The following is a 72,089-nucleotide window of genomic DNA, read 5'->3' as shown; positions in this document are numbered from 1 at the left end:
GGGTGCAGGTGCCGTTTGCTGGTCTTCCGCTGAAGTTTTCGGGGACCCGCAGAGGAAGTTCCAGCCGTTGGTGCCTCGGTTGGTGAACATTGGAACGGAAAGAGGCCATTCAGCCTCTCAAGCCTGTTCCACCATTCAGTTAGATCAAGGCTGATCTGCACCTCAACTACATTTAACCGAATCTGCTTCATTTCCTTTGATATCCTTACCCAACAAAAATCTATCAAACTCATCTCCAAAGCTCCAATTCTCCCAGCAGCCACAGCCTTTTGGAGAGAGAGTGCCAGATTTCCACTGTTCTTTTATGTGAAAAAAGTGTTTCCTGACATCCCCCTGAACGGCCTAGCTCTAATTTTAAGGTTTTGCTCCCTTGTTCTGGACTCACCCCACCAGAGGAAATAGTTTCTCTCTATCTACACTTTCAAATCCTTGATAATTTTAAACACCTCAACCAGATCACCCATAACCTTCTAAACTCAAGTGAACTTGGAATGCTTCATTTCCTGGTAGAAGTGGTGCTAAGAAACAAGACAAGTGATTTTGTGGAGAGGATCTGTCAGCAGCATTCTGGTAGGTTCAAGCTGGAACTTACATTATACATAGAGTCATAGAGTTATACAGCACAGAAAGAGGGCCTTTGGCACATCGCCTTTCACAAACTCAAGAAGTCCCAAAAGCACTTTACAGTTAACAAAGTACTTTTGAAGTGCAGTCACTGTTGTAATGTAGGAAACACAGAAGACAATTTGTGTACAGCAAGGTCCCACAAAAAAGCAATTATAGACCAGATCCTTTGTTTTTAGTGATGTTGGTTGCGGGATAAATATTGGCTAGGACACCGGGGAGAACTCACCTGCACTTTTTCGAAATAGTGCCACCTGAGAGAGCAGACGGGGCCTCGGTTTAATGTCTCACCCAAAAGACAGCACCACGACAGTGCAGCACTCCCTCAGTGCTGCACTGAAGTGTCAGCCTAGCTTTATGTGCTCAAGTCCCTGGGAGTGGGCCTATGAACCCACAACCTTCTGACTCAGAGGTGAGTGTGCTACCCACTGAGCCACGGCTGACAGCTGAAAGTCTATTGCTCCGTGATACGAAGATGTTCGACTGTTAATCCTTTAACTCTCCACAGTGTCCAACACCCCCACTGTCTCCCAATGGTGCTGCTACCACTCTCTCCCATTTATGGATACTTTTATTTCTTGTTCGGCTGGGTTTCCTGTTTCATTTCAGGGTTGGGTGCTTGGACGGGGCTTTTCACAGTTCTGCCACCTTTTGGCGGATCTAGAATTTTGCATCAATGAGGAAGAATGCTGTGAACAGACCCACAGGTCTATCAGTCTCAAACAAGTGAACCCAACATAGAAACTGATTCACTCTGACCTCATGGGCCAGGTGGCCAAGACTTGCAGGCCACAGAGGATCTGTGGCCATAATTTGGACATACCAGGTATAGGTGGCTTTGGAGAGGCACTGGAGAAGGTGAAAAAGATTTACAGAGATGTTACCACAATTGAGAGGTTATCACTATCAGGAAAGACCAAACAGGCTGCAGCTCTTTTCTTTGGAAAAGGTAAGGCTGAGGTGATCTTAAAGAGATCTTTAAGATTACGAAGGGGCTTGATAGGGTAGACGTAGAGAAGATGTTTCCGCTTGTGGGGGAGACCACATCTAGGGGCCATAAATATAAGATAGTGAATAATAAATCCAATAGGGAATTCAGGAGAAACTTTTTACCCAGAGAGTGATTAGAATGTGGAACTCATTGCCAGCTGGAGTGGTTGAGCCAAATAGCATAGATGCATTCAAGGGGAAGCAAATAAGTGCTTGAAGGAGAAAGAATAGAAGGTTATGCTGATAGGGTGAGATGAAGAGGGGTGGGAGGAGGCTCGTGTGGAGCATAAACACTGCCACGGAGCAGCTGGGCTGAATGGGCTTTTTGTGTGCTGTAAATTCCATGTAACATGATTCATGTTGTATCTATACCTGACCTGATGTGGCAGTGCAGAGGGAGCTGAAAATATGATAATCATTGCACCTTACTGCCAGAACCCCTGTGGTCGTGGTGATGTCACGGTGATGCCACGATGAGTAATGCTATGCGGAGGACTACACAGGCAGCTACATCTTCTGTAGCTTGCTGCAGGATGGTGAGGGCCAAAGAATTTAACCTGCTGTCTGGGTGCGTCAGGATGATTGTAGTCCAGCTGGTGACACGCTCCTTCAGATGATGGAGTGCATGTCATAACAAGCAATAAGCACAGAGAGGAAATGTAAGCAAGAACTGGCCCAGAAGCCTACAGGGACAGAAATTGGAATTGCTTCCTCTCAATGTAAGCTGGAGGCTTACAAAACAATAAATCGGTGGCTGGATCAATTGTGTTTTTCAGGGCATCCGAAGCTTTTTTGTCTTCCTTGGGCCGCAGAGGTTTGCGGAGGGCCAGGTCATGTTACAATTCCTCTTCCCATTAATCTGCATATACCCCAAGTTGATGATACTTGTCTTCTAATTTAGGATTTGTCAACCACCGAAGCAACAGCACGGATAAGATCCCGACAACAAATTCCCAGGCTCGCAAAATTCAAACAGGTCAAGCAGCAAATCAGATTTATCAGGGACACTTTTTCTGGGATGATAGCAAAATACTGCAGGTGCTGGAAATCCGAAATAACAACAGAAAATGCTGGAAAAACTCAGCAGGCCAGGCAACATCCGTGGAGAGAAATTAGAGTTGACGTTTCGGGTCGAAACCCTTTTTCAAAACTGGAAAGGAATGAAATAGATCGAAGGCAAGGCTGCGATAGAACAAAAGAAGTGAAGAGACATTAAGAGGTATCAAAACCAGACGAGATAGTAATAGGACAGTGAGACAAAAGACGGCTCAGCTTAGGTGTGAAGTGTACTGGCAGGATGGGAGACAGCTGCCATGTGGGAGAGAGAAAAAAAAAGGAAAGGGGGGGGAAAAACCCAAAACAAAGGGGTGGAAAAAAAATATATAAGTAAAAATGTAATAGGGGCCGAGGTTATGACCTGAAATTGTTGAACTCGATATTGAGTCCGGAAGGCTGCAACTTTTTCTGGGGATCATGAGCTTAGCTGCTGGGCAAATGCTGGGCACTGAGGGGTCGATTTTGCTCCCCCCGCCCACGCCTGGCTTTAACACGATGGTAATGACCTCAAAATGGGATCAGAGGCCTTACCGCCCGTTAACACTGCCGGTGCCATTTTGAAAGGGGGCTATTGCCCAGTGTCCAAAACACCCAGCTGTATCCAGCGATAGGGCCCTTTTAATATGGGAATAGTGGTCCTGTGAAGTAATTAGGACCACAAATCTCAATTTTAGGTCGGGACTGGTTGGAGCCTGTGCGGTGCTCACTTGGACCAGTTCCACGGGCCTATGGAACCGGAAGAGGTCAAGTTATTTTTGAGGGCCCTGGAGGAGCAGGAGTGGGGCCCACATAAATAATCTGGGCCGCTGCTACCCCTAGACCCCCACCCCCTGTGATCACAACTCCCACCCCCACCCCCACCACCACCTGCCCACGAAATTAACTTCCTGGCAACAGCCTCAGCCCGGTCTTGAGGCCTCATCAGGAGCTGCATCAGGAGGTTTGTTTGGCACTGGGAACTCGCCTGCCAGATTTAAAATGGACCACACTGTGCCTGTCCAGGAATTGGGACACCTGGGCTTGGTGGACTGGACTATTCTCAGCGCATGGTCGCATTTCCATTCCAGGCCGGCTCTGGGCAGGAGATGGGGGCCTCCTGCCTCATGTTCTCCATCTCTTCCCTGAGGTCTCGAAAAAAACTAGAAAGGACTTGGAGGCTTTCAGCTTGCACCACTCCAATCCTTCTATAGCTGGCTACAAATAACTGGGTATATCCCTGTATTTTAACAGATTTTCAGTACTAGTGCCTAATATACAGGGACACCAGACAGTACAGGAGAGTATTAATATACAGAAACACCAGGCAGTAGAGGAGCGGGTTAATATAGAGGGACACCAGGCAGTACAGGAGAGGGTTAATATACAGGGTCACAGGCAGTACAGGGCAGGTTTAATATACAGGGACACCAGACAGTACAGGGCAGGGTTAATATACAGGGACACCAGGCAGGACAGGAAAGTATTAACATACAGAAACAGCAGGCAGTAAAGGAGAGGTTAATATACAGGGACACCAGACCGTACAGGAGAGGGTTAATATACAGGGATACCAGACAGTACAGGGCAGGGTTAATATACAGGGGACACCAGGCATTACAGGAGAGTATTAATATACAGAAACACCAGGCAGTACAGGAGAGAGTTAATATACAGGGACACCAGGCACTACTGGGCAGGGTTAATATACAGGGACACCAGACAGTACAGGAGAGGGTTAATATACAGGGTCACCAGGCAGTACAGGAGAGTATTAATATACAGAAACACCAGGCAGTACAGGAGCGGGTTAACATACAGGGACACCAGACCGTAGAGGAGAGGGTTAATATACAGGGACACAAGACAGTACAGGGCAGGGTTAATATACAGGGACACCAGGCATTACAGGAGAGTATTAATATACAGAAACACCAGGCAGCACAGGAGAGGGTTAATATACAGGGGCACGAGACAGTACAGGAGAGGGTTAATATAAAGTGACACCAGACAGTACAGGAGAGGGTTAATATACAGAGACATTAGTCAGAAGAGGAGAGTGTTAATATACAGGGACACCAGGCAGCACAGGAGAGGGTTAATATACAGAGACACCAGAAAGTACAGGAGAGGGTTAATATACAGAAACATCAGGCAGTACAGGAGAGGGTTAATATACAGGGACACCAGACAGTACAGCAGAGGGTTAATATACAGAGACACCAGACAGTACAGGAGAGGGTTAATATACAGGGACACTAGACAGTACAGGAGAGGGTTAATTTACAGAGACACCAGGCAGTACAGGAGAGGTTTAATATATAGGGACACCAGACAGTTCAGGAGAGGGTAAATCTACAGGGACACCAGATAGTACAGGAGAGGAATAACATACAGGGACACCAGACAGTACAGGAGAGGGTTAATATACAGGGACACCAGGCAGTACAGGAGAGGGTTAATATACAGACACAGCAGACAGTACAGGAGAGGGTTAATATACAGGGACACCAGACAGTAGAGGAGAGGGTTAATATACAGGGACAACAGACAGTACAGGAGAGGGTTAATATACAGGGACACCAGACAGCACAGGAGAGGGTTAATATACAGGGACACCAGACAGTACAGGAGAGGGTTAATATACAGAGACACCAGACAGTACAGGAGAGGGTTAATATACAGGGACACCAGACAGTACAGGAGAGGGTTAATATACAGGGACACCACACAGTACAGGAGTGGGTTAATATACAGAGACACCAGACAGTACAGGAGAGGGTTAATATACAGAAACACCAGACAGTAGAGGAGAGGGTTAATATACAGGGACACCAGACATTACAGGAGAGGGATAATATACAGAAACACCAGTCAGTACAGCAGAGGGTTATTATACAGGGACACCAGGCAGTCCAGGAAAGGGTTACTTTTCAAAAACACGAGGCAGTACAGCAGGGGGTTAAAATACAGGGAAACCAGGGAGTACAGGAGAGGGTTATTATACAGGGACACCAGACAGTACAGGAGAGGGTTAATATATAGAAAAACCAGACAGCACAGGAGAGGGTTAATATACAGGGACTCCAGATATTACAGGAGAGGATTAATATACAGGGACAACAGACAGTACAGGAGAGGGTTAATATACAGAAACACCAGACAGTAGAGTGATGCGCTATCAATTACTCATAAAAGACTGAGAGTTAAGAGAGTAACTAAAGGCTTTTATTAACAAAAGAATGAAGGTCTGCCTCGAGTGGTCGACCGGTCCAGAAATACAAAGGGCTGGGGAGCAGTCACCTTTGTACTAGGACTTGTGAGAGGAGTCAGCCGAGGCATGTCCAGGCATGTACACAGTGGAATACAAACAGTGGTTTACCACATTCACCCCTTGTTTAAAATTGAGTCCGGCGGGGTGAAGTGTATTAAAAGTTAGTGTATTGGAGTCTCTCCGGAGGTCTTGTCTGCCGCTGTGATCGGCGTGGCGACGGCAGGGGTAGTGGAGCTTCCGGCGTCGAGTCCTGCGTGGGCTGTGGCACAAGCGTGTCGTCCTCGTAGATGTCGAGCGGGTCGCGGGGCCCAGGCCTGCCGTCTGCTGGGGCTGGATATCAGATCGTGGGGGGGGGTGGTAGTGAGTAGTGGGTTACTGCGGCCCCCGAGGGTGCAAGGTCTCTTATGGAGACTGTGTCCTCCCGCCCGTCCGGGTATGCAATGTAACCATACTGGGGGTTGGCGTGGAGGAGGTCGACCCTCTCGACCAGGGGGTCCGTTTTATGGGTCCTCACGTGCCTTCTAAGTAGGACCGGCCCTGGGGACGTCAGCCATGGCGGTAGCGATGTCCCCGATGTGGACTTCCTTGGGAAGACAAACATTTTCTCATGAGGGGTGGCGTTAGTGGCAGTGCAGAGCTGTGACTGAATAGAGTGGAGCGCATCGGGGAGCACATCCTGCCAGCGGGAGGTTGGAAGGCCCCTAGACTTTAAGGCTAGCAGGGCGGCCTTCCAAACTGTCGCATTTTCTCTTTCCACCTGTCCGTTCCCCCGGGGGTTGTAACTGGTGGTCCTGCTTGTGGCAATACCCCTAGTTAGCAGGTACTGACGGAGTTCGTCGCTCATAAACGATGAGCCCCGGTCGCTATGGATATAGCTAGGGAAACCGAACAGGGTGAAGAGGTCGTTCAGACATTTAATGACCGTGGCACTGGTCATGTCCGGGCAGGGGATGGCGAACGGGAAACGGGAGTACTCATCAATAATATTGAGGAAGTACACATTGCGGTCAGAGGAGGGGAGAGGCCCTTTAAAATCAACGCTCAGGCGCTCGAAGGGGCGAGTGGCTTTTATCAGGTGGGCCCTGTCTGGTCTATAAAAGTGTGGTTTGCACTCAGCGCAGACTTGGCAGTTCCTGGTCATGGTCCTGACCTCCTCAATAGAGTAAGGTAGGTTGCGGGCCTTGATGAAGTGGAAGAACCTGGTGACCCCTGGGTGGCAGAGGTCATTGTGGAGGGCCCGCAGTCTATCGATCTGCGCGCTGGCGCAGGTGCCACGCGATAGCGCATCCGGGGGTTCATTGAGCTTCCCGGGCCGGTACAAGATCTCGTAATTGTAGGTGGAAAGTTCGATTCTCCACCTCAAGATCTTGTCATTTTTGATTTTGCCCCTCTGCTTGTTGTTAAACATGAAAGCAACTGAACGTTGGTCAGTGAGCAGGGTAAATCGTTTTCCGGCCAGGTAGTGCATCCAATGACGCACAGCCTCCACAATCGCCTGGGCCTCCTTCTCAACAGCGGAGTGTCTGGTCTCCGGGCCTTGGAGGGTTCGTGAAAAGAAGGCCACGGGTCTCCCCGCCTGATTGAGGGTAGCGGCCAGGGCAAAGTCGGACGCGTCGCTTTCCACCTGGAAGGGGATGGATTCGTCCACTGCATGCATGGTGGCTTTGGCAATGTCTTCCTTGATACGGTGGAAGGCTAAGCGGGCCTCTGCCGTCAAGGGAAAAGAGGTGGACTTGATCAGCGGATGGGCCTTGTCCGCATAGTAGGGGACCCACTGGGCATAATAGGAGAAAAACCCTAGGCACCTCTTCAGGGCCTTGAGGCAGTGGGGCAGTGGGAGTTCCATAAGGGGACGCATCCGGTCGGGGTCGGGGCCGATGACTCCGTGTTCCACAACACACCCAAGGCTGGCGAGGCGGTTTGTGCAGAATATGCACTTCTCCTTGTTATATGTCAGGTTCAGGAGTTGGGCGGTGCGGAGGAATTTTTCGAGGTTTGCGTCATGGTCCTGCAAGTCACGGCCGCAGATGGTCACATTGTCCAGATATGGGAAAGTGGTCTGCAATGCATTTTGATCTACCATCCGGTCCATCTCCCTTTGGAAGACGGAGACCCCATTGGTGACGCCAAAGGGAACCCTAAGGAAGTGGTAGAGGCGGCCGTTTGCCTCAAAGGCAGTATACTGGCGGTCCTCAGGGCGGATAGGGAGCTGGTGGTACGCTGATTTCAGGTCAATGGTCGAGAAGACGCGGTACTGCACGATCTGGTTGACCATATCAGCTATGCGGGGGAGTGGGTAGGCGTCCAGCAGGGTGTAGTGATTTATTGTCTGGCTATAGTCGATGACCAGGCGCTGCTTCTCGCCGGTCTTAACGACCACAACCTGGGCTCGCCAGGGGCTGGTGCTGCCCTCAATAATCCCTTCCTTCAGGAGCCGCTCCACTTCGGTTTTAATGAAAACCCTGTCCCCGGCAGTGTATCGCCTGCTCTTTGTGGCGATGGGCTTACAGTCGGGGGTGAGGTTAGCAAACAGTGGTAGGGGGGTGACTCTGAGTGTGGAGAGGTTGCACCTGGTGCGCGGTGGGCAATTTGGGAGCTGCTGGCTGCGGACTGTGAGTGGGGGTAGGGGTCCACCGTACGCCACCGTAACACTTTTAAGGTGGCACTGAAAATCTAACCCCAGCAGGACAGCAGCGCAGAGGTCGGGCAGGACCAGAAGTTTAAAATGATCGTACACGGTCCCGTCTACTACGAGTGTCACTACGCAGTAGCCGCCGATGTCCGCCGACTGGGACTCGGAAGCCATAGAAATCCGCTGGTGCGCAGGCAGGACTGGGAGAGAGCAACGCCGCACCGTGTCGGGGTGGATGAAGCTCTCCGTGCTCCCAGAGTCAAAAAGGCAGATTGTATCGTGGCCATTTACCTTAATGTCCATTGTGGAACTGGCCAGCTGGCGCGGTCTTGCTTGGTCCAGTGTAACGGATGCCAGCGTAGGGGTCGGTGTGTCGCTGCGGGTATCAGATGAGGCGGTGTTGGGGGCCTGCTGCGTTCCGGCTGTCGTCCAAGATGGCGGCGTCCATGATCCCCATGTGGCTGGAGGCGTCCAAAATGGCTGCTGTACCGGTGGTTCGCACATGGCCGGGGAGGCCCAAGATGGCAGCCCGCATGGCCCACACACGGCGCTGCTGGGGTTCGGGGTGGCTTTGGCCCTGCAGACGTTAGCGTAGTGTCCCTTCTTCCCGCAGCCCGAGCAGATCGCGTTTTTCGCCGGGCAGCGCGCTCTGGGGTGTTTTGCCTGGCCACAGAAGTAGCATTTCTGGCCTTGGGGCACTGCTGTCTGGCCTTGGGACACTGCTGCGGTAGTTGGGCCGTTGCTGGGATGTGGCTGGGGTGGCACAGCGCTATGAGGCGGTCCTACCGTGTCCCAGGCTGTCATTCCCCACGGCGTCCACGGTGCAGAGGAGTAGGCATCCATGCCCCGGTAGGCTGCATCCAATGATAGTGCGAGTTCAGAGGCCTTGTTGAGGTCGAGGTCACTCTGCTCCAACAGTCGCTGTCGGGTGTAATTGGATCTGTGGCCCGCTACAAAAGCGTCCCGGATAAGTTCCTCTGTGTACACGGCGGCCTTTACATCCTTACAACCACAGGCCCGGCCAAGCACAGACAGTGCCTGAAGGTATTCCACGGTCGATTCCCCAGGTTGTTGTTTACGACTCCCCAGAAGGTGCCTGGCGTACACTTCGTTCACTGGGGGCGTATACTGGTCCTTGAGGAGCTTGATAGCGTCCGCATACGAGGTCGCGTCTTGGATGACCGAGTGCACTCGGTGGTTCACTTTGGAGGTCAGGACATCCAGTTTGTCCTCGTCCGATTTGATTGCTGCGGAGGCAGTCAGGAATTTTTCGAAACACTTAAGCCAGTGAGTAAACTTGGTGGATGAGTCCGCCTCCCGATGATCTAAGTCCAGGCATGCTGGTGTGAGGATCTTCTCCATTATAAAAATGTTGTTAATAAAATTGATGCGCTATCAATTACTCATAAAAGACTGAAAGTTAAGAGAGTAACTAAAAGCTTTTATTAACAAAAGAATGAAGGTCTGCCTCGAGTGGTCGACCGGTCCAGAAATACAAAGGGCTGGGGAGCAGTCACCTTTATACTAGGACTTGTGGGAGGAGTCAGCCGAGGCATGGCCAGGCATGTACACAGTGGAATACAAAGAGTGGTTTACCACATAGAGGAGAGGGTTAATATACAGGGACACCAGACATTACAGGAGAGGGATAAGATACAGAAACACCAGACAGTACAGCAAAGGGTTATTATACAGGGACACCAGGCAGTACAGGAGAGGGTTAAAATACAGGGACACCAGACAGTACAGGAGAGTGTTAATATACAGGGACACCAGGCAGTCCAGGAAAGGGTAACTTTTGAAAAACACCAGGCAGTACAGCAGAGGGTTAATATACAGGGACACCAGGGAGTACAGGAGAGGGTTAATATACAGGGACACCAGATAGTACAGGAGAGGGTTAATATACAGGGACAACAGACATTACAGGAGAGGGTTAATATACAGGGACACCAGACAGTACAGGAGAGGGTTAATATACAGAAACACCAGACAGTACAGGAGAGGGTTAATACACAGGGACACCAGATAGTACAGGATAGGGTTAATATACAGAGACACCAGACAGTACAGGAGAGGATTAATATACAGAAACACCAGGCAGTACATGAGAGGGTTAATACACAGGGACACCAGACAGTACAGGAGAGGGTTAATATACAGAGACACCAGACAGTACAGGAGAGGATTAATATACAGAAACACCAGACAGTACAGCAGGGGGTTAATATACAGGGGCACCAGACAGTACAGGAGAGGGTTAATATACAGAAGCACCAGACAGTTCAGGAGAGGGTTAATATAAAGTGACGCCAGACAATACAGGAGAGGGTTAATATACAGGGGCACCAGGCAGTACAGGAGAGGGTTAATATACAGGGACACCAGACAGTACAGAAGAGTGTTAATATAAAGTGACACCAGACAGAATTGGAGAGGGTTAATATACAGGGACACCCGGCAGTACAGGAGAGGGTTAATATACAGAGACACCAGCCAGTACAGGAGAGGGTTAATATACAGAATCACCAGGCAGTGCAGGAGAGGGTTAATATACAGGGACACCAGACAGTACAGCAGAGGGTTAATATACAGGGACACCAGACAGTACAGGAGAGGGTTAATATACAGAGACACCAGACAGTACAGGAGAGGGTTAATATACAGGGACACCAGACAGTACAGGAGAGGGTTAATATACAGGGAAACCAGACAGTACAGGAGAGGGTTAATATACAGAAACACCAGACAGTACAGGAGAGGGTTATTTTACAGGAACACCAGGCAGTACAGCAGAGGGTTAATATACAGGGACACAAGGCAGTACCAAGAGAGGTTAAATATACAGAAACACCAGATAGTACCGGAGAGGGATAATATACAGGGACACCGAACAGTACAGGAGAGGGTTAATATACAGGGACACCAGACATTACAGGAGAGGGTTAATATACAGGGACACCAGACAGTACAGGAGAGGGTTAATATACAGAAACACCAGACAGTACAGGAGAGGGTTAATATACAGGGACACCAGACAGTACAGGAGAGGGTTAATATACAGGGGATCACCAGGCAGTACAACAGTGTGTTAATATAAAGGGACACCAGACATTACAGCAGAGGGTTAATAAACAGGGACACCAGACAGTACAGGAGTGGGTTAATATACAGGGACACCAGACAGTACCAGGAGAGGGTTACCATACAGGGTGGCACCAGACAGTACAGCAGAGCGTTAATATACAGGGACACCAGACAGTACAGGAGAGGGTTAATATACAGAAACGCCAGACAGTACAGGAGAGGGTTAATATACAGAAACACCAGACAGTACAGGAGAGGGTTAATACACAGGGACACCAGACAGTACAGGAGAGGGTTAACATATAGAAATACCAGACAGCACAGGAGAGGGTTAATATACAGAAATACCAGACAGCACACGAGAGGGTTAATTTACAGGGACTCCAGACATTACAGGAGAGGATTAATATACAGGGACAACAGACAGTACAGGAGAGCGTTAATATACAGAAGCACCAGACAGTCCAGGAGAGGGTTAATATAAAGTGACACCAGACAATACAGGAGAGGGTTAATATACAGGGGCACCAGGCAGTACAGCAGAGGGTTATTATACAGGGACACCAGGCAGTCCAGGAAAGGTTTACTTTTCAAAAACACCATGCAGTACAGCAGAGGGTTAATATACAGGGACACCAGGGAGTACAGGAGAGGGTTAATATACAGGGACACCAGACAGTACAGGAGAGGGTTAATATATAGAAATACCAGACAGCACAGGAGAGGGTTAATATACAGGGACTCCAGATATTACAGGAGAGGATTAATATACAGGGACAACAGACAGTACAGGAGAGGGTTAATATACAGAAACACCAGACAGTAGAGGAGAGGGTTAATATACAGGGACACCAGACATTACAGGAGAGGGATAATATACAGAAACACCTGACAGTACAGCAGAGGGTTATTATACAGGGACACCAGGCAGTACGGGAGGGGGTTAAAATACAGGGACACCAGACTGTACAGGAGAGTGTTAATATACAGGGACACCAGGCAGTATAGGAGAGGGTTAATATTCAGGGATACCAGACAGTACAGGAGAGGGTTAATATACAGGGACACCAGACAGTACAGCAGAGGGTAAATATACAGAAACACAATACAGTACAGGAGAGGGTTAATATACAGGGACACCAGACAGTACAGGAGTGGGTTAATATACAGAGACATCAGAAAGTACAGGAGAGAGTTAATATACAGGGACACCAGACAGTACAGGAGAGGGTTAATATACAGAGACACCAGGCAGTACAGGAGAGGGTTAATATACAGGGACACCAGACAGTACAGGTATGGGTTAATATACAGAGACACCAGGCAGTACAGGAGAGGGTTAATATACAAAGACGCCAGACAGTACAGCAGAGGGTTAATATTCAGAGTCACCAGACAGTACAGGAGAGGGTTAATATACAGGGGCACCAGACAGTACAGGAGACGGTTAATATACAGAGACACCAGGCAGTACAGGAGAGGGTTAATATACAGGGACACCAGACTGTTCAGGAGAGGGTTAATCTACAGGGGCACCAGATAGTGCAGGAGAGGATAAAGATACAGGGACACCAGACATTACAGGAGAGGGTTAATATGCAGGTTCACAAGACAGTATAGGAGAGGGTTAATATACGGGGAAAACAGACAGTACAGGAGAGGGTTAATATACAGAGACACCAGACAGTAGAGGAGAGGGTTAAAATACAGGGACACCAGACAGTACAGGAGAGGGTTAATATACAGGGACACCAGGCAGTACAGGAGAGTATTAATATACAGAAACACCAGACAGTACAGGAGATGATTAATTTACAGGGACACAAGACAGTACAGGAGAGGGTTAATATACAGGGACACCAGACTGTACAGGAGAGGGTTAATATACAGGGGCACCAGACAGTACAGGAGAGGGTTAATATACAGAGACACCAGACAGTGCAGGAGAGGGTTAATATACAGGGACACCAGACAGTACAGGAGAGGGTTAATATATAGGGACACCAGACAGTACAGGAGAGGGTTAATATACAGAAACACCAGACAGTAGAGGAAAGGGTTAATATACAGGGACACCAGACATTACAGGAGAGGGATTATATACAGATACACCAGACAATACAGGAGAGGGTTATTATACAGGAACACCAGGCAGTAAAGGAGAGGGTTAAAATACAGGGACACCAGACAGTACAGGAGTGGGTTAATGTACAGGGACACCAGACATTAGAGGAAAGGGTTAATAGACATTGACACCAGGCAGTACAGGAAAGGGTTACTTTTCAAAAATACCAGGCAGTACAGCAGTGGGTTAATATACAGGGACACCAGGGAGTACAGCAGAGGGTTAATATACAGGGAAACAAGGCAGTACCAAGAGAGGTTAAATATACAGAAACACCAGACAGTACCGGAGAGGGTTAATATACAGGGACACCAGACAGTACAGGAGAGGGTTAATATACAGGGACACCAGACATTACAGGAGAGGGTTAATATACAGGGACACCAGACAGTACAGGAGATAGTTAATATACAGGGACACCAGGCAGTACAGGAGAGGGTTAATATACAGGGGATCACCAGACAGTACAACAGTGTGTAAATATAAAGGGACACCAGACATTACAGCAGAGGGTTAATATACAGGGACACCAGACAGTACAGGAGTGGGTTAATATACAGGGACACCAGACAGTACCAGGAGAGGGTTACCATACAGGGTGGCACCAGACAGTGCAGCAGAGCGTTAATATACAGGGACACCAGACAGTACAGGAGAGGGTTAATATACAGAAGCACCAGGCAGTACAGGAGAGGGTTAATATACAGAAACACCAGACAGTACAGGAGAGGGTTAATACACAGGGACACCAGACAGTACAGGAGAGGGTTAATATATAGACATACCAGACAGCACAGGAGAGGGTTAATTACAGGGACTACAGATATTACAGGAGAGGATTAATATACAGGGACAACAGACAGTACAGGAGAGGGCTAATATACAGAAGCACCAGACAGTTCAGGAGAGGGTTAATATAAAGTGACACCAGACAATACAGGAGAGCGTTAAAATACAGGGACACCAGACAGTACACGAGAGTGTTAATATACAGGGACACCAGGCAGTCCAGGAAAGGGTTACTTTTCAAGAGCACCAGGCAGTACAGCAAAGGGTTAATATACAGGGACACCAGGGAGTACAGGAGAGGGTTAATATACAGGGACACCAGACAGTACAGGAGAGGGTTAATATATAGAAAAACCAGACAGCACAGGAGAGGGTTAATATACAGGGACTCCAGATATTACAGGAGAGGATTAATATACAGGGACAACAGACAGTACAGGAGAGGGTTAATATACAGAAACACCAGACAGTAGAGTGATGCGCTATCAATTACTCATAAAAGACTGAGAGTTAAGAGAGTAACTAAAGGCTTTTATTAACAAAAGAATGAAGGTCTGCCTCGAGTGGTCGACCGGTCCAGAAATACAAAGGGCTGGGGAGCAGTCACCTTTGTACTAGGACTTGTGAGAGGAGTCAGCCGAGGCATGTCCAGGCATGTACACAGTGGAATACAAACAGTGGTTTACCACATTCACCCCTTGTTTAAAATTGAGTCCGGCGGGGTGAAGTGTATTAAAAGTTAGTGTATTGGAGTCTCTCCGGAGGTCTTGTCTGCCGCTGTGATCGGCGTGGTGACGGCAGGGGTAGTGGAGCTTCCGGCGTCGAGTCCTGCGTGGGCTGTGGCACAGGCGTGTCGTCCTCGTAGATGTCGAGCGGGTCGCGGGGCGCAGGCCTGCCGTCTGCTGGGGCTGGATATCGGATCGTGGGGGGCGGTGGTAGTGAATAGTGGGTTACTGCGGCCCCCGAGGGTGCAAGGTCTCTTATGGAGACTGTGTCCTCCCGCCCGTCCGGGTATGCAATGTAAGCATACTGGGGGTTGGCGTGGAGGAGGTCGACCCTCTCGACCAGGGGGTCCGTTTTATGGGTCCTCACGTGTCTTCTCAGTAGGACCGGCCCTGGGGACGTCAGCCATGGCGGTAGCGATGTCCCCGATGTGGACTTCCTTGGGAAGACAAACATTTTCTCATGAGGGGTGGCGTTAGTGGCAGTGCAGAGCAGTGACCGAATAGAGTGGAGCGCATCGGGGAGCACATCCTGCCAACGGGAGGTTGGAAGGCCCCTAGACTTTAAGGCTAGCAGGGCGGCCTTCCAAACTGTCGCATTTTCTCTTTCCACCTGTCCGTTCCCCCGGGGGTTGTAACTGGTGGTCCTGCTTGTGGCAATACCCCTAGTTAGCAGGTACTGACGGAGTTCGTCGCTCATAAACGATGAGCCCCGGTCGCTATGGATATAGCTGGGGAAACTGAACAGGGTGAAGAGTTCGTTCAGACATTTAATGACCGTGGCACTGGTCATGTCCGGGCAAGGGATGGCGAACGGGAAACGGGAGTACTCATCAATAATATTGAGGAAGTACACATTGCGGTCGGAGGAGGGGAGAGGCCCTTTAAAATCAACGCTCAGGCGCTCGAAGGGGCGAGTGGCTTTTATCAGGTGGGCCCTGTCTGGTCTATAAAAGTGCGGTTTGCACTCAGCGCAGACTTGGCAGTTCCTGGTCATGGTCCTGACCTCCTCAATAGAGTAAGGTAGGTTGCGGGCCTTGATGAAGTGGAAGGACCTGGTGACCCCTGGGTGGCAGAGGTCATTGTGGAGGGCCCGCAGTCTATCGATCTGCGCGCTGGCGCAGGTGCCACGCGATAGCGCATCCGGGGGTTCATTGAGCTTCCCGGGCCGGTACAAGATCTCGTAATTGTAGGTGGAAAGTTCGATTCTCCACCTCAAGATCTTGTCATTTTTGATTTTGCCCCTCTGCTTGTTGTTAAACATGAAAGCAACTGAACGTTGGTCAGTGAGCAGGGTAAATCGTTTTCTGGCCAGGTAGTGCATCCAATGACGCACAGCCTCCACAATCGCCTGGGCCTCCTTCTCAACAGCGGAGTGTCTGGTCTCCGGGCCTTGGAGGGTTCGTGAAAAGAAGGCCACGGGTCTCCCCGCCTGATTGAGGGTAGCGGCCAGGGCAAAGTCGGACGCGTCGCTTTCCACCTGGAAGGGGATGGATTCGTCCACTGCATGCATGGTGGCTTTGGCAATGTCTACCTTGATACGGTGGAAGGCTAAGCGGGCCTCTGCCGTCAAGGGAAAAGAGGTGGACTTGATCAGCGGATGGGCCTTGTCCGCATAGTAGGGGACCCACTGGGCATAATAGGAGAAAAACCCTAGGCACCTCTTCAGGGCCTTGAGGCAGTGGGGCAGTGGGAGTTCCATAAGGGGACGCATCCGGTCGGGGTCGGGGCCGATGACTCCGTGTTCCACAACACAGCCAAGGATGGCGAGGCGGTTTGTGCAGAATATGCACTTCTCCTTGTTATATGTCAGGTTCAGGAGTTGGGCGGTGCGGAGGAATTTTTCGAGGTTTGCGTCATGGTCCTGCAAGTCACGGCCGCAGATGTTCACATTGTCCAGATATGGGAAAGTGGCCTGCAACGCATTTTGATCTACCATCTGGTCCATCTCCCTTTGGAAGACGGAGACCCCATTGGTGACGCCAAAGGGAACCCTAAGGAAGTGGTAGAGGCGGCCGTTTGCCTCAAAGGCAGTATACTGGCGGTCCTTAGGGCGGATAGGGAGCTGGTGGTACGCTGATTTCAGGTCAATGGTCGAGAAGACGCGGTACTGCGCGATCTGGTTGACCATATCAGCTATGCGGGGGAGTGGGTAGGCGTCCAGCAGGGTGTAGCGATTTATTGTCTGGCTGTAGTCGATGACCAGGCGTTGCTTCTCGCCGGTCTTAACGACCACAACCTGGGCTCGCCAGGGGCTGGTGCTGCCCTCAATAATCCCTTCCTTCAGGAGCCGCTCCACTTCGGTTTTAATGAAAACCCTGTCCCCGGCACTGTATCGCCTGCTCTTTGTGGCGATGGGCTTACAGTCGGGGGTGAGGTTAGCAAACAGTGGGGGGGGGGTGACTCTGAGTGTGGAGAGGTTGCACCTGGTGCGCGGCGGGCAATTTGGGAGCTGCTGGCTGCGGACTGTGAGTGGGGGTAGGGGTCCACCGTACGCCATCGTAACACTTTTAAGGTGGCACTGAAAATCTAACCCCAGCAGGACAGCAGCGCAGAGGTCGGGCAGGACCAGAAGTTTAAAATGATCGTACACGGTCCCGTCTACTACGAGTGTCACTACGCAGTAGCCGCCGATGTCCGCCAACTGGGACTCGGAGGCCATAGAAATCCGCTGGTGCGCAGGCAGGACTGGGAGAGAGCAACGCCGCACCGTGTCGGGGTGGATGAAGCTCTCCGTGCTCCCAGAGTCAAAAAGGCAGATTGTATCGTGGCCATTTACCTTAATGTCCATTGTGGAACTGGCCAGCTGGTGCGGTCTTGCTTGGTCCAGTGTAACGGTTGCCAGCGTAGGGGTTGGTGTGTCGCTGCGGGTATCAGATGAGGCGGTGTTGGGGGCCTGCTGCATTCCGGCTGTCGTCCAAGATGGCGGCGTCTATGATCCCCATGTGGCTGGAGGCGTCCAAAATGGCTGCTGTACCGGTGGTTCGCACATGGCCGGGGAGGCCCAAGATGGCGGCCCGCATGGCCCACACGCGGCGCTGCTGGGGTTCGGGGTGGCTTTGACCCTGCAGACGTTAGCGTAGTGTCCCTTCTTCCCGCAGCCCGAGCAGATCGCGTTTTTCGCCGGGCAGCGCGCTCTGGGGTGTTTTGCCTGGCCACAGAAGTAGCATTTCTGGCCTTGGGGCACTGCTGTCTGGCCTTGGGACACTGCTGCGGTAGTTGGGCCGTTGCTGGGGTGTGGCTGGGGTGGCACAGCGCTATGAGGCGGTCCTACCGTGTCCCAGGCTGTCATTCCCCGCGGCGTCCACGGTGCAGAGGAGTAGGGATCCATGCCCCGGTCGGCTGCATCCAATGATAGTGCGAGTTCAGAGGCCTTGTTGAGGTCGAGGTCACTCTGCTCCAACAGTCGCTGTCGGGTGTAATTGGATCTGTGGCCCGCTACAAAAGCGTCCCGGATAAGTTCCTCTGTGTACACGGCGGCCTTTACATCCTTACAACCACAGGCCCGGCCAAGCACAGACAGTGCCTGAAGGTATTCCACGGTCGATTCCCCAGGTTGTTGTTTACGACTCCCCAGAAGGTGCCTGGCGTACACTTCGTTCACTGGGCGCGTGCACTGGTCCTTGAGGAGCTTGATAGCGTCTGCGTACGAGGTCGCGTCTTGGATCACCGAGTACACTCGGTGGTTCACTTTGGAGGTCAGGACATCCAGTTTGTCCTCATCCGATTTGATTGCTGCGGAGGCGGTCAGGAATTTTTCGAAACACTTAAGCCAGTGAGTAAACTTGGTGGATGAGTCCGCCTCCCGATGATCTAAGTCCAGGCATGCTGGTGTGAGGATCTTCTCCATTATAAAAATGTTGTTAATAAAATTGATGCGCTATCAATTACTCATAAAAGACTGAGAGTTAAGAGAGTAACTAAAGGCTTTTATTAACAAAAGAATGAAGGTCTGCCTCGAGTGGTCGACCGGTCCAGAAATACAAAGGGCTGGGGAGCAGTCACCATTATACTAGGACTTGTGGGAGGAGTCAGCCGAGGCATGGCCAGGCATGTACACAGTGGAATACAAAGAGTGGTTTACCACATAGAGGAGAGGGTTAATATAAAGGGACACCAGACATTACAGGAGAGGGATAAGATACAGAAACACCAGACAGTACAGCAAAGGGTTATTATACAGGGACACCAGGCAGTACAGGAGAGGGTTAAAATATAGGGACACCAGACAGTACAGGAGAGTGTTAATATACAGGGACACCAGGCAGTCCAGGAAAGGGTAACTTTTGAAAAACACCAGGCAGTACAGCAGAGGGTTAATATACAGGGACACCAGGGAGTACAGGAGAGGGTTAATATACAGGGACACCAGATAGTACAGGAGAGGGTTAATATACAGGGACAACAGACATTACAGGAGAGGGTTAATATACAGGGACACCAGGCAGTATAGGAGAGGGTTAATATTCAGGGATACCAGACAGTACTGGAGAGGGTTTATATACAGGGACACCAGACAGTACAGCAGAGGGTTAATATACAGAAACACAATACAGTACAGGAGAGGGTTAATATACAGGGACACCAGACAGTACAGGAGTGGGTTAATATACAGAGACATCAGAAAGTACAGGAGAGAGTTAATATACAGGGACACCAGACAATACAGGAGAGGGTTAATATACAGAGACACCAGGCAGTACAGGAGAGGGTTAATATACAGGGACACCAGACAGTACAGCAGAGGGTTAATATTCAGAGTCACCAGACAGTATAAGAGAGGGTTAATATACAGGGACACCAGACAGTACAGGAGACGGTTAATATACAGAAACACCAGGCAGTACAGGAGAGGGTTAATATACAGGGACACCAGACAGTTCAGGAGAGGGTTAATCTACAGGGACACCAGATAGTACAGGAGAGGATTAAGATACAGGGACACCAGACAGTACAGGAGAGGGTTAATATACAGGGACACCAGGCAGTACAGGAGAGGGTAAATATGCAGGGACACCAGACAGTACAGGAGAGAGTTAATATACAGCGAAACCAGACAGTACAGGAGAGGGTTAATATACAGGGACACCAGGCAGTACAGGAGAGTATTAATATACAGAAACACCAGACAGTACAGGAGATGATTAATATACAGGGACAACAGACAGTACAGGAGAGGGTTAATATACAGGGATACCAGACTGTACAGGAGAGGGCTAATATACAGGGACACCAGACAGTACAGGAGAGGGTTAATATACAGGGACAGCAGACAGTACAGGAGAGGGTTAATATACAGAAACAACAGACAGTGGAGGAAAGGGTTAATATACAGGGACACCAGACATTACAGGAGAGGGATAATATACAGATACACCAGACAGTACAGGAGAGGGTTAATATACAGGGACACCAGGCATTACAGCAGAGGGTTAATATACAGGGACACCATGGAGTACAGGAGAGGGTTAATATACAGGGACACAAGGCAGTACCAAGAGAGGTTAAATATACAGAAACACCAGACAGTACCGGAGAGGGTTAATATACAGGGACACCAGACAGTACAGGAGAGGGTTAATATACAGGGACACCAGACATTACAGGAGAGGGTTAATATACAGCGACACCAAACAGTACAGGAGAGGGTTAATATACAGGGACACCAGACATTACAGGAGAGGGTTAATATACAGGGACACCAGACAGTACAGGAGAGGGTTAATATACAGGGACACCAGACAGTAAAGGAGAGGGTTAATATACAGGGACACCAGACATTACAGGAGAGGGTTAATATACAGGGACACCAGACAGTACAGGAGAGGGTTAATATACAGGGACACCAGGCAGTACAGGAGAGGGTTAATATACAGAAACACCAGGCAGTACAGGATAGGGTTAATATACAGGGACACCAGGCAGTACAGGAGAGGATTAATATACAGGAACACCCGACATTACAGTAGTTAACATACAGAAACACCAGGCAGTACAGGAAAGGATTAATATACAGGGACACCAGACAGTACAGGAGAGGGTTTATATACAGGGGATCACCAGACAGTACAACAGTGTGTTAATATAAAGGACACCAGACATTACAGAAGAGGGTTAATATACAGAGACACCAGACAGTACAGGAGTGGGTTAATATACAGGGACACCAGACAGTACCAGGAGAGGGTTATCATACAGGGTGGCACCAGCCAGTACAGCAGAGCGTTAATATACAGGGACACCAGACAGTACAGGAGAAGGTTAATATACAGAAACACCAGACAGTACAGGAGAGTGTTAATATACAGAAACACCAGACAGTACAGGAGAGGGTTAATACACAGGGACACCAGACAGTACAGGAGGGGGTTAATATACAGAGACACCAGACAGTACAGGAGAGGATTAATATACAGAAACACCAGACAGTACAGCAGGGGGTTAGTATACAGGGGCACCAGACAGTACAGGAGAGGGTTAATATATAGAAATACCAGACAGCACAGGAGAGGGTTAATATACAGGGACTCCAGATATTACAGGAGAGGATTAATATACAGGGGCAACAGACAGTACAGGAGAGGGTTAATATACAGAAGCACCAGACAGTTCAGGAGAGGGTTAATATAAAGTGACACCAGACAATACAGGAGAGGGTTAATATACAGTGGCACCAGGCAGTACAGGAGAGGGTTAATATACAGGGACACCAGACAGTACAGGAGAGTGTTAATAAAAAGTGACACCAGACAGTATTGGAGAGGGTTAATATACAGGGACACCCGGCAGTACAGGAGAGGGTTAATATACAGAGACACCAGCCAGTACAGGAGAGGGTTAACATACAGAAACACCAGGCAGTGCAGGAGAGGGTTAATATACAGGGACACCAGACAGTGCAGCAGAGGGTTAATATACAGGGACACCAGACAGTACAGGAGAGGGTTAATATACAGGGACACCAGGCAGTACAGGAGAGGGTTAATATACAGAGAAATTTGTCAGTACAGGAGAGGGTTAATATACAGAGACATTAGTCTGTACAGGAGAGGGTTAATATACAGGGACACCAGGCAGTACAGGAGAGGATTAATATACAGGAACACCCGACAGTACAGTAGAGAGTTAATATACAGAAACACCAGTCAGTACAGGAGAGGGTTAATATACAGGGACACCAGGCAGTACAGGAGAGGAGTAATATACAGGGACACCAGACAGTACAGGAGAGGATTAATATACAGGGTGGCACCAGACAGTACAGCAGAGCGTTAATATACAGGGACACCAGACAGCACAGGAGAGGGTTAATATACAGAAACACCAGACAGTACAGGAGAGGGTTAATATACAGAAACACCAGACAGTACAGGAGAGGTTTAATACACAGGGACACCAGACAGTACAGGAGAGGGTTAATATACAGAGACACCAGACATAACAGGAGAGGGTTAATATATAGAAATACCAGACAGCACAGGAGAGGCTTAATATACAGGGACAACAGACAGTACAGGAGAGGATTAATATACAGGAACACCCGACAGTACAGTAGAGAGTTAATATACAGAAACACCAGTCAGTACAGGAGAGGGTTAATATACAGGGACACCAGCCAGTACAGGAGAGGAGTAATATACAGGGACACCAGACAGTACAGGAGAGGATTAATATACAGGGTGGCACCAGACAGTACAGCAGAGCGTTAATATACAGGGACACCAGACAGCACAGGAGAGGGTTAATATACAGAAACACCAGACAGTACAGGAGAGGGTTAATATACAGAAACACCAGACAGTACAGGAGAGGTTTAATACACAGGGACACCAGACAGTACAGGAGAGGGTTAATATACAGAGACACCAGACATAACAGGAGAGGGTTAATATATAGAAATACCAGACAGCACAGGAGAGGCTTAATATACAGGGACAACAGACAGTACAGGAGAGGATTAATATACAGAAGAACCAGACAGTTCAGGAGAGGGTTAATATTAAGTGACATTAGACAATACAGGAGAGGGTTAATATACAGGGGCACAAAGCAGTACAGGAGAGGGTTAATATACAGGGGCACAAAGCAGTACAGGAGAGGGTTAATATACAGGGACACCCGGCAGTACAGGAGAGGGTTAATATACAGAGACACCAGCCAGTACAGGAGAGGGTTAATATACAGAAACACCAGGCAGTGCAGGAGAGGGTTAATATACAGGGACACCAGACAGTACAGCAGAGGGTTAATATACAGGGACACCAGACAGTACAGGAGAGGGTTAATATATAGAAACACCAGACAGCACAGGAGAGGGTTAATATACAGGGACTCCAGACATTACAGGAGAGGGTTGATATACAGGAACAACAGACAGTACAGGAGAGGGTTAATATATAGAAGCGCGAGACAGTTCAGGAGAGGGTTACCATAATGTGACACAAGAGAGAACAGGAGAGGGTTAAGATACAGTGGCACCAGGTAGAACAGGAGAGGATTAATATACAGGGACACCAGACAGTACAGGAGAGTGTTAATATAAAGTGACACCAGACAGTACAGGAGAGGGTTAATATACAGAGTCATTAGTCAGTTCAGGAGAGGGTTAATATACAGGAACACCCGGCAGTACAGGAGAGGGTTAATATACTGCAACACCAGACAGTACAGGAGAGGGTTAAAATACAGGGACACCAGACAGTACAGAAGAGGGTTAATATTCAGGGACACCAGACAGTACAGGAGAGGGTTAATATACAGGGACACCAGACATTCCAAAAGAGGGATAATATACAGATACACCAGACAGTACAGGAGAGGGTTAATATACAGAAACACACGACAGTAGAGGAGAGGGTTAATATACAGGGAAACCAGGCAGTACAGGAGAGGATTGATATACAGGGACACCAGACAGTACAGGAGAGGGTTAAAATACAGGGACACCAGACAATACAGGAGAGGGTTAATATACAGTGACACCTGACAGTAGAGGAGAGGGTTAATAGACAGGGACACCGAGCAGTACAGGAGAGGTTTACATTTCAAAAACACCAGGCAGTATAGCAGAGGGTTAATATTCAGGGACACCAGAGAGTACAGGAGAGTGTTAATATACAGAGACACCAGGGAGTACAGGAGAGGGTTAATATACAGGGACACAAGGCAGTGCAGGAGTGGACTAATAATCAGGGACACCAGGCAGTAGAGGAGAGGGTTAATAGACAGGGACACCAGGCAGTACAGGAGAGGGTTACTTTTCAGAAACACCAGGCAGTACAGCATAGGGTTAATATACAGGGAAACCAGACAGTACAGCAGAGGGTTAATATACAGGGACACCAGACAGTACAGGTGCGGGTTAATATACAGGGACATCAGAGAATACAGGAGAGGGTTAATATACAGGGACACCAATTTGTACAGGAGAGGGTTAATATACAGGGACACCAGGCTGTACAGGGCAAGGTTAATATACAGAGACACCAGACAGTACAGGGGAGGGGTAATATACAGGGACACCAGACAGTACAGGAGATGGTTAATTAAGAGGGACACCATGCAGTACAGGAGAGGGTTAATATACAGGAGGGCACCAGACAGTACAGGAGAGAGTCAATATACAGGGACACCAGGCAGTACAGGAGAGGGTTAATATACAGTGGGGCACCAGAAAGTACAGGAGAGTGTTAATATACAGGGACACCAGACAGTACAGGAGAGGTTTAATATACACGGATACCAGACAGTAGAGGAGAGCGTTAATATACAGGGACAGCAGGCAGTGCAGGAGAGGGTTAATATAGTGGGACACCAGGGAGTACAGGAGTGGGTTAATATGCAGGGACACAAGGCAGTACCAGGAGAGGTTAAATATTCAGAAACACCAGGCAGTACAGGAGAGGGTTAATATACAGAAACACCAGAGAGTACAGGAGAGGTTTAATATACAGGGATACCAGATAGTACAGGAGAGGGTTAATATAGAGGGACACCAGACATTACAGGAGATGATTAATATACAGTGACACCAGACAGTACAGGAGAGGGTTAATATACAGGGACACCAGACAGTAAAGGAGAGGGTTAATATACAGGGACACCAGACAGTACAGGAGAGGGTTAATATGCAGAAACACCAGGCATTACAGGAGCGGGTTAATAAACAGCGTCACCAGGCAGTACAGGAAAGGATAAAGACACAGGGACACCAGACAGTACAGGAGAGAGTTAATATACAGAAACAACAGGCAGTACAGCAGAGGGTTAATATACAGGGACACCAGGCAGTAGAGGAGAGGATTAATATACAGGGACAACAGACAGTACAGGAGAGGGTTAATATACGGGGGGGGGGCACCAGACAGTTCAACAGATTTTTAATATACAGGGACACCAGACTGTACAGGAGAGGGTTAATATACAGGGACACCAGACAGTACAGGAGTGGGTTAATATACAGGGACACCAGACAGTACCAGGAGAGGTTTACTATACAGGGTGGCATCAGACAGTACAGCAGAGGGTTAATATACAGGGATGCCAGACAGTACAGGAGAGGGTTAAGATACAGTAACACGAGACAGTACAGGAGAGGGTTAATACATAGGGACGCCAGACAGTACAGGAGAGGGTTACTATATAGAAACACCAGACAGCACAGGAGAGGGTTCATATACAGGGACAACAGACAGTACAGGAGAGGGTTAATATAGAGAGGCACCAGGCAGTTCAGGAAAGGGTTAATATAAAGTGACTCCAGACAGTACTGGAGAGGGTTAATATACAGCAACACCAGGCAGTAAAGGAGAGGGCTAATATACAGGGACACCAGACGGTACAGGAGAGAGTTAATGTACAGAAACACCAGGCAGTACAGGAGAGGGTTAATATACAGGGACACCAGACAGTACAGGAGAGGGTTAATATATAGAAACACCAGACAGTTCAGGAGAGGGTTAATTTTCAGGGACACCAGGCAGTACAGGAGAGGATTAATATACAGGGACACCAGACAGTACAGGAGAGGGTTAATATAGAGAGGCACAAGGCAGTTCAGGAAAGGGTTAATATAAAGTGACTCCAGACAGTACAGGAGAGGTTTAATATACAGGGACGCCAGACAGTACAGGAGAGGGTTAATATATAGAAACACCAGACAGTTCAGGAGAGGGTTAATATTCAGGGACACCAGGCAGTACAGGAGAGGGTTGATATACAGGAACAACAGACAATACAGGAGAGGGTTAATATATAGAAGCGCCAGACAGTTCAGGAGAGGGTTAACATAATGTGACACAAGAGAGAACAGGAGAGGGTTAAGATACAGTGGCACCAGGTAGAACAGGAGAGGATTAATATACAGGGACACCAGACAGTACAGGAGAGTGTTAATATAAAGTGACACCAGACAGTACAGGAGAGGGTTAATATACAGGGACACCAGACAGTACAGGAGAGGGTTAATATACAGGGACACAAGACAGTACAGGAGAGGGTTAATATCCAGAAACACCAGACAGTAGAGGAGAGGGTTAATATACAGGGACACCAGACATTCCAGGAGAGGGATAATATACAGATACACCAGACAGTACAGGAGAGGGATACTATACAGGGACACCAGACTGTACAGGAGAGGGTTAATATACAGAGTCACCAGACAGTACAGGAGAGGGTTAATATACAGAAACACACGACAGTAGAGGAGAGGGTTAATATACAGGGAAACCAGGCAGTACAGGAGAGGATTAATATACAGGGACACCAGAGAGTACTGGAGAGGGTTAAAATACAGGTAACCAGACAGTACAGGAGAGGGTTAATATACAGGGACACCTGACAGTAGAGGAGAGTGTTAATAGACAGGGACACAAAGCAGTACAGGAGAGGTTTACATTTCAAAAACACCAGGCAGTATAGCAGAGTGTTAATATACAGAGACACCAGGGAGTACAGGAGAGGGTTAATATACAGGGACACAAGGCAGTGCAGGAGTGGGCTAATAATCAGGGACACCAGACAGTAGAGGAGAGGGTTAATAGACAGGGACACCAGGCAGTACAGGAGAGGGTTACTTTTCAGAAACACCAGGCAGTACAGCATAGGGTTCATATTCAGGGAAACCAGACAGTACAGCAGAGGGTTAATATACAGGGACACCAGACAGTACAGGTGAGGGTTAATATACAGGGACATCAGACAATACAGGAGAGGGTTAATATACAGGGACACCAATTAGTACAGGAGAGGGTTAATATACAGGGACACCAGGCTGTACAGGGCAAGGTTAATATACAGAGACACCAGACAGTACAGGGGAGGGGTAATATACAGGGACACCAGACAGTACAGGAGAGGGTTAATTAAGAGGGACACCATGCAGTACAGGAGAGGGTTAATATACAGGAGGGCACCAGACAGTACAGGAGAGAGTCAATATACAGGGACACCAGGCAGTACAGGAGAGGGTTAATATACAGTGGGGCACCAGAAATACAGGAGAGTGTTAATATACAGGGACACCAGACAGTACAGGAGAGGTTTAATATACAGGGATACCAGACAGTACAGGAGAGCGTTAATATACAGGGACACCAGGCAGTGCAGGAGAGGGTTAATATAGTGCAACACCAGGGAGTACAGGAGTGGGTTAATATACAGGGACACAAGGCAGTACCAGGAGAGGTTAAATATACAGAAACACCAGGCAGTACAGGAGAGGGTTAATATACAGAAACACCAGACAGTACAGGAGAGGTTTAATATGCAGGGATACCAGATAGTACAGGAGAGGGTAAATATTGAGGGACACCAGACATTACAGGAGATGATTAATATACAGTGACACCAGACAGTACAGGAGAGGGTTAATATACAGGGACACAAGGCAGTGCAGGAGTGGGCTAATAATCAGGGACACCAGACAGTAGAGGAGAGGGTTAATAGACAGGGACACCAGGCAGTACAGGAGAGGGTTAATATACAGGGAAACCAGACAGTACAGCAGAGGGTTAATATACAGGGACACCAGACAGTACAGGTGAGGGTTAATATACAGGGACATCAGACAATACAGGAGAGGGTTAATATACAGGGACACCAATTAGTACAGGAGAGGGTTAATATGCAGGGACACCAGGCTGTACAGGGCAAGGTTAATATACAGAGACACCAGACAGTACAGGGGAGGGGTAATATACAGGGACACCAGACAGTACAGGAGAGGGTTAATTAAGAGGGACACCATGCAGTTCAGGAGAGGGTTAATATACAGGAGGGCACCAGACAGTACAGGAGAGTGTCAATATACAGGGACACCAGGCAGTACAGGAGAGGGTTAATATACAGTGGGGCACCAGAAATACAGGAGAGTGTTAATATACAGGGACACCAGACAGTACAGGAGAGGTTTAATATACAGGGATACCAGACAGTACAGGAGAGCGTTAATATACAGGGACACCAGGCAGTGCAGGAGAAGGTTAATATAGTGCGACACCAGGGGGTACAGGAGTGGGTTAATATACAGGGACACAAGGCAGTACCAGGAGAGGTTAAATATACAGAAACACCAGGCAGTACAGGAGAGGGTTAATATGCAGAAACACCAGACAGTACAGGAGAGGTTTAATATACAGGGATACCAGATAGTACAGGGGAGGGTAAATATTGAGGGACACCAGACATTACAGGAGATGATTAATATACAGTGACACCAGACAGTACAGGAGAGGGTTAATATACAGGGACACCAGACAGTAAAGGAGAGGGTTAATATACAGGGACACCAGACAGTACAGGAGAGGGTTCATATGCAGAAACACCAGGCATTACAGGAGCGGGTTAATAAACAGGGTCACCAGGCAGTACAGGAAAGGATAAAGACACAGGGACACCAGACAGTACAGGAGAGAGTTAATATACAGAAAGAACAGGCAGTACAGCAGAGGGTTAATATGCAGGGACACCAGGCAGTACAGGAGAGGATTAATATACAGGGACAACAGACAGTACAGGAGTGGGTTAATATACAGGGACAGCAGACAGTACTGGAGAGGGTTAATATACAGCAACACCAGGCAGTAAAGGAGAGGGTTAATATACAGGGACACCAGGCAGTACAGGAGAGGATTAATATACAGGGACACCAGACGGTACAGGAGAGAGTTAATGTACAGAAACACCAGGCAGTACAGGAGAGGGTTAATATACAGGATCACCAGGCAGTACAGGAGTGGATTAATATACAGGGACACCAGACAGTACAGGAGAGTGTTAATATAAAGTGACACCAGACAGTACAGGAGAGGGTTAATATACAGAGTCATTAGACAGTTCAGGAGAGGGTTAATATACAGGGACACCCGGCAGTACAGGAGAGGGTTAATATACTGCAACACCAGACCGTACAGGAGAGGGTTAAAATACAGGGACACCAGACAGTACAGAAGAGGGTTAATATTCAGGGACACCAGACAGTACAGGAGAGGGTTAATATATAGAAACACCAGACAGCACAGGAGAGGGTTAATATACAGGGACTACAGACATTACAGGAGAGGGTTGATATACAGGAACAACAGACAGTACAGGAGAGGGTTAATATATAGAAGCGCCAGACAGTTCAGGAGAGGGTTAACATAAGGTGACACAAGAGAGAACAGGAGAGGGTTAAGATACAGTGGCACCAGGTAGAACAGGAGAGGATTAATATACAGGGACACCAGACAGTACAGGAGAGTGTTAATATAAAGTGACACCAGACAGTACAGGAGAGGGTTAATATACAGGGACACCAGACAGTACAGGAGAGGGTTAATATACAGGGACACCAGGCAGTACAGGAGTGCGTTAATATACAGAAACACCAGGCAGTACAGGAGAGGGTTAATATACAGGGACACCAGGCAGTACAGGAGAGGATTAATATACAGGGACACCAGACAGTACAGTAGAGATTTACAAAACAGAAACACCAGGCAGTACACGAGAGGGTTAATATACAGGGACACCAGGCAGTACAGGAGAGGATTAACATACAGGGACACCAGACAGTACAGGAGAGGGTTAATATACTGGGGATCACCAGACAGTACAACAGAGTGTTAACATAAAGGGACACCAAATATTACAGCAGAAGGTTAATATACAGGGACACCAGGCAGTACAGGAGTGGGTTAATATACAGGGACACCAGACAGTACCAGGAGAGGGTTACCATACAGGGTGGCGCCAGACACTACAGCAGAGTGTTAATATACAGGGACACCAGTCAGTACAGGAGAGGGTTAATATACGGAAACACCAGACAGTACAGGAGAGGTTTAAAATACAGAAACACCAGACAGTACAGGAGAGGGTTAATATGCAGGGATACCAGATAGTACAGGAGAGGGTAAATATTGAGGGACACCAGACATTACAGGAGATGATTAATATACAGTGACACCAGACAGTACAGGAGAGGGTTAATATACAGGGACACAAGGCAGTGCAGGAGTGGGCTAATAATCAGGGACACCAGACAGTAGAGGAGAGGGTTAATAGACAGGGACACCAGGCAGTACAGGAGAGGGTTAATATACAGGGAAACCAGACAGTACAGCAGAGGGTTAATATACAGGGACACCAGACAGTACAGGTGAGGGTTAATATACAGGGACATCAGACAATACAGGAGAGGGTTAATATACAGGGACACCAATTAGTACAGGAGAGGGTTAATATGCAGGGACACCAGGCTGTACAGGGCAAGGTTAATATACAGAGACACCAGACAGTACAGGGGAGGGGTAATATACAGGGACACCAGACAGTACAGGAGAGGGTTAATTAAGAGGGACACCATGCAGTTCAGGAGAGGGTTAATATACAGGAGGGCACCAGACAGTACAGGAGAGTGTCAATATACAGGGACACCAGGCAGTACAGGAGAGGGTTAATATACAGTGGGGCACCAGAAATACAGGAGAGTGTTAATATACAGGGACACCAGACAGTACAGGAGAGGTTTAATATACAGGGATACCAGACAGTACAGGAGAGCGTTAATATACAGGGACACCAGGCAGTGCAGGAGAAGGTTAATATAGTGCGACACCAGGGGGTACAGGAGTGGGTTAATATACAGGGACACAAGGCAGTACCAGGAGAGGTTAAATATACAGAAACACCAGGCAGTACAGGAGAGGGTTAATATGCAGAAACACCAGACAGTACAGGAGAGGTTTAATATACAGGGATACCAGATAGTACAGGGGAGGGTAAATATTGAGGGACACCAGACATTACAGGAGATGATTAATATACAGTGACACCAGACAGTACAGGAGAGGGTTAATATACAGGGACACCAGACAGTAAAGGAGAGGGTTAATATACAGGGACACCAGACAGTACAGGAGAGGGTTCATATGCAGAAACACCAGGCATTACAGGAGCGGGTTAATAAACAGGGTCACCAGGCAGTACAGGAAAGGATAAAGACACAGGGACACCAGACAGTACAGGAGAGAGTTAATATACAGAAAGAACAGGCAGTACAGCAGAGGGTTAATATGCAGGGACACCAGGCAGTACAGGAGAGGATTAATATACAGGGACAACAGACAGTACAGGAGTGGGTTAATATACAGGGACAGCAGACAGTACTGGAGAGGGTTAATATACAGCAACACCAGGCAGTAAAGGAGAGGGTTAATATACAGGGACACCAGGCAGTACAGGAGAGGATTAATATACAGGGACACCAGACGGTACAGGAGAGAGTTAATGTACAGAAACACCAGGCAGTACAGGAGAGGGTTAATATACAGGATCACCAGGCAGTACAGGAGTGGATTAATATACAGGGACACCAGACAGTACAGGAGAGTGTTAATATAAAGTGACACCAGACAGTACAGGAGAGGGTTAATATACAGAGTCATTAGACAGTTCAGGAGAGGGTTAATATACAGGGACACCCGGCAGTACAGGAGAGGGTTAATATACTGCAACACCAGACCGTACAGGAGAGGGTTAAAATACAGGGACACCAGACAGTACAGAAGAGGGTTAATATTCAGGGACACCAGACAGTACAGGAGAGGGTTAATATATAGAAACACCAGACAGCACAGGAGAGGGTTAATATACAGGGACTACAGACATTACAGGAGAGGGTTGATATACAGGAACAACAGACAGTACAGGAGAGGGTTAATATATAGAAGCGCCAGACAGTTCAGGAGAGGGTTAACATAAGGTGACACAAGAGAGAACAGGAGAGGGTTAAGATACAGTGGCACCAGGTAGAACAGGAGAGGATTAATATACAGGGACACCAGACAGTACAGGAGAGTGTTAATATAAAGTGACACCAGACAGTACAGGAGAGGGTTAATATACAGGGACACCAGACAGTACAGGAGAGGGTTAATATACAGGGACACCAGGCAGTACAGGAGTGCGTTAATATACAGAAACACCAGGCAGTACAGGAGAGGGTTAATATACAGGGACACCAGGCAGTACAGGAGAGGATTAATATACAGGGACACCAGACAGTACAGTAGAGATTTACAAAACAGAAACACCAGGCAGTACACGAGAGGGTTAATATACAGGGACACCAGGCAGTACAGGAGAGGATTAACATACAGGGACACCAGACAGTACAGGAGAGGGTTAATATACTGGGGATCACCAGACAGTACAACAGAGTGTTAACATAAAGGGACACCAAATATTACAGCAGAAGGTTAATATACAGGGACACCAGGCAGTACAGGAGTGGGTTAATATACAGGGACACCAGACAGTACCAGGAGAGGGTTACCATACAGGGTGGCGCCAGACACTACAGCAGAGTGTTAATATACAGGGACACCAGTCAGTACAGGAGAGGGTTAATATACGGAAACACCAGACAGTACAGGAGAGGTTTAAAATACAGAAACACCAGACAGTACAGGAGAGGGTTAATACACAGGGACACCAGACAGTACAGGAGAGGGTTAATATACAAGACGCCAGACAGTACAGGAACACCAGACAGTACAGCAGGGGGTTAATATACATGGACACCGGACAGTACAGGAGAGGGTTAATATATAGAATACCAGACAGCACAGGAGAGGGTTAATATAAAGTGACACCAGACAGTACAGGAGAGGGTTAATATACAGGGGCACCAGGCAGTACAGGAGAGGGTTAATATACAGGGACACCAGACAGGAGAGTGTTAATATAAAGTGACACCAGACAGTACAGGAGAGGGTTAATATACAGAGTCATTAGTCAGTACATGAGAGGATTAATATACAGGGACACCCGGCAGTACAGGAGAGGGTTAATATACAGAGACACCAGCCAGTACAGGAGAGGGTTAATATACAGAAACACGAGGCAGAGCAGGAGAGGGTTCATATACAGGGACACCAGACAGTACAGCAGAGGGTTAATATACAGGGACACCAGACAGTACAGGAGAGGGTTCATATACAGGAACACCAGGCAGTACAGGAGAGGGTTAATATACAGAGAAATTAGTCAGTACATGAGAGGGTTAATATACAGAGACACTAGTCAGTACAGGAGAGGGTTAATATACAGGAAAACCAGACAGTAAAGTAGAGGGTTAATATACAGGGACACCAGGCAGTACAGGAGAGGGTTAATATTCAGGTACACCAGATAGTACAGGAGAGGGTTAATATACAGAGACACCAGACAGTACAGGAGAGGGTTAATCTCCAGGGACACCAGAAAATACAGGAGTGGATTAATATACAGGGACACCAGACATTACAGGAGAGGTTTAATAAACAGGGACAGCAGGCAGTACAGGAGGGGATTAATATACAGGGATACCAGAAAGTACAGGAGAGGGTTAATATAAAGAAACACTAGGCAGTAGAGGAGCGGGTTAATATACAGGGCCGCCAGGCAGTACAGGAGCGGGTTAATATACAGGGACACCAGACAGTGCAGCAGAGGGTTAATATACAGAGACACCAGACATTACAGGAGAGGGTTAATATACAGGGGCACCAGGCAGTACAGGAGAGGTTTACATTTCATAAACACAAGGCAGTACAGCAGAGGGTTAATATACAGGGACACCAGACAGTACAGGAGAGTGTTAATATACAGAGACACCAGGTGTAATGATATCAGCAAATAGTGATGGTATTTGCCTGTTTGATTATGATGCCTTACCAGCATATTTGCCTGTTTGATTATTTATGCCTTACCAGCAGAGGGCATGTGAGAGAGGGAGTTTAGTTTTAGTTTCCTTTTAGATGGATCTCTAAGATGGTGTCTCCTGGACTGCTGTTAACTGAGTTGAACATACATTAGATAAAAAGACAAGCTCTTTCATGAATGTGTCGTCATTGAACCCACATACAAACCAATACATGGTGTCAGAAGAAGTGATTGAAAGAGATGAAGAGGAAAAATCTGAAGTTAAATCAGCTCTCCACATATTAGCAAGCCAAAAGAGAACATCGTTACTTACCATTGGAGAATAGCTAACGAAGTGAAAAAATGGTAGGATTACACCCACCGGCGAAGCTTCAGTTGACAGGTAATGTGGCTGAAAATTGGAGGAGGTGCAAACAACGTTTGGAGTTGTATTTAGCGGCAATCGGAGCTGATGAGAAAAGTGATAAAATGAATGCGTCAGTGTTCTTACATGTCATGGGTGATGAAGCGCTGGAGGTGTATAATAACTTCACATTCGCTGCTGATGGAGACAAAATGAAGCTGGATAAAATAATGGAACAGTTTGAGGCCTACTGCATACCTAAACGTAACGTGACGTTTGAGAGGCACAGATTTTTCACATGTGCACAGAAAACGGGAGAGACTATTGATCAGTATGTGACTGAACTGAGAAACAGAAGCAAAACGTGTGAATTTGGGGGACTGACAGACTCGCTGATAAAAGACAGACTGGTGTGTGGTATTCCAGATAATGGTCTAAGGGAAAGACTGCTAAGAGAGCAAAATCTAGACCTGGGAAAAGCCATAGCACTGTGTAGGGCTACAGAGACTGTGAAGTCGCAGGCAAAGGAACTGTTCAGTGACAGTAGCTGCAACGTGGATGCAGTGAGTAAGAACGGACACAAACCGTTTAACAAAAAGAGCGCCAATGTGAAAAAAGAGGTGTGGCCAGTGAACAAAAATGAAAGGGGCAATCGAAAGTCATGTAGTCGATGCGGTACACAGCATCCACCAAGAAAGTGTCCAGCATATGGTAAAACATGCAATAGTTGCAACAAAAACAACCATTATGCCCGTTGCTGTAAGAACCAAGCGCAACAAAGCAAGGTCCATGCAGTAGATGAAAGCGAGATAGAGGAGTTCTATGTGGATGTTGTGTCTGAAAACAAAGAAGAAAAAAGAGACTGGATGTTGACACTAAAAGTGAATGACATGCACATTCCATTTAAATTGGATACTGGAGCACAAGTTAATGTGATATCAGAGACTGATTTTAAGAAAATTAGACCCAGACCAAAGATACATGGAATAAAAGTGAAAGTGACAGGATACTCAGGTACTAATATACCAGTGAAAGGAAGATGCATTGTCAAAGTGACACACAAGGACAGAGAGCACACGCTAGCATTAATTGTGGTGCCAAAGGATGTGCAAGCCATACTAGGTTTAAAAGCCTGTGAGAGGCTGAACCTGGTAAAGAGAGTCCTTGTTGTGGAAAGTGAAGGAGAGACAGTCTATGATGAACTCATGAAAGAGTACAACAACCTATTTCAGGGTCTAAGCTGCCTTCCAGGAGAACACATGGTCAGAGTAGATAAAAGTATGCCAATGATCATACATCCATGCAGAAAAGTTCCGTTTGCTCTTCAAAAGCAACTGAAGGCAGAGTTGGACAGGGTGGAAAGCCTGAACGTGATTCAGAAGATAGATGAGCCAACTGAGTGGGTGAGTTCCCTCGTCGTTGTGGACAAAAGGAATGGAAAGCTCAGAATTTGCCTGGATCCAAGAGGTCTAAACAGAGCAATAAAGAGAGAGCACTTCAAGCTTCCTACACGTGAGGAAATCATGTCACAGTTTGCAAATGCAAAGTATTTCAGCAAGTTAGATGCATCATCAGGGTTTTGGCAGATGAAACTGGACGAGGCAAGTTCAAGACTGTGCACATTCAACAGTCCATTTGGCAGATACAGATTCCTAAGGTTACCATTTGGCATTGCCTCAGCTCCTGAAGTGTATCACAAAACTATCCATATGATCTATGAGCACCTGGAGGGAGTTGATACATCAATGGATGACATCATAGTATGGGGAACCACGAGAACTGAGCATGACAAGAGACTGAAAAAAGTGATGGAAGCAACAAGGAAAACAAACCTGAAGCTGAATAGAGAGAAATGCCAGCTCGGGGTGACAGAACTGACATTCGTGGGAGATATCCTTAGCAGTGAGGGCATCAGACCAGATCCCAGAAAGGTGTCCGCCATTGAGAATATGCCAAAGCCACAATGCAAAAAGGACGTGCAGAGGTTTAATGTAATGATCAACTACATGGGTAAATTCATATTCAACCTCTCAGAAAAGATGGCGCCACTGAGAAGACTAACTGAAAAGAACATAGAATGGGAATGGAATCATGAGCATGAGAAGTCATGGAGCGATCTAAAGAAACTGCTCACAGAGGAACCAGTTCTGAGGTTTTATGACCCAGCGAGACCCATCAAGATATCATCAGATGCATCACAGAGTGGGCTCGGTGCCGTTCTTCTGCAAAAATATGACTACTTGCAACCTATTGCATATGCATCGCGCTCAATGACAGACGCGGAGACGCGATATGCTCAAATAGAAAAGGAGCTGCTCAGCATCACATATGCCTGTGAAAGATTTCACCAGTTTGTGTCAGGACAAGCAATCAGTGTTGAGACTGACCATAAGCCCTTGATTGCATTGTTCCAAAAGCCACTAAATAGCTGTCCGCTTAGAATACAAAGAATGATGATCAGGCTGCAACGCTATACACTGAATGTTGCGTACACACCGGGTAAGCTGATGTATACAGCAGACATGTTGTCCAGAGCTGTTGACCCAAGTGAGCCCGCAAACACCAAAATGGATGAAAAAGTGAACGCCTACGTGGGCATGATCACAAGTGCACTGCCCATAGCAGATGCAAAAATGGAGCTCATAAAGACTGAGACAAACAAAGATGAAACACTGAGACGACTGAGGAAAAGCATCTTGGATGGATGGCCCAACATGAAGCAAGACTGCTCACCTGACATGGCAGAGTACTGGAACTGCAGGGCGGAACTATCACTGGTCGAAGGCATCATCTACAAAGGAAGTAAAATAGTTATCCCAAAGAGTCTGAGAAAAGAGATGCTAAAAAGGATCCATGGCGGACATCTGGGAATCGAAAAGTGTAAGAAAAGAGCACGAGAGGTGATGTACTGGCCACGAATCAACCAAGATGTGACAAATGAGGTGTCAAACTGCACAATATGCCTGAAATATCGAACAAGCAATCCGGTAGAACCACTAAAGCCACACCCAGCGCCAGACAGACCTTACCAGAAGGTAGGCGCTGACCTATTCGTATGTCAAGGGAAGGACTATCTTGTAGTCACAGACTATTACTCCCTATATCCAGAGGTTTGTAGACTGTACACCACCACTGCAGATGCTGTGATAACATGTATGAAAGCCATATTCTCCAGACATGGCGTGGCAAGCGAGGTCTTCACAGACAACGGACCCCAGTTTTACAATGCAAGTTTCCGACACTTTGCCAAAGAGTGGGGCTTTGTCCACACAACGTCAAGTCCTCACTTTCCACAGTCCAATGGACTAGTGGAAAAATCGGTCCAGACAGTGAAAAGACTGATGTACAAGGCAAAAGACAGTGGAACTGACTTCTACCAGAGCATGCTTGTATACCACACAACGCCGCTCGAGTGTGGTATGTCACCAGCCCAACTCCTTATGGGACGTCTGCTAAGGTCAAACCTACCCATCCCGGAGAACCTCCTGAAAACAAAAGAGGGGGAGAAAGTGAGGAAGTTCAAAGAACAACAGAAAGAAAAGCAAAAGTACTACTATGACAGAGGAACACAAAACCTACCTGAACTCCACACTGGTGCCCAAGTAAGGTTCAAAGACAAAACAACATATGGACTCAGAAGGGAACTGTCCTGAGTGAAGTCCAACCAAGATCATACACCATTCAGACAGATGAGGGTGCTGTTCTGAGAAGAAATCGTCGGGATCTTCTCATGGGACCAGCCACAGCAAGTCAAAAGACTGATACTGTTGAACAACCTGATCACACAGCAGGTCAAAAGACTGATACTGTTGAACAACCTGATCACACAGCTGAGAAATCATCATCTGAGGCAACAACTCAGATTCAAGGACAATCAATCAGAAAATCCTCAAGATGCGTGAAGCCAACTGAGAGACTCATTGAGCAAGTTTAAGGACTCTTGTTATAGAAGGAAGTAATGTTATCTTATTCTCTCTTCAAGTTCTAGTGTATTTACATATTTCATGTGAACACACAAAACAAGGGTAAAAAACCTTGATAATGATAATGATAATGTAAGTTCATTAAGTGTTACAGTTAAAATGCAGAGTAATACAAAGAAAACATGTTGTTAGATAAAAGTAAAATACTTTTGTTTTAAGAAAGGGAGATGTAATGATATCAGCAAATAGTGATGGCATTTGCCTGTTTGATTATGATGCCTTACCAGCATATTTGCCTGTTTGATTATTTATGCCTTACCAGCAGAGTGAGAGAGGGAGTTTAGTTTTAGTTTCGTTTTAGATGGATCTCTAACATGGTGTCTCCTGTAATGCTGTTAACTGAGTTGAACATACTTTAGATAAAAAGACAAGCTCTTTCATGATTGCGTCGTCATTGAACCCACATACAAACAAGTACAGCAGGTAGTACAGGAGAGGGTTAATATACAGGGACACAAGGCAGTGCCAGGAGAGGTTAAATATATAGAAACACCAGACAGTACCAGAGAGGGTTAATATACAGGGGCACCAGGCAGTACAGGAGAGGTTTACATTTCATAAACACAAGGCAGTACAGCAGAGGGTTAATATACAGGGACACCAGACAGTACAGGAGAGTGTTAATATACAGAGACACCAGGTGTAATGATATCAGCAAATAGTGATGGTATTTGCCTGTTTGATTATGATGCCTTACCAGCATATTTGCCTGTTTGATTATTTATGCCTTACCAGCAGAGGGCATGTGAGAGAGGGAGTTTAGTTTTAGTTTCCTTTTAGATGGATCTCTAAGATGGTGTCTCCTGGACTGCTGTTAACTGAGTTGAACATACATTAGATAAAAAGACAAGCTCTTTCATGAATGTGTCGTCATTGAACCCACATACAAACCAATACATGGTGTCAGAAGAAGTGATTGAAAGAGATGAAGAGGAAAAATCTGAAGTTAAATCAGCTCTCCACATATTAGCAAGCCAAAAGAGAACATCGTTACTTACCATTGGAGAATAGCTAACGAAGTGAAAAAATGGTAGGATTACACCCACCGGCGAAGCTTCAGTTGACAGGTAATGTGGCTGAAAATTGGAGGAGGTGCAAACAACGTTTGGAGTTGTATTTAGCGGCAATCGGAGCTGATGAGAAAAGTGATAAAATGAATGCGTCAGTGTTCTTACATGTCATGGGTGATGAAGCGCTGGAGGTGTATAATAACTTCACATTCGCTGCTGATGGAGACAAAATGAAGCTGGATAAAATAATGGAACAGTTTGAGGCCTACTGCATACCTAAACGTAACGTGACGTTTGAGAGGCACAGATTTTTCACATGTGCACAGAAAACGGGAGAGACTATTGATCAGTATGTGACTGAACTGAGAAACAGAAGCAAAACGTGTGAATTTGGGGGACTGACAGACTCGCTGATAAAAGACAGACTGGTGTGTGGTATTCCAGATAATGGTCTAAGGGAAAGACTGCTAAGAGAGCAAAATCTAGACCTGGGAAAAGCCATAGCACTGTGTAGGGCTACAGAGACTGTGAAGTCGCAGGCAAAGGAACTGTTCAGTGACAGTAGCTGCAACGTGGATGCAGTGAGTAAGAACGGACACAAACCGTTTAACAAAAAGAGCGCCAATGTGAAAAAAGAGGTGTGGCCAGTGAACAAAAATGAAAGGGGCAATCGAAAGTCATGTAGTCGATGCGGTACACAGCATCCACCAAGAAAGTGTCCAGCATATGGTAAAACATGCAATAGTTGCAACAAAAACAACCATTATGCCCGTTGCTGTAAGAACCAAGCGCAACAAAGCAAGGTCCATGCAGTAGATGAAAGCGAGATAGAGGAGTTCTATGTGGATGTTGTGTCTGAAAACAAAGAAGAAAAAAGAGACTGGATGTTGACACTAAAAGTGAATGACATGCACATTCCATTTAAATTGGATACTGGAGCACAAGTTAATGTGATATCAGAGACTGATTTTAAGAAAATTAGACCCAGACCAAAGATACATGGAATAAAAGTGAAAGTGACAGGATACTCAGGTACTAATATACCAGTGAAAGGAAGATGCATTGTCAAAGTGACACACAAGGACAGAGAGCACACGCTAGCATTAATTGTGGTGCCAAAGGATGTGCAAGCCATACTAGGTTTAAAAGCCTGTGAGAGGCTGAACCTGGTAAAGAGAGTCCTTGTTGTGGAAAGTGAAGGAGAGACAGTCTATGATGAACTCATGAAAGAGTACAACAACCTATTTCAGGGTCTAAGCTGCCTTCCAGGAGAACACATGGTCAGAGTAGATAAAAGTATGCCAATGATCATACATCCATGCAGAAAAGTTCCGTTTGCTCTTCAAAAGCAACTGAAGGCAGAGTTGGACAGGGTGGAAAGCCTGAACGTGATTCAGAAGATAGATGAGCCAACTGAGTGGGTGAGTTCCCTCGTCGTTGTGGACAAAAGGAATGGAAAGCTCAGAATTTGCCTGGATCCAAGAGGTCTAAACAGAGCAATAAAGAGAGAGCACTTCAAGCTTCCTACACGTGAGGAAATCATGTCACAGTTTGCAAATGCAAAGTATTTCAGCAAGTTAGATGCATCATCAGGGTTTTGGCAGATGAAACTGGACGAGGCAAGTTCAAGACTGTGCACATTCAACAGTCCATTTGGCAGATACAGATTCCTAAGGTTACCATTTGGCATTGCCTCAGCTCCTGAAGTGTATCACAAAACTATCCATATGATCTATGAGCACCTGGAGGGAGTTGATACATCAATGGATGACATCATAGTATGGGGAACCACGAGAACTGAGCATGACAAGAGACTGAAAAAAGTGATGGAAGCAACAAGGAAAACAAACCTGAAGCTGAATAGAGAGAAATGCCAGCTCGGGGTGACAGAACTGACATTCGTGGGAGATATCCTTAGCAGTGAGGGCATCAGACCAGATCCCAGAAAGGTGTCCGCCATTGAGAATATGCCAAAGCCACAATGCAAAAAGGACGTGCAGAGGTTTAATGTAATGATCAACTACATGGGTAAATTCATATTCAACCTCTCAGAAAAGATGGCGCCACTGAGAAGACTAACTGAAAAGAACATAGAATGGGAATGGAATCATGAGCATGAGAAGTCATGGAGCGATCTAAAGAAACTGCTCACAGAGGAACCAGTTCTGAGGTTTTATGACCCAGCGAGACCCATCAAGATATCATCAGATGCATCACAGAGTGGGCTCGGTGCCGTTCTTCTGCAAAAATATGACTACTTGCAACCTATTGCATATGCATCGCGCTCAATGACAGACGCGGAGACGCGATATGCTCAAATAGAAAAGGAGCTGCTCAGCATCACATATGCCTGTGAAAGATTTCACCAGTTTGTGTCAGGACAAGCAATCAGTGTTGAGACTGACCATAAGCCCTTGATTGCATTGTTCCAAAAGCCACTAAATAGCTGTCCGCTTAGAATACAAAGAATGATGATCAGGCTGCAACGCTATACACTGAATGTTGCGTACACACCGGGTAAGCTGATGTATACAGCAGACATGTTGTCCAGAGCTGTTGACCCAAGTGAGCCCGCAAACACCAAAATGGATGAAAAAGTGAACGCCTACGTGGGCATGATCACAAGTGCACTGCCCATAGCAGATGCAAAAATGGAGCTCATAAAGACTGAGACAAACAAAGATGAAACACTGAGACGACTGAGGAAAAGCATCTTGGATGGATGGCCCAACATGAAGCAAGACTGCTCACCTGACATGGCAGAGTACTGGAACTGCAGGGCGGAACTATCACTGGTCGAAGGCATCATCTACAAAGGAAGTAAAATAGTTATCCCAAAGAGTCTGAGAAAAGAGATGCTAAAAAGGATCCATGGCGGACATCTGGGAATCGAAAAGTGTAAGAAAAGAGCACGAGAGGTGATGTACTGGCCACGAATCAACCAAGATGTGACAAATGAGGTGTCAAACTGCACAATATGCCTGAAATATCGAACAAGCAATCCGGTAGAACCACTAAAGCCACACCCAGCGCCAGACAGACCTTACCAGAAGGTAGGCGCTGACCTATTCGTATGTCAAGGGAAGGACTATCTTGTAGTCACAGACTATTACTCCCTATATCCAGAGGTTTGTAGACTGTACACCACCACTGCAGATGCTGTGATAACATGTATGAAAGCCATATTCTCCAGACATGGCGTGGCAAGCGAGGTCTTCACAGACAACGGACCCCAGTTTTACAATGCAAGTTTCCGACACTTTGCCAAAGAGTGGGGCTTTGTCCACACAACGTCAAGTCCTCACTTTCCACAGTCCAATGGACTAGTGGAAAAATCGGTCCAGACAGTGAAAAGACTGATGTACAAGGCAAAAGACAGTGGAACTGACTTCTACCAGAGCATGCTTGTATACCACACAACGCCGCTCGAGTGTGGTATGTCACCAGCCCAACTCCTTATGGGACGTCTGCTAAGGTCAAACCTACCCATCCCGGAGAACCTCCTGAAAACAAAAGAGGGGGAGAAAGTGAGGAAGTTCAAAGAACAACAGAAAGAAAAGCAAAAGTACTACTATGACAGAGGAACACAAAACCTACCTGAACTCCACACTGGTGCCCAAGTAAGGTTCAAAGACAAAACAACATATGGACTCAGAAGGGAACTGTCCTGAGTGAAGTCCAACCAAGATCATACACCATTCAGACAGATGAGGGTGCTGTTCTGAGAAGAAATCGTCGGGATCTTCTCATGGGACCAGCCACAGCAAGTCAAAAGACTGATACTGTTGAACAACCTGATCACACAGCAGGTCAAAAGACTGATACTGTTGAACAACCTGATCACACAGCTGAGAAATCATCATCTGAGGCAACAACTCAGATTCAAGGACAATCAATCAGAAAATCCTCAAGATGCGTGAAGCCAACTGAGAGACTCATTGAGCAAGTTTAAGGACTCTTGTTATAGAAGGAAGTAATGTTATCTTATTCTCTCTTCAAGTTCTAGTGTATTTACATATTTCATGTGAACACACAAAACAAGGGTAAAAAACCTTGATAATGATAATGATAATGTAAGTTCATTAAGTGTTACAGTTAAAATGCAGAGTAATACAAAGAAAACATGTTGTTAGATAAAAGTAAAATACTTTTGTTTTAAGAAAGGGAGATGTAATGATATCAGCAAATAGTGATGGCATTTGCCTGTTTGATTATGATGCCTTACCAGCATATTTGCCTGTTTGATTATTTATGCCTTACCAGCAGAGTGAGAGAGGGAGTTTAGTTTTAGTTTCGTTTTAGATGGATCTCTAACATGGTGTCTCCTGTAATGCTGTTAACTGAGTTGAACATACTTTAGATAAAAAGACAAGCTCTTTCATGATTGTGTCGTCATTGAACCCACATACAAACAAGTACAGCAGGTAGTACAGGAGAGGGTTAATATACAGGGACACAAGGCAGTGCCAGGAGAGGTTAAATATATAGAAACACCAGACAGTACCAGAGAGGGTTAATATACAGGGACACCAGACAGTACAGGAGAGGGTTAATATACAGGGACACCAGAGAGTACAGGAGAGGATTAATATACAGGGACACCATACAGTACAGGAGAGAGTAAATATACAGTAACACCAGGCAGTACAGGAGAGGGTTAATATACAGGGACACCAGGCAGTACAGGATAGGATTAATATACAGGGAAACCAGACAGTACAGGAGAGGGTTAATATACAGGGGGCACCAGACAGTACAACAGAGTGTTAATATACAGGGACACCAGACAGTACAGGAGAGGGTTAATATACAGGGACACCAGACAGTACAGGAGAGGGTTAATATACAGGGACACCAGACAGTACAGGAGTGGGTTAATATACAGAGACATCAGACAGTACCAGGAGAGGGTTACTATACAGGGTGGCACCAGACAGTAGAGCAGAGGGTAAATATACAGGGACACCAGACAGTACAGGAGAGGGTTAATATACAGAAACACCAGGCAGTACAGGAGAGGGTTAATATAGAGAAACACCAGACAGTAGAGGAGAGGGTTAATACACAGGGAGACCAGACAGTACAGGAGAGGATTAATATACAGAAACACCAGACAGTACAGCAGAGGGTTAATATACAGGGACACCAGATTTTACAGGAGAGGGTTAATATTTCGAAACGCCAGACAGAACAGCAGAGGATTAATATACAGGGACACCAGACAGTACAGGAAAGGGTTAATATACAGAGACACCAGGCAGTACAGGAGAGGGTTAATATACAGGGACACCAGGCAGTACAGGAGAGGATTAATATACAGGGACACCAGACAGTACAGGAGAGAGTTAATATACAGAAACACCAGGCAGTACAGGAGAGGGTTAATATACAGGGACACCAGGCAGTACAGGAGAGGATTAATATACAGGGACACCAGACAGTACAGGAGAGGGTTAATATACAGGGGATCACCAGACAGTACAACAGAGTGATAATATACAGGGACACAACAGTACTGGAAAGGGTTAATATACAGGGACACCAGACAGTACAGGAGAGGGTTAATATACAGGGACACCAGACAGTACAGGAGTGGGTTAATATACAGGGACACCAGACAGTACAGGAGAGGGTTAATATACAGAGACACCAGACAGTACAGGAGAGGATTAATATAAAGAGACACCAGACAGTACAGCAGAGGGTTAATATACAGGGACACCAGACAGTACAGGAGAGGGTTAATACACAGGGACACCAGACAGTACAGGAGAGGGTTAACATACAGGGACACCAGACAGTACAGGAGAAGATTAATATACAGAAACACCAGACAGTACAGCAGAGGGTTAATATACAGGGACACTAGACAGTACAGGAGAGGGTTAATATATAGAAACACCAGACAGCACAGGAGACGGTTAATATACAGAGACTCCAGACATTGCAGGAGAGGGTTAATTTACAGGGACAACAGACAGTACAGGAGAGGGTTAATATACAGAAGCACCAGACAGTTCAGGAGAGGGTTAACATAAAGTGATGCCAGAGAGTACAGGAGAGGGTTAATATACAGGGGCACCAGGCAGTACAGGAGAGTGTTAAAATAAAGTGACACCAGACAGTACAGGAGAGGGTTAATATACAGAGTCATTAGTCAGTACAGGAGAGGGTTAATATACAGGGACACCAGACAGTACAGGAGAGGGTTAAAATTCAGGGACACCAGAAAGTACAGGAGAGGGTTAATATACAGGGACACCAGGCAGTACAGGAGAATATAAAATACAGAAACACCAGACAGTACAGGAGATGATTAATATACAGGGACACCAGACAGCACAGGAGAGGGTTAATATACAGGGACACCAGACAATACAGGAGAGGGTTAATACACAGGGACGCCAGACAGTACAGGAGAGGGTTAATATACAGGGACACCAGGCAGTATAGGAGAGGATTAATATACAGGGACGCCAGAATCTACTGTAGAGGTTTAATATACAGGGACACCAGACAGCACTTTGGTGATAGTGACCATAATATGGTAAGATTTAAGGTGGTCATGGAAAAGGACAGGGATGGGCCGGAAATAAAGGTTCTAAATTGGGGGAAGGCCGATTTTAATAGGATAAGGCAGGATCTGGCCAAAATGGACTGGGATCAGCTACTTGTAGGAAAATCCGCATCGGAGCAATGGGAGGCTTTCAGAAGGGAGATTGAGATCATACAAGGGCAACATGTTCCCATAAAGGTCAAGAGTGGTTCCAAAAACCACAGGGAACCGTGGATGTCAGGGGATATACGGGAATGGATTAGGAAAAAAAGGAGGGCTTTTGGTAGATACAAAAGGCTAAAGACAGAGGAAGCCCTCGAGGAGTACAAAAAGTGCAGGGGGATACTTAAAAAAGAAATTAGGAGATCAAGGAGGGGCCATGAAATAACACTGGCGAGCAAAATAAAGGAAAATCCGAAGATGTTTTATAAGTATATTAAGGGTAAAAGGATAACTAGGGAAAAAATAGGGCCCATTAGGGACAAAAGTGGCAATCTGTGTGTGGAGCCGGAAGATGTAGGAGGAGTTCTAAATGAATTTTTTGCATCTGTTTTCACTATGGAGAAGGACGATGTAGACATAGAAATAGGGCGGGGGGACTGTGATATGCTCGAACATATTAACATCGAGAGGGAGGAGGTATTGGCGGTTTTAGCTGGCCTAAAAATGGATAAATCCCCAGGCCCGGATGAAATGTACCCCAGGCTGCTGTGTGAGGCAAAGGAGGAGATTGCGGGGGCTCTAACACATATATTCAGGACCTCTCTGGCCACAGGGGATGTGCCAGAGGACTGGAGAACCGCTAATGTAGTACCATTATTCAAGAAGGGTAGTAGGGAAAAACCGGGGAACTACAGGCCAGTGAGCCTAACATCAGTGGTAGGAAAATTACTGGAAAAAATCCTGAGGGACAAAATTTGTCTCCACTTGGAGAGGCAAGGATTAATCAGGGATAGTCAACATGGCTTTGTCAAGGGAAGATCATGTCTGACTAATTTGATTGAATTTTTTGAGGGGGTGACTAGGTGTGTGAATGAGGGTAACGCAGTGGATGTGGTATACATGGATTTCAGTAAGGCCTTCGATAAAGTCCCGCACAGGAGACTGGTCAAGAAGGTAAGAGCCCATGGAATCCAGGGTGCCTTGGCACATTGGATACAAAACTGGCTTAGTGGCAGAAGGCAGAGGGTGATGGTCGAAGGTTGTTTTTGTGACTGGAAAACTGTGGCCAGTGGGGTACCACAGGGATCGGTGCTGGGTCCCTTGCTGTTTGTGGTCTACATTAATGACTTGGATATGAATGTAAAGGGTATGATCAGTAAATTCGCGGATGATACTAAAATTGGTAGGGTGGTAAATAGCGAGGAGGGTAGCCTCAGTCTGCAGAACGATATAGATGGGTTGGTCAGATGGGCGGAACAGTGGCAAATGGAATTTAACCCGGAAAAGTGCGAGGTGATGCACTTTGGGGGGTCTAACAAGGCAAGGGAATACACAATGAAGGGAAAGACCCTAGGCAAGACGGAGGGTCAGAGGGATCTGGGTGTGCAGGTACACAGATCCCTGAAGGCGGCGGAACAGGTGGATAAGGTGGTAAAAAAGGCATATGGGATACTTGCCTTCATTAGCCGAGGCATAGAATATAAGAGCAAGGAGGTTATGATGGAGCTGTATAAAACACTGGTTAGGCCACAGCTGGAATACTGTGTGCAGTTCTGGTCGCCACACTACAGGAAAGATGTGATCGCGTTAGAGAGGGTGCAGAGGAGGTTCACCAGGATGTTACCAGGGCTGGAGCGCTTCAGCTATGAAGAGAGACTGGGCAGATTGGGTTTGTTTTCCTTGGAGCAGAGGAGGCTGAGGGGGGACATGATTGAGGTGTACAAAATTGTGAGGGGCATAGATAGGATGGATGCTGAGGAGCTTTTCCCCTTAGTAGAGGGGTCAATAACTAGGGGGCATAGATTCAAGGTAAAGGGCGGGAGGTTTAGAGGGGATTTGAGAAAGAACTTTTTCACCCAGAGGGTGGTTGGAGTCTGGAACTCACTGCCTGAAAGGGTTGTGGAGGCAGAAACCCTCACAACATTTAAGAAGCATTTGGATGAGCATTTGAAATGCCATAGCATACAAGGCTACGGGCCAAATGCTGGAATATGGGATTAGATTAGACAGGGCTTGATGGCCGGCATGGACACGATGGGCCGAAGGGCCTCTATCCGTGCTGTATTACTCTATGACTCTATGACTCTATGACAGTACAGGAGAGGGTTAATATACAGAAACACCAGACAGTACAGGAGAGGGTTAATATACAGGGACACCAGACAGTACAGGAAAGGGTTAATATACAGGGACACCAGACAGTACAGGAGATGGTTAATATACAGAGATGCCAGACTGTACAGGAGAGGGTTAATATAAAGGGACACCAGACTGCACAGGAGAGGGTTAACATACACGGACACCAGACAGTACAGGAGAGGGTTAATATACAAAGACACCAGACAGTACAGGAGAGTGTTCATATACAGAAACACCAGACAGTAGAGGAGAGGGTTAATATACAGGACACCAGACAGTACAGGAAAGGGTTAATATACAGGGACAACAGACAGTACAGGAGAGGGTTTATACACAGGGACACCAGACAGTACAGGAGAGGGTTAATATACAGGGACACCAGACAGTACAGGAGAGGATTAATATACAGAAACACCAGACAGTACAGCAGAGGGTTAATATACAGGGACACCAGACAGTACAGGAGAGGATTAATATATAGAAACACCAGACAGCACAGGAGAGGGTTAATATACAGGGACGCCAGACATTACAGGAGAGGGTTAATATACAGGGACAACAGACAGTACAGGAGAGTGTTAATATACAGAAGCACCAGACAGTTCAGGAGAGGGTTAACATAAAGTGACGCCAGAGAGTACAGGAGAGGGTTAATATACAGAGACACCAGGCAGTACAGGAGAGGGTTAATATACAGGGACACCAGGCAGTACAGGAGAGGATTAATATACAGGGACACCAGACAGTACAGGAGAGAGTTAATATACAGAAACACCAGGCAGTACAGGAGAGGGTTAATATACAGGGACACCAGGCAGTACAGGAGAGGATTAATATACAGGGACACCAGACAGTACAGGAGAGGGTTAATATACAGGGGATCACCAGACAGTACAACAGAGTGATAATATACAGGGACACAACAGTACTGGAAAGGGTTAATATACAGGGACACCAGACAGTACAGGAGAGGGTTAATATACAGGGACACCAGACAGTACAGGAGTGGGTTAATATACAGGGACACCAGACAGTACAGGAGAGGGTTAATATACAGAGACACCAGACAGTACAGGAGAGGATTAATATAAAGAGACACCAGACAGTACAGCAGAGGGTTAATATACAGGGACACCAGACAGTACAGGAGAGGGTTAATACACAGGGACACCAGACAGTACAGGAGAGGGTTAATATACAGGGACACCAGACAGTACAGGAGAAGATTAATATACAGAAACACCAGACAGTACAGCAGAGGGTTAATATACAGGGACACTAGACAGTACAGGAGAGGGTTAATATATAGAAACACCAGACAGCACAGGAGACGGTTAATATACAGAGACTCCAGACATTGCAGGAGAGGGTTAATTTACAGGGACAACAGACAGTACAGGAGAGGGTTAATATACAGAAGCACCAGACAGTTCAGGAGAGGGTTAACATAAAGTGATGCCAGAGAGTACAGGAGAGGGTTAATATACAGGGGCACCAGGCAGTACAGGAGAGTGTTAAAATAAAGTGACACCAGACAGTACAGGAGAGGGTTAATATACAGAGTCATTAGTCAGTACAGGAGAGGGTTAATATACAGGGACACCAGACAGTACAGGAGAGGGTTAAAATTCAGGGACACCAGAAAGTACAGGAGAGGGTTAATATACAGGGACAACAGGCAGTACAGGAGAATATAAAATACAGAAACACCAGACAGTACAGGAGATGATTAATATACAGGGACACCAGACAGCACAGGAGAGGGTTAATATACAGGGACACCAGACAATACAGGAGAGGGTTAATATACAGGGACGCCAGACAGTACAGGAGAGGGTTAATATACAGGGACACCAGGCAGTATAGGAGAGGATTAATATACAGGGACGCCAGAATCTACTGTAGAGGTTTAATATACAGGGACACCAGACAGTACAGGAGAGGGTTAATATACAGAAACACCAGACAGTACAGGAGAGGGTTAATATACAGGGACACCAGACAGTACAGGAGAGAGTTCATATACAGAGAAACCAGACAGTACAGAAGAGGGTTAACATACAGGGACACCAGACAGTACAGGAAAGGGTTAATATACAGGGACACCAGACAGTACAGGAGATGGTTAATATACAGAGATGCCAGACTGTACAGGAGAGGGTTAATATAAAGGGACACCAGACTGCACAGGAGAGGGTTAACATACACGGACACCAGACAGTACAGGAGAGGGTTAATATACAAAGACACCAGACAGTACAGGAGAGTGTTCATATACAGAAACACCAGACAGTAGAGGAGAGGGTTAATATACAGGACACCAGACAGTACAGGAAAGGGTTAATATACAGGGACAACAGACAGTACAGGAGAGGGTTTATACACAGGGACACCAGACAGTACAGGAGAGGGTTAATATACAGGGACACCAGACAGTACAGGAGAGGATTAATATACAGAAACACCAGACAGTACAGCAGAGGGTTAATATACAGGGACACCAGACAGTACAGGAGAGGATTAATATATAGAAACACCAGACAGCACAGGAGAGGGTTAATATACAGGGACGCCAGACATTACAGGAGAGGGTTAATATACAGGGACAACAGACAGTACATGAGAGTGTTAATATACAGAAGCACCAGACAGTTCAGGAGAGGGTTAACATAAAGTGACGCCAGAGAGTACAGGAGAGGGTTAATATACAGGGGCACCAGGCAGTACAGGAGAGGGTTAATATACAGGGACACCAGACAGTACAGGAGAGGGTAAATATACAGGGACACCAGACAGTACAGGAGAGGGTTCATATACAGAGACACCAGACAGTACAGGAGAGGGTTAATATACAGGGACACCAGACAGTACAGGAAAGGGTTAATATACAGGGACACCAGACAGTAGAGGAGAGGGTTAATATACAGAGATGCCAGACTGTACAGGAGAGGGTTAATTTACAGGGACTCCAGACTGTACAGGAGAGGGTTAACATTCGGGGACACCAGACAGTACAGGAGAGGGTTAATATACAGAGACACCAGACAGTACAGGAGAGGGTTAATATACAGAAACACCAGACAGTAGAGGAGAGGGTTAATATACAGGGACACCAGAAAGTACAGGAAAGGCTTAATATACAGGGACACCAGACAGTACAGGAGAGGGTTAATATACAGAGATGACAGACTGTACAGGAGAGGGTTAATATACAGAGTCACCAGACTGTACAGGAGAGGGTTAACATACAGTGACACCAGGCAGTACAGGAGAGGGTTAATATACAGAGACACCAGACAGTACAGGAGAGGGTTAATATACAGGGACACCAGACAGTACAGGAGAGGGTTCATATACAGAGACACCAGACAGTACAGGAGAGGGTTAATATAGAGGGACACCAGACAGTACAGGAAAGGGTTAATATACAGGGACACCAGACAGTACAGGAGAGGGTTAATATACAGAGATGCCAGACTGTACAGGAGAGGGTTAATATACAGAAACACCAGACAGTAGAGGAGAGGCTTAATATACAGGGACACCAGACATTCCCGGAGAGGGATAATATACAGATACACCAGACAGTACAGGAGAGGATATTATACAGAGACACCAGACAGTACAGGAGTGGGTTAATATACAGAGACACCAGACAGTACAGGAGAGGGTTAATATAAAGAAACACGAGACAGTAGAGGAGAGGGTTAATATACAGGGAAACCAGGCAGTACAGGAGAGGATTAATACACAGGGACACCAGATAGTACAGGAGAGTGTTAAAATACAGGGACACCAGACAGTACAGGAGAGGGTTAATATACAGGGAAACCTGACATTAGAGGAGAGGGTTAATAGACAGGGACACCAAGCAGTACAGGAGTGGTTTACATTTCAAAAACACCAGGCAGTATAGCAGAGGGTTAATATACAGGGACACCAGACAGTACCGGAGAGTGTCAATATACAGAGGCACCAGGGAGTACAGGAGAGGGTTAATATACAGGGACACAAGGCAGTACAGAACTGGGTTAATATACAGGGACACCAGACAGTAGAGGAGAGGCTTAATATACAGGGACACCAGGCAGCACAGCAGAGGGTTAATATACAGGGACACCAGACAGTACAGGTGAGGGTTAATATACAGGTACGTCAGACAATACAGGAGAGGGTTAATATACAGGGACACCAGGCAATACAGGGCAAGGTTAATATACAGAGACACCAGACAGTACAGTGGAGGGGTAATATAAAGGGACACCAGACAGTACAGGAGAGCGTTAGTATAGAGGGACACCAGGCAGTACAGGAGAGGGTTAATATACAGGAGGGCACCAGACAGTACAGGAGAGAGTCAATATACAGGGACACCAGGCAGTACAGGAGAGGGTTAATATACAGTGGGGCACCAGACAGTACAGGAGAGGGTTAATATACAGGGACACCAGACAGTACAGGAGAGGGTGAAATATACAGGGACACCAGACATTACAGGAGATGATTAATATACAGTGACACCAGACAGTACAGGAGAGGGTTAATATACAGGGACACCAGACAGTAAAGGAGAGGGTTAATATACAGGGACACCAGACAGTACAGGAGAGGGTTAATATGCAGAAACACCAGGCAGTACAAGAGCGGGTTAATAAACAGGGTCACCAGGCATAACAGGAGAGGATTAAGACACAGGGACACCAGACACTCCAGGAGAGAGTTAATATACAGAAACACCAGGCAGTACAGGAGAGGGTTAATATACAGGGACAGAAGGCAGTACAGGGAAGGATTAATATACAGGGACAACAGACAGTACAGGAGAGGGTTAATATATAGGGGGAGGGGGGTGCACCAGACAGTACAACAGAGTTTTAATATACAGGGACACCAGACAGTACAGGAGAGGGTTAATATACAGGGGCACCAGAAAGTACAGGAGTGGGTTAATATACAGGGACACTAGACAGTACCAGGAGAGGGTTGCTATACAGGGTGGCATCAGACAGTACAGCAGAGGGTTAATAGACAGGGATACCAGACAGTACAGGAGAGGGTTAATATACAGAAACACCACACAGTACAGGAGAGGGTTAAGATACAGAAACACCAGACAGTACAGGAGAGGGTTAATACACAGGGACACCAGACAGTACAGGAGAAGGTAAATATATAGAAACACCAGACAGCACAGGAGAATGTGAATATATAGGGACTCCAGCCATTACAGGAGAGGGTTAATATACAGGAACAACAGACAGTACAGGAGAGGGTTAATATACAGAGGCACCAGACAGTTCAGGAAAGGGTTAATATAAAGTGACTCCAGACAGTACAGGAGAGGGTTAAAATACAGGGGCACCAGGCAGTACAGGAGAGGGTTAATATACAGGGACACCAGACAGTACAGGAGAGGTTTAATATACAGGGACACCTAACAGTACAGGAGAGGCTTAATATACAGAGACAGCAGCCAGTACAGGAGTGGGTTAAAATGCAGAAACACCAGGCAGTAGAGGAGAGGGTTAATCTACAGGGACACCAGACAGTACAGCAGAGGGTTAATATACAGGGACACCAAATATTACAGGAGATGATTAATATACAGGGACACCAGACAGTACAGGAGAGGGTTAATATACAGGGATGATAGACAGTACAGGAGTGGGTTGATATACAGGGACAGCAGACAGTCCTGGAAAGGGTTAATATACAGAAACACCAGGCAGTGAAGGAGAGGGTTAGTATACAGGGACACCAGGCAGTACATGAGAGGATTAATATACAGGGACACCAGACAGTACAGGAGAGTGTTAATGTACAGAAACACCAGGCAGTACAAGAGCGGGTACATATACAGGAACACCAGGCAGTAAAGGAGAGGAGTAATATACAGAGACACCAGACAGTACAGGAGCGGGTTAGTATACAGTGGGGCACCAGACAGTACAACAGAGTGTTAATATACAGGGACACCAGGCAGTACATGAGAGGATTAATATACAGGGACACCAGACAGTACAGGAGAGTGTTAATGTACAGAAACACCAGGCAGTACAAGAGCGGGTACATATACAGGAACACCAGGCAGTACAGGAGAGGAGTAATATACAGAGACACCAGACAGTACAGGAGCGGGTTAGTATACAGTGGGGCACCAGACAGTACAACAGAGTGTTAATATACAGGGACACCAGACAGTACAGGAGAGGGTTAATATGCAGGGACACCAGACAGTACAGGAGCGGGTTATTATACTGGGACACAGACAGTACAGGAGTTGGTTTATATACAGGGACACCAGAGAATACCAGGAGAGGGTTACTAGACAGTGTGGCACCAGACAGTACAGCAGGGGGTTAACATACAGGGACACCAGACAGTACAGGAGAGGGTTAATATACAGAAACACAAGACAGTACAGGAGAGGGTTAATATACAGAAACACCAGACAATACAGCAGAGGGTTAATATACAGGGACACCAGGCAGTACAGGAGAGGATTAATATACAGGGACACCAGACAGTACAGGAGAGTGTTAATATACAGAGACACCAGCCAGTACAGGAGAGGGTTAATATACAGAAACACCAGGCTGTACAGGAGAGGGTTAATATACAGGGACACGAGACAGTACAAGAGAGCGTTAATATACAGAAACACCAGACAGAGCAGAAGAGGGTTAATATACAGGGACACCAGACAGTACAGTAGAGGGTTAGTATACAGAGACACCACAGAGTACAGGAGAGGGTAAATATACAGGGACACCAGACAGTACAGGAAAGGGTTAATATACAGGGACACCAGAAAGTACAGGAGAGGGTTAATATACATGGCATCCAGACAGTACAGGAGAGGGTTAACATACAGGGACACCAGGCAGTACAGGAGAGGGTTAATATACAGAGACATCAGACAGTACAGGAGAAGTTTAATATACAGGGACACCAGACAGTAGAGGAGAGGGTTAATATACAGGGACACCAGACATTACAGGGGAGGGATAATATACAGATGCACCAGACAGTACAGGAGAGGGTTATTATACAGGGACACCAGACAGTACAGGAGAGGGTTACTATACAGAGACACCAGACAGTACAGGAGAGGGTTACTATACAGGGACACCTGACAGTAGAGGAGAGGGTTAATAGACAGGGACACCAAGCAGTACAGGAAAGGGTTACATTTCAAAAACAACAGGCAGTGCAGCAGAGGATTAATATACAGGGACACCAGACAGTACAGGAGAGTGTTAATATACAGAGACACCAGGGAGTACAGGAGAGGGTTAATATACAGGGACACAAGGCAGTACAGGAGTGGATTAATATACAGGGACACCAGACAGTAGAGGAGAGGATTAATATAAAGAAACACCAGACAGTACAGCAGAGGGTTAATACACAGGGACACCAGACAGTACAGGAGAGGGTTAATATACAGGGACTCCAGACATTATAGGAGAGGGTTAATATAAAGGGACAACAGACTTTTCAGGAGAGGGTTAATATACAGAAGCACCAGACAGTTCAGGAGAGGGTTAACATAAAGTGACGCCAGGCAGTACAGGAGAGGGGTAATATACAGGGACGCCAGACTGTACAGGAGAGTGTTAATATAAAGTGACACCAGGCAGTACAGGAGAGGTTTAATATACAGAGTCATTAGTCAGTACAGGAGAGGGTTAATATACAGGGACACCCGGCAGTACAGGAGAGGGTTAATATGCTGCAACACCAGACCATACAGGAGAGGGTTAATATACAGGGACACCAGGCAGAACAGGAGAGTATTAAAATACAGAAACACCAGACAGTACAGGAGATGATTATTATACAGGGACATCAGACAATACAGTCGAGGGTTAATATACAGGGACACCAGACAATACAGGAGGGGGTTAATATACAGAGACACCAGACAGTACAGGAGAGGGTTAATATACAGAAACACCGGACAGTAGAGGAGAGGGTTAATATATAGGGAAACCAAGCAGTACAGGAGAGGATTAATATACAGGGACACCAGACAGTACAGGAGAGGGTTAAAATACAGGGAGACCAGACAGTACAGGAGAGGGTTAATATCCAGGGACACCTGACAGTAGAGGAGAGGGTTAATAGACAGGGACACCAAGCAGACAGGAGTGGTTTACATTTCAAAAACACCAGGCAGTATAGCAGAGGGTTAATATACAGGTACACCAGGCAGTACAGGAGAGGGTTAATATACAGTGGGGCAACAGACAGTACAGGAGAGGGTTAATATACAGGGACACCAGAGAGTACAGGAGAGGGTTAATATACAGGGACACCAGGCAGTACAGGAGAGGGTTAATATAGAGGGACACCAGGCAGTACATGAGAGGGTTAATATAGAGGGAGACCAGGGAGTACCAGGAGAGGCTAAATTTACAGAAACACCAGACAATACTGGAGAGGGTTAATATACAGGGACACCAGACAGTACAGGAGAGGGTTAATATACAGGGACACCAGACATTACAGGAGATGATTAATATACAGTGACACCAGACAGTACAGGAGAAGGGTAATATGCAGAAACATCAGGCAGTACAGGAGCGGGTTAATAAACAGGGTCACCAGGCAGTACAGGAGAGGATTAAGACACAGGGACACCAGACAGTACAGGAGAGAGTTAATATACAGGGACACCAGGCAGTACAGAAGAGGATTAATATACAGGGACAACAGACAGTAAAGGAGAGGGTTAATATACAGGGGTGGCAACAGACAGTACAACAGAGTTTTAATATACAGGGACACCAGACAGTGCAGGAGAGGGTTAATATACAGGGACACCAGACAGTACAAGAGTGGGTTTATATACAGGGACACCAGACAGTACCAGGAGAGGGTTACTATACAGGGTGGCATCAGACAGTACAGCAGAGGGTTAATATACAGGAATACCAGACAGTACAGGAGAGGGTTAATATACAGAAACACAAGACAGTAGAGGAGAGGATTAAGATACAGAAACACCAGACATTACAGGAGAGGGTTAATACACAGGGAGACCAGACAGTACAGGAGAGGGGTAATATATAGAAACACCAGACAGCACAAGAGAGTGTGAATATATAGGGACACCAGCCATTACAGGAGAGGTTTAATATACAGGGACAACAGATAATACAGGAGATGATTAATATACAGGGACACCAGACAATACAGGAGAGGGTTAATATACAGGGACGCCAGACAGTACAGGAGTGGGTTAATATACAGGGACAGCAGACAGTACTGGAGAGGGTTAATATACAGAAACACCAGGCAGTAAAGGAGAGGGTTAATATACAGGGACACCAGGCAGTACAGGAGAGGATTAATATACAGGGACACCAGACAGTACAGGAGAGAGTTAATGTACAGCAACACCAGGAAATACAGGAGAGGGTTAATATACAGGGACACCAGGCAGTTCAGGCGAATATTAAAATACAGAAATACCAGACAGTCCAGGAGATGATTAATATACAGGGACACCAGACAGCACAGGAGAGGGTTAATATACAGGGACACCAGACGATACAGGAGATGGTTAATATACAGGGATGCCAGGCAGTACAGGAGCGGGTTAATATACAGGGACACCAGGCAGTATAGGAGAGGATTAATATGCAGGGACACCAGACTCTACTGCAGAGGTTTAATATACAGGGACACCAGACAGTACAGGAGAGGGTTAATATACAGAAACACCAGACAGTACAGGAGAGGGTTAATATACAGGGACACCAGACAGTACAGGAGAGGGTTCATATACAGAGATGCCAGACTGTACAGGAGAGGGTTAATATACAGGGACACCAGAATGTACAGGAGAGGGTTAACATGCAGGGACACGAGACAGTACAGGAGAGGGTTAATATACAGAAACACCAGACAGTAGAGGAGAGGGTTAATATACAGGGACACCAGACAGTACAGGAAAGGCTTATTATACAGGGACACCAGACAGTACAGGAGAGGGTTAATATACAGGGACACCAGAATGTAGAGGAGAGGGTTAACAAAGAGGGACACCAGACAGTACAGGAGAGGGTTAATATACAGAGACACCAGACAGTACAGGAGAGGGTTAAAATACAGGGACACCAGACAGTACAGGAGAGGGTTCATATACAGAGACACCAGACAGTACAGGCGAGGGTTAATATACAGGGACACCAGTCAGTACAGGAAAGGATTAATATACAGGGACACCAGACAGTACAGGAGAGGATTAATATACAGAGATGCCAGACTGTACAGGAGAGTGTTAATATACAGGGACACCTGACTGTACAGGAGAGGGTTAACATACAGGGACACCAGACAGTACAGGAGAGGGTTAATATACAGAGACACCAGACAGTACAGGAGAGGGTTCATATACAGAAACACCAGACAGTAAAGGAGAGGGTTAATATACAGGGATACCAGACATTCCAGGAGAGGGAAAATATACAGATACACCAGACAGTGCAGGAGAGGGTGTTATACAGGGACACCAGACAGCACAGGAGTGGGTTAATATACAGCGACACCAGGCAGTACAGGAGAGGGTTAATATACAGAAACACCAGACAGTAGAGGAGAGGGTTAATATACAGGGAAACCAGGCAGTACAGGACAGGATTAATAAACAGGGATACCAGATAGTACAGGAGAGTGTTAAAATACAGGGACACCAGACAGTACAGGAGAGGGTTAATATACAGGGAAACCTGACATTAGAATAGAGGGTTAATAGACAGGGACACCAAGCAGTACAGGAGTGGTTTACATTTCAAAACACCAGGCAGTATAGCAGAGGATTAATATACAGGGACACCAGACAGTACCGGAGAGTGTTAATATACAGAGACACCAAGGAGTACAGGAGAGGGTTAATGTACAGGGACACAAGGCAGTACAGAAGTGGGTTAATATACAGGGACACCAGACTGTAGAGAAGATGGTTAATAGACAGGGACACCTGGCAGTACAGTAGAGGGTTACTTTTCAGAAACACCAGGCAGTACAGCAGGGGGTTAATATACAGGGACACCAAGCCAGACAGCAGAGGGTTAATATACAGTGGGGCACCAGACATTACAGGAGAGGGTTAATATACAGGGACACCAGACAGTACAGGAGAGGATTAATATACAGGGACACCAGACATTACAGGAGATGATTAATATACAGTGACACCAGACAGTGCAGATGAGGGTTAATATACAGGGACACCAGACAGTAAAGGAGAGGGTTAATATACAGGGACACCAGCTGTACAGGAGGGGGTTAATATGCAGAAACACCAGGCAATACAAGAGCGGGTAAATAAACAGGGTCACCAGGCAGTACAGGAGAGGATTAAGGCACAGGGACACCAGACACTCCAGGAGAGAGTTAATATACAGAAACACCAGGCAGTACAGGAGAGGGTTAATATACAAGGACACCAGGCAGTACAGGAGAGGATTAATATACAGGGACACCAGGCAGTACAGGAGAGGATTAATATACAGGGACAACAGACAGTACAGGAGAGGGTTAATATACAGGGGGTGAGGGCACCAGACAGTACAACAGAGTTTTAATATATAGGGACACCAGACAGTACAGGAGAAGGTTAATATACAGGGACACCAGACAGTACAGGAGTGGGTTAATATACAGGGACACTAGACAGTACCAGGAGAGGGTTGCTATACAGGGTGGCATCAGACAGTACAGCAGAGTGTTAATAGACAGGGATACCAGACAGTACAGGAGAGGGTTAATATACAGAAACACCACACAGTACAGGAGAGGGTTAAGATACAGAAACACCAGACAGTACAGGAGAGGGTTAATACACAGGGACACCAGACAGTTCAGGAGAGGGTTAATATATAGAAACACAAGACAGCACAGGAGAGTGTGAATATATAGGGACTCCAGCCATTACAGGAGAGGGTTAATATACAGGGACAACAGACAGTACAGGAGAGGGTTAATATACAGAGGCACCAGACAGTTCAGGAAAGGGATAATATAAAGTGACTCCAGACAGTAAAGGAGAGGGTTAATATACAGAAGCACCAGGCAGTACAGGAGAGGGTACATATACAGGAACACCAGGCAGTACAGGAGAGGGTTAATATACAGTGGGGCACCAGACAGTACAACAGAGTGTTAATATACAGGGACACCAGACAGCACAGGAGAGGGTTAATATGCAGGGGCACCAGACAGTACAGGAGAGGGTTAATATACAGGGACACAGACAGTACAGGAGTTGGTTCATATACAGGGCACCAGAGAATACCAGGAGAGGGTTACTAGACAGTGTGGCACCAGACAGTACAGCAGGGGGTTTATATACAGGGACACCAGACAGTACAGCAGAGGATTAATATACAGGGACACCAGGCAGTACAGGAGAGGATTAATATACAGGGACACCAGGCAGTACAGGAGAGTGTTAATATACAGAGACACCAGCCAGTACAGGAGAGGGTTAATATAGAGAAACACCAGGCTGTACAGGAGAGGGTTTATATACAGGGACACCAGACAGTAGAGGAGAGGGTTAATAGACAGGGACACCAGACATTACAGGAGAGGGATAATATACAGATACACCAGACAGTAGAGGAGAGGTTTACATTTCAAAAACACCAGGCAGTGCAGCAGAGGGTTAATATACAGGGACACCAGACAGTACAGGAGAGTGTTAATATACAGAGACACCAGGGAGTACAGGAGAGGGTTAATATACAGGGACACAAGGCAGCACAGGAGTGGATTAATATACAGGGACACCAGACAGTAGAGGAGAGGATTAATAGACAGAGAAACCAGGCAGTACAGGAGAGGGTAACTTTTCAGAAACACCAGGCAGTACAGCAGAGGGTTAATGTACAGAAGCACCAGACAGTTCAGGAGAGGGTTAACATAAAGTGACACCAGGCAGTACAGGAGAAGGTTAATATGCAGGGGCACCAGGCAGTACAGGAGAGGGTTAATAAACAGGGACACCAGACAGTACAGGAGAGTGTTAATATAAAGTGACACCAGACAGTACAGGAGAGGCTTAATATACAGTGACACCAGGCAGTACAGGAGAGGGTACATACACAGGAACACCAGGCAGTACAGGAGAGGGTTAATATACAGTGGGGCACCAGACAGTACAACAGAGTGTTAATATACAGGGACACCAGACAGCACAGGAGAGGGTTAATATGCAGGGACACCAGACAGTACAGGAGAGGGTTAATATACAGGGACACAGACAGTACAGGAGTTGGTTCATATACAGGGCACCAGAGAATACCAGGAGAGGGTTACTAGTCAGTGTGGCACCAGACAGTACAGCAGGGGGTTTATATACAGGGACACCAGACAGTGCAGCAGAGGGTTAATATACAGGGACACCAGGCAGTACAGGAGAGGATTAATATACAGGGACACCAGACAGTACAGGAGAGTGTTAATATACAGAGACACCAGCCAGTACAGGAGAGGGTTAATATACAGAAACACCTGGCTGTACAGGAGAGTGTTAATATACAGGGACACGAGACAGTACAAGAGAGCGTTAATATACAGAAACACCAGACAGTGCAGGAGAGGGTTAATATACAGGGACACCAGACAGTACAGTAGAGGGTTATTATACAGAGACACCACAGAGTACAGGAGAGGGTTAATATACAGGGACACCAGACAGTACAGGAAAGGGTTAATATACAGTGACACCAGAAAGTACAGGAGAGGGTTAATATACATGGGCTCCAGACAGTACAGGAGAGGGTTAATATACAGGGACACCAGACAGTGCAGGAGAGGTTTAATATACAGGAACACCAGACAGTAGAGGAGAGGGTTAATATACAGGGACACCAGACATTACAGGAGAGGGATAATATACAGATACACCAGACAGTACAGGAGAGGTTTATATTTCAAAAACACCGGGCAGTGCAGCAGAGGGTTAATATACAGGGACACCAGACAGTACAGGAGAGTGTTAATATACAGAGACACCAGTGAGTACAGGAGAGGGTTAATATACAGGGACACAAGGCAGCACAGGAGTGGATTAATATACAGGGACACCAGACAGTAGAGGAGAGGATTAATAGACAGAGAAACCAGGCAGTACAGGAGAGGGTAACTTTTCAGAAACACCAGGCAGTACAGCAGAGGGTTAATGTACAGAAGCACCAGACAGTTCAGGAGAGGGTTAACATAAAGTGACACCAGGCAGTAAAGGAGAAGGTTAATATGCAGGGGCACCAGGCAGTACAGGAGAGGGTTAATAAACAGGGACACCAGACAGTACAGGAGAGTGTTAATATAAAGTGACACCAGACAGTACAGGAGAGGGTTAATATACAGTGACACCAGGCAGTACAGGAGAGGATTAATATACAGGGACTCCAGACAGTACAGGAGAGGGTTAATATACAGGGGGGCACCAGACAGTACAGCAGAGTGTTAATATACAGGGACACCAGACAGTACAGGAGAGTGTTAATATGCAGGGACAGCAGACAGAACAGGAGAGGGTTAATATACAGGGACACAGACAGCACAGTAGTGGGTTCATATATAGGGACACCAGACAGTACCAGGAGAGGGTTACTAGACAGTGTGGCACCAGACAGTACAGGAGAGGGTTAATATACAGGGACACCAGGCAGTACAGGAGAGGATTAATATACAGGGACAACATACAGTACAGGAGAGAATTAATATACAGGGACATCAGACAGTACCAGGAGAGGGTTACTAGACAGTGTGGCACCAGACAGTACAGGAGAGGGTTAATCTACAGGGACACCAGGCAGTACAGGATAGGATTAATATACAGGGACATCAGACAGTACAGGAGTGGGTTAATATACAGGGTGGCACCAGACAGTACAACAGAGTGTTAATATACAGGGACACCAGACATTACAGGAGAGGGTTAATATACAGGGACACCAGACAGTACAGGAGAGGGTTAATATACAGGGATACCAGACAGTACAGGAGTGGGTTAATATACAGAGACACCAGACAGTACAGGAGAGGGTTAATATACAGGGACACCAGGCAGTACAGGAGAATATTAAAATACAGAAACACCAGACAGTACAGGAGATGATTAATATACAGGGACACCAGACAGTACAGGAGAGGGGTAATATACAGGGACACCAGACAATACAGGAGAGGGTTAATATACAGGGACGCCAGACAGTACAGGAGAGGGTTAATATACAGAGACACCAGGCAGTATATGAGAGGATTAATATACAGGGACACCAGACAGTACAGGAGAGAGTTAATATACAGTAACACCAGGCAGTACAGGAGAGGGTTAATATACAGGGACACCAGACAGTACCAGGAGAGGGTTACTAGACAGTGTGTCCAAACACCAATCCGAGTGAACCAAATCATTAAAAAATGCAAAGAAACCTACCTGGAACATTGGAACAAAATAACCGAAAGCCAAAGCAGATTAGAATGTTACCGGGCCCTAAAAAGAGAATATAAACTGGCAGACTACCTCACGACCATCAGAGACACAAAACAGAGACAGACCCTCACCAGGTACAGACTAAGCGACCACCAACTGGAAATTGAAAAAGGCAGATACAAGAAATCCTGGCAGCCTAGAGAGAATAGAATATGCGATCAATGTCTGGCTGGCGAGGTTGAAACAGAAATGCATTTCCTCCTAAAATGCGAAAAATTCAACACATCAAGAAACATATTATTCAACAAGCTAAGCCAAACAACCCCAGATTTCAAGGAATTGGATGATCTGTCAAAATTGAGATTAGTCCTAGGAGAAGGAGACAGACCATACCTTGGGGCCAAATATGTAACAACATGTCACAACCTGAGGACTGTTTAAAATTAAGACTGTTTAAAATTAATATTGAACGTACCAAATGAAGTACAAAGACTGTTTAAAATTAATATTGTTTAAAAGTAATATTGTATGTACCCAACAAATGTCAAATCGATTGACACCTACAGAATGTTGGAAAACTGTACCTTTTTGCTATGTAAGCTTTGGCAATATGGTTCTCTGTAAACTTTCATGCCAATAAAGCATTTTAATTGGAAATTGGAAATTGCAGTGTGGCACCAGACAGTACAGGAGAGGGTTAATATGCAGGGACACCAGACAATACAGGAGATGATTAATATACAGGGACAGCAGACAGTACAGGAGAGGGTTAATATACAGGGACACAAGACAGCACAGGAGCGGGTTAATATACAGAAACACCAGACAGTACAGGAGAGAGTTAATATACAGGGACACCAGACAGTACAGGAGAGGGTTCATATACAGAGACACCAGACAGTACAGGAGAGGGTTAATATACAGGGACACCAGACAGTACAGGAAAGGTTTAATGTACAGGGACACCAGACAGTACAGGAGAGGGTTAATATACAGAGACACCAGACTGTACAGGAGAGGGTTAATATACAGAAACACCAGTCATTAGAGGAGAGGGTTAATATACAGGGACACCAGACAGTACAGAAGAGGGTTAATATGCAGGGACACCAGACAATACAGGAGATGATTAATATACAGGGACAGCAGACAGTACAGGAGAGGGTTAATATACAGGGACACAAGACAGCACAGGAGCGGGTTAATATACAGAAACACCAGACAGTACAGGAGAGAGTTAATATACAGGGACACCAGACAGTACAGGAGAGGGTTCATATACAGAGACACCAGACAGTACAGGAGAGGGTTAATATACAGGGACACCAGACAGTACAGGAAAGGTTTAATGTACAGGGACACCAGACAGTACAGGAGAGGGTTAATATACAGAGACACCAGACTGTACAGGAGAGGGTTAATATACAGAAACACCAGTCATTAGAGGAGAGGGTTAATATACAGGGACACCAGACAGTACAGGAAAGGGTTAATATACAGGGACACCAGACAGTACATGAGAGGGTTTATACACAGGGACACCAGACAGTACAGGAGAGGGTTAATATGCAGGGACACCAGACAGTACGGGAGAGGATTAATATACAGAAGCACCAGACAGTACAGCAGAGGGTTAATATACAGGGACACCACACAGTACAGGAGACGGTTAATATATAGTCACACCAGACAGCACAGGAGAGGGTTAATATTCAGGGACTCCAGACATTACAGGAGAAGGTTAATATTCAGGGACAACAGACAGTACAGGAGAGGGTTAATATACAGAACCACCAGACATTTCAGGAGAGGGTTAACATAAAGTGACGCCAGAGAGTACAGGAGAGGGTTAGTATACAGGGGCACCAGGCAGTACAGGAGAGGGTTAATATACAGGGACACCAGACAGTACAGGAGAGTGTTAATATAAAGTGACACCAGACAGTACAGGAGAGGGTTAATATACAGAGTCATTAGTCAGTAAAGGAGAGGTTTAATATACAGGGACACCCAGCAGGACAGGAGAGGGTTAATATACTGGAACAACAGACCGTACAGGAGAGGGTTAATATACAGGGACACGAGACAGTACAGGAGAGGGTTAATATTCAGGGACACCAGACAGTACAGGAGAGGGTTAATATACAGGGACACCAGGCAGTACAGGCGAATATTAAAAAACAGAAACACCAGACAGTACAGGAGATGATTAATATACAGGGAGACCAGACAGTACAGGAGAGGGTTAATATACAGGGACACCAGTCAATACAGGAGAGGGTTAATATACAGGGACGCCAGACAGTACAGGAGAGGGTTAATATACAGGGACACAAGGCAGTATAGGAGAGGATTAATATACAGAAACACCAGACAGTACAGGAGAGGGTTAATATACAGGGACACCAGACAGTACAGGAGAGGGTTAATATACAGAAACACCAGACAGTACAGGAGAGGGTTAATATACAGGGACACCAGACAGAACAGGAGAGGGTTCATATACAGAGACACCAGACAGTACAGGAGAGGGTTAATATACAAGGACACCAGAGAGTACAGGAAAGGGTTAATATACAGGGACACCAGACTGTACAGGAGAGGGTTAACATACAGGGACACCAGACAGTACAGGAGAGGGTTAATATACAGAGACACCAGACAGTACAGGAGAGGGTTAATATACAGAAACACCAGACACTAGAGGAGAGGGTTAATATACAGGGACACCAGAAAGTACAGGAAAGGCTTAATATACAGGGACACCAGACATTACAGGAGAGGGTTAATATACAGAGATGACAGACTGTACAGGAGAGGGTTAATATACAGGGACACCAGACTGTACAGGAGAGGGTTAACATACAGGGACACCAGACAGTACAGGAGAGGGTTAATATACAGAGACACCAGACAATACAGGAGAGGGTTAATATACAGGGACACCTGACAGTACAGGAGAGGGTTCATATACAGAGACACCAGACAGTACAGAAGAGGCTTAATATACAGGGGCACCAGACAGTACAGGAAAGGGTTAATATACAGGGACATCAGACAGTACCGGAGAGGGTTAATATACAGAGATGTCAGACTGTACAGGAGAGGGTTAATATACAGAAACACCAGACAGTAGAGGAGAGGGTTAATATACAGGGACACCGGACATTCCAGGAGAGGGATAATATACAGATACACCAGACATTACAGGAGAGGGTATTATACAGGGACATCAGACAGTACAGGAGTGGGTAAATATACAGAGACACCAGACAGTACAGGAGAGGATTAATATACGGGGACACCAGGCAGTACAGGAGACGATTAATATACAGGGACACCAGGCAGTACAGGAGAGGATTAATATACAGGGACAACAGACAGTACAGGAGAGGGTTAATATACAGGGGGGAGGGGGCACCAGACAGTACAACAGAGTTTTAATATACAGGGACACCAGACAGTACAGGAGAGGGTTAATATACAGGGACACCAGACAGTACAGGAGTGTGTTAATATACAGGGACACTAGACAGTACCAGGAGAGGGTTACTATACAGGATGGCATCAGATGGTACAGCAGAGGGTTAATAGACAGGGATACGAGACAGTACAGGAGAGGGTTAATATACAGAAACACCAGACAGTACAGGAGAGGGTTAAGATACAGAAACACCAGACAGTACAGGAGAGGGTTAATACACAGGGACACCAGACAGTACAGGAGAGGGTTAATATGTGGAAACACCAGACAGCACTGGAGAGTGTGAATATATATGGACTCCAGCCATTACAGTAGAGGGTTAATATACAGGGACAACAGACAGTACAGGAGAGGGTTAATATACAGAGGCACCAGACAGTTCAGGAAAGGGTTAATATAAAGTGACTCCAGACAGTACAGGAGAGGGTTAATATACAGAGACAGGAGCCAGTACAGGAGAGGGTTAAAATGCAGAAACACCAGGCAGCAGAGGAGCGGGTTAATCTACAGGGACACCAGACAGTACAGCAGAGGGTTAATATACAGGGACACCCGATATTACAGGAGATGATTAATATACAGGGACACCAGACAGTACAGGAGAGGGTTAATATACAGGGATGATAGACAGTACAGGAGTGGGTTGATATACAGGGACCACAGACAGTCCTGGAGAGGGTTAATATACAGAAACACCAGGCAGTAAAGGAGAGGGTTAATATACAGGGACACCAGGCAGTACAGGAGAGGATTAATATACAGGGACACCAGACAGTACAGGGGAGTGTTAATGTACAGAAACACCAGGCAGTACAGGAGAGGGTACATATACAGGAACACCAGGCAGTACAGGAGAGGGTTAATATACAGGGACACCAGACAGTACAGGAGAGGGTTAATATACAGAGACACCAGACAGTACAGGAGAGGGTTCATATACAGGGACACCAGACAGTACAGGAGAGGGTTAATATACAGGGACACCAGACAGTACAGGAGAGGGTTAATATACAGAAACACCAGACAATAGAGGAGAGGGTTAATATACAGGGACACTAGACATTCCAGGAGAGTGATAATATACAGATACACCAGATATTACAGGAGAGTGTATTATACAGGGACACCAGACAGTACAGGAGTGGGTTAATATACAGAGACACCAGACAGTACAGGAGAGGGTTAATATACAGAAACAGCAGACAGTAGAGGAGAGGGTTAATATACAGGGAAAGCAGGCAGTACAGGAGAGGATTAATATACAGGGACACCAGATAGTACAGGAGAGGGTTAATATACAGGGAAACCTGACATTAGAGGAGTGGGTTAATAGACAGGGACACCAAGCAGTACAGGAGTGGTTTACATTTCAAAAACACCAGGCAGTATAGCAGAGGGTTAATATACAGGGACACCAGAGAGTACCGGAGAGTGTTAATATACAGAGACACCAGGGAGTGCAGGAGAGGGTTAATATACAGGGACACAAGGCAGTACAGAAGTGGGTTAATATACAGTGACACCAGACAGTAGAGGAGAGGGTTAATAGACAGGGACACCTGGCAGTACAGGAGAAGGTTACTTTCCAGAAACACCAGGCAGTACAGCAGAGGGTTAATATACAGGGACACCAGGGAGCACAGCAGAGGGTTAATATACAGGGACACCAGACAGTACAGGTGAGGGTTAATATACAGGGACATCAGACAATACAGGAGAGGGTTAATATACAGGGACACCAGATAGGACAGGAGAGGATTAATATACAGCGACACCAGGCAGTACAGGGCAAGGTCAATATACAGAGACACCAGACAGTACAGGGGAGGGGTTATATAACGGGACACCAGACAGTACAGGAGAGGGTTAATATAGAGGGACACCAGGCAGTACAGCAGAGGGTTAATATACAGGAGGGCACCAGACAGTAGAGGAGAGAGCCAATATACAGGGACACCAGGCAGTACAGGAGAGGGTTAATATACAGTGGGGCACCAGACAGTACAGGAGAGGGTTAATATACAGGGACACCAGACAGTACAGGAGAGGGTTAATATACAGGGACACCAGACATTACAGGAGATGATTAATATACAGTGACACCAGACAGTACAGGAGAGGGTTAATATACAGGGACACCAGACAGTAAAGGAGAGGGTTAATATACAGGGACACCAGACAGTACAGGAGAGGGTTAATATGCAGAAACACCAGGCAGTACAAGAGCGGGTTAATAAACAGGGTCACCAGGCAGTACAGTAGAGGATTAAGACACAGGGACACCAGACACTCCAGTAGAGAGTTAATATACAGAAACACCAGGCAGTACAGGAGAGGGTTAATATACAGGGACACAGGCAGTACAGGAGAGGGTTAATATACAGGGGGTGGGGGCACCAGACAGTACACCAGAGTTTTAATATGCAGGGACACCAGACAGTACAGGAGAGGGTTAATATACAGGGACACCAGACAGTACAGGAGTGTGTTAATATACAGGGACACTAGACAGTACCAGGAGAGGGTTACTATACAGGGAGGCATCAGACGGTACAGCAGAGGGTTAATAGACAGGGATACCGGACAGTACAGGAGAGGGTTAATATACAGAAACACCAGACAGTACAGGAGAGGGTTAAGATACAGAAACACCAGACAGTACAGGAGAGGGTTAATACACAGGGACACCAGACAGTACAGGAGAGGGTTAATATATAGAAACACCAGACAGCACAGGAGAGTGTGAATATATAGGGACTCCAGCCATTACAGTAGAGGGTTAATATACAGGGACAACAGACAGTACAGGAGAGGGTTAATATACAGAGACAGCAGCCAGTACAGGAGAGGGTTAAAATGCAGAAACACCAGGCAGTAGAGGAGAGGGTTAATCTACAGCGACACCAGACAGTACAGCAGAGGGTTAATATACAGGGACACCAGACAGTACAGGAGAGAGTTAATATACAGGGATGATAGACAGTACAGGAGTGGGTTGATATACAGGGACAGCAGACAGTCCTGGAGAGGGTTAATATACAGAAACACCAGGCAGTACAGGAGTTGGTTCATATACAGGGTCACCAGAGAATACCAGGAGAGGGTTACTAGACTGTGTGGCACCAGACAGTACAGCAGGTGGTTAATATACAGGGACACTAGACAGTACAGGAGAGGGTTAATATACAGAAACACAAGACAGTACAGGAGAGGGTTAATATACAGAAACACCAGACAGTACAGCAGAGGGTTAATATACAGGGACACCAGGCAGTACAGGAGAGGATTAATATACAGGGACACCAGACAGTACAGGAGAGTGTTAATATACAGAGACACTAGCCAGTACAGGAGAGGGTTAATATACAGAAACACCAGACAGTAGAGGAGAGGGTTAATATACAGGGACACCAGAAAGTACAGGAAAGGCTTAATATACAGGGACACCAGACATTACAGTAGAGGGTTAATATACAGAGATGACAGACTGTACAGGAAAGGCTTAATATACAGGGACACCAGACATTACAGTAGAGGGTTAATATACAGAGATGACAGACTGTACAGGAGAGGGTTAATATACAGGGACACCAGACAGTACAGGAGAGGGTTAATATACAGAGACACCAGACAGTACAGGAGAGGGTTAATATACAGGGACACCAGACAGTACAGGAAAGGGTTAATATACAGGGACACCAGACAGTACAGGAGAGGGTTAATATACAGAGATTCCAGACTGTACAGGAGAGGGTTAATATACAGAAACACCAGACAATAGAGGAGAGGGTTAATATACAGGGACACCAGACTTTCCAGGAGAGTGATAATATACAGATACACCAGATAGTACAGGAGAGGGTATTATACAGGGACACCAGACAGTACAGGAGTGGGTTAATATACAGAGACACCAGACAGTGCAGGAGAGGGTTAATATACAGAAACACCAGACAGTAGAGGAGAGGGTTAATATACAGGGAAAGCAGGCAGTACAGGAGAGGATTAATATACAGGGACACCAGATAATACAGGAGAGGGTTAATATACAGGGAAACCTGACATTAGAGGAGAGGGTTAATAGACAGGGACACCAAGCAGTACAGGAGTGGTTTACATTTCAAAAAAACCAGGGAGTATAGGAGAGTGTTAATATACAGAGACACCAGGGAGTACAGGAGAGGGTTAATATACAGGGACACAAGGCAGTACAGAAGTGGGTTAATGTACAGGGACACCAGACAGTAGAGGAGAGGGTTAATAGACAGGGACACCTGGCAGTACAGGAGAGGGTTACTTTTCAGAAACACCAGGCAGTACAGCAGAGGGTTAATATACAGGGACACCAGGCAGTACAGCAGAGGGTTAATATACAGGGACACCAGACAGTACAGGTGAGGGTTAATATACAGGGACATCAGATATTACAGGAGAGGGTTAATATACAGGGACACCGGATAGTAGAGGAGAGGGTTAATATACAGGGACA

Source organism: Somniosus microcephalus, chromosome 12 (genome assembly GCF_052327205.1).
Source record: "Somniosus microcephalus isolate GS21.2 chromosome 12, FLI_Smic_1.0, whole genome shotgun sequence".
In the NCBI taxonomy this organism is placed as follows: domain Eukaryota; kingdom Metazoa; phylum Chordata; class Chondrichthyes; order Squaliformes; family Somniosidae; genus Somniosus; species Somniosus microcephalus.
Note: the sequence above shows the minus strand (reverse complement) of the source record.